This window comes from Mus musculus, chromosome 6 (genome assembly GCF_000001635.26).
Source record: "Mus musculus strain C57BL/6J chromosome 6, GRCm38.p6 C57BL/6J".
In the NCBI taxonomy this organism is placed as follows: domain Eukaryota; kingdom Metazoa; phylum Chordata; class Mammalia; order Rodentia; family Muridae; genus Mus; species Mus musculus.
This window is the reverse complement of record NC_000072.6, coordinates 123034300-123106388: the sequence shown is the minus strand read 5'-3', so window position 1 is coordinate 123106388 and position 72089 is coordinate 123034300. Positions and strand designations below refer to the sequence as shown.

Below are 72089 nucleotides of genomic sequence, written 5' to 3'. Positions count from 1 at the left end.
ACAGAATGTACTCTACCCAATTTGTTCTATGAAGTCACAATTACTCTGATACCTAAGCCAAGAAAGACCCAACAAAGAAAGAGAACTGCAGACAAATTTCCCTTATGAATATTGATGCAAAAAATACTTAATAAAATTCTCACAAACCGAATCCAAGAACACCTCAAAACAATCATCCATCATGATCAAGTAGGCTTCATTATCTGGAAATCTATCAATGTAATCAGTATGTAAACAAACTCAAACACAAAAACCACATGATCATCTCATTAGATTCGGAGAAAGCATTCAACAAAGTCCAACACCCCTTCATAATAAAAGTATTGGAAAGATGAGGAATTCCAGACCCATACCTAAACATAATAAAAGCATCATACAGAAAACCAGTAGCCAACATCAAATTAAATGGTGAAAAACTGGAAGCAATCCCACTAAACTCAGGAACTAGACAAGGCTGTCCACTCTTTCTCTACCTATTCAATACATTACATGAAATCCTAACCAGAGCAATTAGACAACAAAAGGAGATCATATGATTACAAATTGGAAAGGAAGAAGTCAAAATATCACTATTTGCAGATGATATGATAGTATATATAAGTGGCTCCAAAAATTCCACCAGAGAACTTCTTAACCTGATATAACTTCAGTAAAGTAGCTGGGTATAAAATTAACTCAAACAAATCAGTGGTCTTTCTTTACACAAAGGATAAACAGGCTGAGAAAGAAGTTAGGGAAACAACACTCTTCAAAATAGTCACAAATATTATAAAATACCTTGATGTGACTCTAACTAAGGAAGTGAAAGATCTGTATGATAAGAACTTCAAGTCTTTGAAGAAAGAAATCGAAGATCTCAGAAGATGGAAAGTTCTCCCATGCTCATGGATTGGCAGGATTAATATAGTAAAAAATGGCCATCTTGCAGAAAGCAATCTACAGATTCAATACAATCCCCATCAAAATTCCAACTTAATTCTTCACAAAGATAGAAAAAGCAATACTCAAATTCATCTGAAATAATGAAAAAATCCAGGATAGCAAAAAAACAATTCTCAACACTAAAAGAGCTTCTGGAAGAATCACCATCCTTAACCCCAACCAAGCTCCACTACAGAATAATGATGATGAAAACCACATGGTATTGGTATAGAGACGGACAGGTAGATCAATAGTATCAAAGACCCAGAAATAAACCTACACACTTATGTTTACTTGATCTTAGACAAAGAAGCCAAAATCATGGGATGGAAAAAAAAGACAGCATTTTCAACAAATGATGCTGCTTCAATTGGCAGTCGGCCTGTAGAAGAATGCAAATTGATCCATTTTTATCTCTTTGTACAAAGCTTAAATCCAAGGACCTCTACAAAAAACAGATATGCTGAATCTAATACAAGAGAAACTAGGAAAGAGCCTTGAACATGTAAGCACAGGAAGCAGAACACCAATGGCTCAGGCTCTAAGGCCAGCTATAGACAAATGGGATCTCATAAAACTGAAAAGCTTCTGTAAGGAAAAGGACACTGTAAATAGAACAAAATGGAAACCTACAGACTTGGGAAAAATCTGTACCAACCCTACCTCCACCAGAGGTCAGATATCCGAATTATACAAAGAACTCAAGAAGTTAGACTCAAGAGAAACAAATAACCCTATTTAAAAACTGGAGGGACCCATTGCTTAGGCCTCATACATAGCAGAGGATGGCCTAGTTGTATATCAGTGGAAGGAGAGGCCCTTGGTCTTGTGAAGGTTTGATGCTCCGGGGTCGGGGAATGCCAGCATAAGAAGGCAAGAGTTGGAAGAGAGCACCCTAGTAGAGGCAGGAGCACAGAGGAATAGGGGGTTTCCAGAAGAGAGACCTAGAAAGGGGAGAACATTTGAAATGTAAATAAAGAAAATATCCAATAAAAAAATAAAAATTGGGTGCAGAGCTAAACAGAATTCTCAACCAATGAATCTCAAATGGCACAGAAGCACCTAAAGAAATGTTCAAGATCCTTAGTCATCAGAAAAATAAAAATCAAAACGACCCTGAGATTCCACCCCACACCAGTCAGAATGGCTATGATCAAAAACCCAGGTGACAGGAGATGCTGGCAAGGAAGTGGAGAAAGAGAAACACTCCTCCATTGCTGGTGGGATTGCAAGCTTGTACAACCACTCTGGAAATCAGTCTGGCGGTTCCTCAGAAAACTGGACATAGTACTACCAGAAGATCCAGCAATACCCAAAAGATGTTCCAACTGGTAATAAGGACACATGCTCCACTATGTTCATAGCAGCCTTATTTATAGTAGCCAGAAGCTGAAAACAACCCAGATTTCCCTCATAGGAAAAATGGATACAGAAAATGTGGTACATTTACACAATGAAATACTACTCATCTATTTAAAACAATGACTTCATGAAATTTGTAGACAAAGGTTTGGAACTAGAAAATATCATCCTGAGTGAAATAAACCAGACCCAAAAGGACACACATGTACTCACTGATAAGTACATACTAGCTGAAAACCTCAGAATACTCACGATAAAATTCACAGACCATATGAAGCTTAACAAGAAGGAAGAACAAAGTGTGGATACTTCAATCCTACTTAGAAAGGGAAACAAAATAATCATGGGAGGTAGAGGAAGGGAGAGACCTGGGAAGAAGAAAGGGGGATAGGGAAAATGGGGGAGGAGAGAAGATCAGGTACAGGAAGAGAGAGGAGAGAAGTGCAGAGGGTCAGGAAAATGAAAACATATATTAGTTGATGGGTAGGAAATGGGGGAAAACCACTAGAAAGTTCCAGATACAAGGGAAGCAAGAAGTTCCCAGGACCCAACGGGGATGATGTTAGCTGAAATACCCAACAAAACGGAGATAAAACCTGTAGAGAACATCTCCAGTAGATAGGCATGGGTCCCAGTTGAGGAAGGGGGGGGGGGTCACACATCCACCTCAAACTTTGGGGGGGGGGTCGAGACAGGGTTTCTCTGTGTAGCCCTGGATGTCCTGGATCTCACTCTGTAGACCAGGCTGGCCTTGAACTCAGAAATTCACCTGCCTCTGAATTATCTCAGAGGTGTGTGCCACCACGCCCGAATTATCTCAAACTTTTTAACACAGAATTTTTCTTGTATAAAGGAAACTCAAGGACAAAAATTCGAGCAGATACTGAAAGAAAGGCCTTTTAAGACTGCCCTACCTTGGAATTCATCCCATTTGCAGACTACAAACCCCAACACTATTGCTGGTGCCAAGAAGTTCTTGCTAACAGGAGCCTAGTATAGCTGCCTGCTGAGAGGCTCTGCCAGCACTTGGCTAATACAGATGCAGATATTCACAGCCATCCACTGGACTGAGCCTATGGACCACAATGGAAAAATTAGGGAAAGGACTGAAGGAGATTAAGGGAATTGAAACCCCATAGGAAGAACAACAATATCAATCTACCAGACACACCAGAGCTCCCAGGGACAAAGCCACCAGTCAAAGAGTATACATGGATGGGTCTATGGCTACAGATATGTATGTAGCAGAGGATGGCCTTACCTGGCATCAATGGGAGTGGAAGTCCTTGGTCCTATGGAGGCATGATGCTCCTACATAGGGTGATGCTAGAGTGGTGAGGCAGGAGTGGGTGGGTAGGTGGGGGAGCATCCTTTTAGAGTCAAAGGGAAGGAGGGAGGGAAGGGGGGGTTGCAGAGCAAAGACCGGGAAGGTAGACAACATTTGAAATATAAACAAATAAAATAACCAACAAAAAATGTTTGGTATATGTGTGTAGACACTGAATGAAAAAAAAAAACTGAATGTCAACAGGCCAAAAAAAAATAGTTTAAAAGTAATAAAATGAAGTCCTTAATGAGACAGTTATATAAAAACAAAATGAATAAATCACATAAAGATGAGAAACAGGATCTCACAGAGCATCAGGGCCCCATGATTTAGATGGTTTAAAAATGGAATATGAAAAGATAAAGTGCTTAACTGAGATTGGCTTTATACTGATTATGATTATTATCACTCTAGTATTTCATATTTTATTCATAATAGCAATAATGGCTTTCTGTACCATCTCAAAGAAAAAAAGCATTAGAGATACAGGAAAAAGAAAAATAATAAAAGAAGATTGACAAGATATAAGTCTTAGAAGAAAATTTATAAACACTTATAAATAAACATAAAAACTGAGACATAGAGAAATTAAGATCAGAGCCTACACCATCAGCATATAATGAAATTAAAAGTCAGTCAAAAGTTGTTAGAAAACCAACCTTCGCTCATCCAGTTACTATACAACAAATACCAGCAGACAATGGACACCCCAGGGTTATGAAGAATTTGGATGACATCCCATAGATGTGCTAAATTTAAAACATTTAAAGAAGTTGTTACTTCATACAGTATGCATTTACCATTTGTGAAATAGATAATCAATTCTTGGGTGATTCAAAATAGAGTAATTCCCCAAGACTGGAAAGTTATGACAAAAGCAATAGTAGAAGCTGGCCCTCAGTTACCATGGTGATCATGGTGAAAGAAAGCTACAGAGACAGAACAGAGAAATAAAGCTAGAGGTATCAATATTTCTGAAGATCAGTTGCTAGCTGAAGATTAGGATGCTGATATACTACTAATTCAGATTGAAAATGATGATGCCACGTTGGCTCTGGGTCCTACAACAGCTTTAAGAACTTGGGACAAGGTTGAAGAAACAGAAAAAAGGTTTCAACACTTTACTAAAACTATACGAGGTCCAAAGGAAGCATTCACTGATTATTTTACAATTGACTTCAGCTATAAGTGGAAGGGTATCACATTCAGAATCTAGACAAGTATTAATTAAACCTTTGGCCTTCAAAACTCATATTTCTGAATACAAAGTGGTGATCAGGCCTCTAAAAGAAAGGTCAGCACTAATTGATGAATGGATTAGAAATATGGCTAATATTGGACAGATTAATTAGAGGCAAATTAAATATGAAAAGTTGTCTCCAACATTTTAAGAAAAATATTAATATCAGATGTTTTAAATGTGGTAAGCAAGATCATTTTGAAAGGGATTATAGGTAATGCTCTCCTAGAAACAATTATTTCTAGAGATAATCCAAAAAGAAGGCCCCAACCGTCTCGAATATGCAGAAGGTATGACAAAAGTTGGCGTTCGATTAATAAATGCAGATCAGTAAGGGACAGACAAGGTAACCTTTCATCAAGAATCACCATAGGGAGCTTCTAACAGGCCCCAATATCAAATTCAATTTGGTCATTACAGTTCAGCAGCTGAGAAACTGATTCAAAGAGCAATTGAACAGCACTGCTCTGGATGTAGCCAATTAGCCAATATATCAAAGTCAGCGCACTATCATTAGATACAGCCCAAGCAGGGTTACATTTGCTGCCTTTCCTGCTCAAACTTAGAGCAAAAAGTGATCTTTAGCTGATTTGTGCACAACACACATTCCATACGTGTGTTAATGCACATATGTATAAATATACATATTTGTGTATATATACATATTATGTTTAAAAGTTTGTGTATTTTAGGAGCAATATCACCAGACACCTATGAAGACAAGAGAAGTAGCTCAGGTGATACAGCCTCACAGACTGCCTCAGTGTTTGCACCCAGGACAACTTCAAAACAGCTAGCTAAGATGGTCAAGCCTCACAGACTGTTATATCCAGAACTTCAGGTAAGCTCTGGACTTTCTCATTACACAGAACCTGGACAGCAAATAATACAGGACTTGGCAAATATTCCAATTTGCTTAAGGGAGAGTGGTTGCAAGTTGTTAATTGTCTTTATTTTTCTTCTATCTAATGTTAAGGGAAAAGATGGGACAGGAGATGCAAAGAAGAAAAAGGATATAGGAATAGTAGAATAAAAAGATAGATCATTGAATCTACTTTTCACTAAACAGCATCAATAAGTCAAATATTTTACATTGGTATGGAATTTTGTATAGTGGTAGAAATTTAAGGTTATATTTTGCTACAACATATTGTATACATGTTTCAACTCTTCTTTAAGGTACTGTACCTATACAACTCACTTAAACATGTAATGTGAAGGTCTAATCCTTTAGAAAGGCACTATTACAAACTGTTTAGGATAATTAAGAAATGTAACTTAGTAGTTCATAGATCAAAATTGTGATCATGTTAGGTGCTAGTTTTAACTAACAATTATTATCTAACAAAAATAAGCTTTATTTAACCTCCTATAGATGTCTTCAAAGTTAAGCAGATAGTAAATAGCTGGAAACAAGCAACATTTACCTATTCATATATAATTTAGAGAAATATATGGTCTTCAAACACTTCAGAGATCTACAGAACATGGCATTTAAGATATTTTTTAACAAAAGACTTTTCATGAAAATGAGACACATCAGCTCCTGGTATTTCCCCAATTCTACTTCAAAAGAGACTACATGCATCTCCAAGTGGAATTTGCTTCAAAAGCAGCAAAGCTGCTACTCAGTACAAAACTGTCCTTTCCTCAACTGCACACAGCAGGCTGTCTAAACCATGGTCAAGCAAGACACAGAGGAGCTGGCTGCTGAACTATGGCAAGAACGGGTAGGTCAGTTCTTCTTAATTCCTGCTTCAGAAAAGATCTGTCAGATATTCTGGGCTGGAAGGGAGAAGATAGATGCTCCTATGTTACAGAGAGGTCTTGGGTGACTGTCCAGGAAGGCAGCAGTCTCTGTCATTTCTACAATTTTGGAATTTGCTTGCTCTGTACTTCCTGTTTATTCAGATAATATTTATTATAGGCTTTGACTTTTTTTAAAATCCTACTGCATTTAGTGTTCTTGGGCACTTCAACTTCTAGCCCATCAAACAGAAGTAGGGGAGAAAGAAAAGAAAATTAAGAAAAGGGTGCTGTGGACCTGTTTAGAAGTAGTTCCTTGGGGATATTCCACACGTTGTTGTAAAAAATGCTAGTATTCCAGTCAAATAGCAAACATCAAACATGAATCAGTAGACGTCGCACAATCCAGCAGAAACCACAAGACTGCCAGATTGGCACGTGTCAGCAGAAGAAGCCAGAACAATAAAAAGTAGAACCTACTAGTCTTTATTTTATTTTAGCATGGATTGATGTATCTTGCTTGGCAGAAATTTAAGGTTGTTTTGTTTGATTATTGTTTGATATAATATACATAAGATGCCTATGTAAAATGTGATGTAAAGTTCTAGCTTTATGGCTCTTATAATTATTTCTATTGTGTGTAGATTGTTAGAGTTAGAGAAAAAGATAATTTTCTTAAGCAGAAAGTTTACGTTATAAAGTGGAAATTTCTGGTTTCCCTAAAACTCAGCTGTGTCCTGTGATTATTTTTTTTCTGGAAGCAATCTTGAAAGAAAGGATGTGATGTTTTGCTGAATACAGACACTTGAGAGGATGCATGATGTTTGAAAAGAAGGTAAATAGAACCCCACAGACAGGGAGAAGATGCTCCTGCATCATTCTACCTCACTGGGCTTCACTGGGCTTGCAGTGCTTCGCTCGTCTTCACTACACATTCAGTGCTTCACTGGTATCTCCAGTCACGCAATGCTTCGTCGGTCTTCACAGGATATTCAACACTTTGCTGGTCTTCACCAGCCATGCAACATTTCACTGGTCTTTGCTGGCCATATAGTGGTTCACTGGTCCTCATTTCCTTGAGAGGAAGTGCTTCAAAGAACTTCTTGTGGTATTCCTGCTGATTCTTTATGCTTCCTCTGACTACTTCCAATTCAGCAGAGCCTTGTAGCTTCCACATGATCATACTCCTTCTTCTGATTCATATTTGGGGTTTGCTATTGGACTGGAATGCTGTTATCTTTACAACAGAGTGGAATTGCCCCATGAAACTACTTCTAAACAAGGCCATAACCTCCTTTTGTTATAAATCTTCTGTCTACCTCTGTTTGGGGAGCTAAAAGGAAGGTTGAAGTGTTTAAGAACCCTAAATTAGACTGTAAAAAATCAAAGCCTACAATTTATCCTTCCCAAGTTTCTGACAGGGTTAGAGATAAGATAGTAGTAATACTCTTATGAAAAACTTAGATAGTTTAGGATTTAAGAAAATGATTTAAGGGCTTAAAGGGATGTTTTTAAGTTGATGGATACAAATTATGATAGAAAGTGATTTAGGTACAGAACTTTAGACTCAGCAAAATAGAAGAGATAATGTAGTACTTTCTCCAAGGTTGGAAAATACATATGGACTGCATATTGTGAATGTAATACTTATCTGATAGTCTTCATAATTATTCTTGTTAGATATAGTTTATTGATATTAGAGAAAGAGCCTTTTATTAGACTGAAAGGGAGAGAATTTGGGAGACTCTTTTTTGTAAGATGTTTCTCTGTCCTTCCTCACCTGCCTAAGGCACTCTCTGATTGATTAAACAAAGAGAGAAATGGCCAATAGTTAGGAGGATAGGACAGGAAGAACTACCAGAGAAAGAGAAACTCTGAGAAGGGGAGAAGCAGCAGAATCACTAGCCCAACACAGAGGAGGAATCAAGGGCCAGAATGAGTTTCTGAGAAATAACAAGCCATGTGGCAGACAGAGGTTATAAGAGCTAGTAGAGAACAAGAGCAAGAAAGGACTTAAGCAATTATAAATAAATGTAGTCTCCATGTCATTATTTTGGAAGCTAGTGAGTTATAAAAAGAACTTACAGCCGGGTGGTGGTGGTGGTGCACACTTTTAATCCCAGCACTTGGGAGGCAGAGGCAGGTGGATTTCTGAGTTCGAGGCCAGCCTGGTCTACAAAGTGAGTTCCAGGACAGCCAGGGTTATACAGAGAAGCCCTGTTTCAAAAAAACAACAAAAACAAAAAACAAAAACAAAAAAAGAAAAGCCAACAACAAAAAAGAACTTATAGTCTTACGGTTACACCCAGGTCTCAAGGCAAGCCCACTGACAACCAGACTAAATTATGACTCCCCTCTATTCACTCTATTACTTGTTTGTACAACTCTTCAATTATTTTCCCTCTCTTCCCCTATAACATCAGCAGTATTTTCTTGGACAAACTTTATATCTTCTACATGAATTAAACACAAACCCCTGCATCATGGAATTGCCACAAGTCCTGTTGACTAACCAATTTCCAGCATCCTTTATTTAAACAACTTTGAGGGAAGAATAACAGGTATTTTATCATACCTTAACCATTCTGATTGTAGGTAGAGCACTTTAAACAACTGGAGACATTTCAGAGGGGAGGATATGATCAAGTACATTATATAGAAGTAGAAAAGATTCAAGAAATAAATAAAAATTATTTTTAAGTTAACATTTTGTTCAACAATGTGCACATAAAACTGTTAACAACAAAAAACTTCCTTCACTATTTTAAGCAAATGTTTCTACTTCAAGGTAGAGTCCTGAACTTCTGTTTCTTCTTGACCAGTAAAATACTTCTCCTCAATGACCACAACCCACCTGCTTTTGCCTAACTATGTCAATTAAGTCAGATTCTGCTTCAGTGAGAAGAGGACTTTGTCTCATCGCAGAGCAGACCGCAGACATGAGGCACTCAGTGTAAATCACTTCCATTCCTTCCTGGTCTATTATCATCTTCACAGCAAACAGAGAAGCATACTGTAGACTACAAAGAGCATCATCAAAACTTCTTGCACAAAAGACTACAGATGTGGCTTTATAGGCAGATGAAACAGGGCAGAAATACTTTATTTCTTCAATCATTACTATTTAATATGTTTACTTTTTCTTCTCATGTTGAGAAAAAATCCTATATGGGTCAAAGACTCTAAGCTACCAATATTATGAAATTGATTAGAGTTGCACCCCAATAGAGAGGTATTGTGAGCGGAGACTGTGATTCCTGGGGGGCACTGTCACAGACAATGGTTATAAATAATATGTGCTAACAAAGCTAGGAACCCTAGACATCTCAGTGCTCAAGTGATACTGAAATATCAACAAGAAAGAGAAGTCAAGAAAAACATGTTATTGCATGTAAAGTTGGAGCAGATAATGGGATTACAAATGCAGCAGCCAGGTCAGTGGTATTTTTCCCATGCCTTTTCCCCAGCCATTGGGAGGTAGAGGCAGAAGGAGTTGCTATGAGGTTGAGGACAACCTGGTCCATGCAGAAAGTTACAGGACAGTTTGAAATACACAAACACACACACACACACACACACACACACACACACACACACACACACAAACATACAAACATGTCTTGAAAACAAAAACAAAAAAAATGAAAAAGGAAAGAAAGAAAAAACAAAGCAAAAGAAAACAAAATGGAACAAAAAAGCCCCTGAGAGTCTTTGTGGATCAGAGACCAGATAGTGCCCCAAAGGGACACTAGTCAGTAAAGAACTTACACAGTTTAAACTTGAGATGAAACAAGTGCAGAGGACTAACACAGAAATCACAATGGCTGACCAGAGTCTCAGGGTCCAACGGACTCCCTTTCCTTTCAGATAGCAAGCAGATATACTCACCACAGAACCAAAAAGTTTAGATCAATTAATAACCAGACAAAAGGCTCAGAATAATTATAAACAAAGCAGGAAAAAGCTGTCATTGCCCTAGGATGAATAACCAACTCAGCTCTGAAGTATACACACACACACACACACACACACACACACACACACACACACAATCTAGAAACATTTCACCCTCAGGCAACTGCCATAGTCTTCATTGATGTCCTATCTTTTTACATCCTCTTTCAGAGTTTGGTTTCTTGATTTCTCAAGGGCTGCTAGCTCTGAGATATTACACTTCCTACAAACCCTTGTGGGTTTGCTGTCTTGGTCTACTCTGTCACACACTTTCACCGTCTCCTCTGGACCAAGACAGAAATGCTAACTCTACCTTATAGCTGTCTTTCCTGCACCATTATTTAGCTATATGTTCAGATGGTCAGGGGCTTCTTGTATCTGACTCTCCAAAATATGGCTCAGGGACTTGCTTCTTTCAAAGAGGCCAGAGCTCAGAGTCAACCTCCACATGCTTTGAGCTAAATGGGACAGAGATGGCCGATGCTGCATGCACAGTAGTCACGGTCTGCACTTCTCGCTAATGATTTAAGGGTTGGGAAAGAGGAAATTGAAAAACATGCCTAAAAGTGTACTGAAAACTCTGACAAGGCAGTTCTCACTACTTCCTCTGTTCCTAATATGAAAATTTTCTCTTACCTCAAAAAAAATCTATAAGCCATATTTCAATTAAGGGTTCCTTACAAAACTTTATGTGGGCTATTTAGTTCATATAAGGCTTAATTTATGCATTGAAAAGAGTTCTAGAAACCAAAATATTGAATGACTAGATCTTAGATGTTATTAGTTAATGTAGTAAATAATAATAAGTTCATGGATTACTGGAACATGGTAAAGGGATTGGTTGTCTTAAAAAAAATGAGGTCATGAGACTGATGCCCGGAAACTACATAAAAATGTCATGTATGATGATACATGCTTGTCATCTGAGTACTGTGGAGCAGAGACAAGTAGATCCCTGGGAGTTTCCTATCCAGACCATCTAGACAAATAGACATTCTCCAAACCCATGAGAGAAAAAGGAAAGGATGCAAAGGAATTGGATGATGTTCCTGAGTATACCTACTGTTGTCCTTGAGTGAAAGAGAAAGGTCTACAAAGTGAGTTCCAGGACAGCCAGGACTATACAGAGAAACCCTGCCTCGGAAAAAAAAAAAAAAAGAAAAGAAAAGGAAAGAAAAAAAAAGAAAAGAAAAGAAAAGAAAAGAAAAGAAAAGAAAAGAAAAGAAAAGAAAAGAAAAGAAAAGAAAGTGAAAATTGTATAGCATTGCTACTCATGAGCTGAAATTTTTATTGTAGATATAATAATGAAGAAAATAGAGGCAAACTTCTCCATAGCTGGGGTTGGAGGGATCAGAGGCCAAGACATCAGGAGGGAGCCAAGATACCAGCAATCAAAATGAACTACATAGCCAAAATGGCTGGGTGATATAAGGAAGAGAAACTGAGGGAAAGGACCCATCCCAGTCCCTGAGATGGAGAATTCAGGGTAGGGAAACGTTATGCCAGCCAGAATGTCTCTATCACAGGTACTGGCAATGCTGAGAGAGGCTGGTGAACAGCATCTGATTTCTATGTAGGCACCTCTGCTATCTTTTTGTCCTGAGTTGGAGACCCCTTTACATGTAAGTGCATTTGCACAAGAAGATACACACACGTATGTGCATACATTAAAAACAGAACAAGACACATGAGCATTATTCAGAAGTGGTATTATGAGATGAAAAGGGTGTTGTGATATATATTTTGTTGTATTACAGTTCTTTTGAATGTGATTTTAATAATGATTATTATGACTGTATTTTGATGATACTAACTCCATTTTGTGCTCCCTCTTGCTACACAAGCCATAATTAAGGCAAATAACTGATTTTGATAACACATTGACATTCACAATGATGCCTGTAGGTCAATATGCTAATGAGACTCATGGCATCTAGGCTTTGCAGGTGTGACATTTCCTTAGAGCACAGTGACCAGTGTATTCAGATTGCCAAGTGTGACACACCTCTTGACTCTACAGTTTCCTCCCAACTCTAGTTGTGAGGACTCGGTTGGAATCAATGAGTCCTTCTCTTCAATTCTGATGACTTCAGAGCACTCTCTTTTCCATTATTATCATGGATGGAACTGATTTCTATAACCACCCTCCACAAGATTTCATTCATAAGTGTGTGTTTCATTCATTTCTAATGCTGTGTTCTCAACTAATTTTCTTGAATATATTTTTGCCTATATGTCCATATATTCCTTTCCCTTATTTTTATATGATCTCCCTGTGTGTTCCTTGAAATATAATGATTTGTGGACTGTTATCATGTGAGGTCTTACCAGTCATTTGATTGGAGTGTAAAGAGCTTGCTCCTCTGGTAGTAGTCATCATCCTTACGTTTGAAATTGTTTTCAGGAATGAAGGAGCCAGACTGACCTTGTTAATCCAATATGGCTAAATCTAACCCACATTGGGGAAAAGTTTGTTGGTAACAATTTATGAGTTCTCTCATTAGGTTAGGAAAAGAGAAGAGTGATATACAATTGGTGGCAAGCTCCATAGGATATGTTATCTTTCCTTCCTCACACACATTCTCTGGAAACTTCCATCTACTATCATCAACAACACCTGAACATTCATAAGAAAGAAGTCTCCAATGGGATTCGTATGATCCTGGGATACAGAACATGCACACCTACGATCCCTGTCCTCAGTTCTTAGCACAAAATTTATGAAGACTTTTGATCATAGGACATTTTCTATGGGAAATTTGTGGAGACATTTTTAAATTCCAAAAATAGTTCCAGAGCAATAAAGATAAAAGGAAGAGCTTTTATTACATATAACAATTCCATTATAACTAGGCCTTACATTATACTAATGAGATGACCCATACTTGTCTCTAAGATTTATTCAAAATGATACCAACTGATCAGGGGCACAAGTCCCTTCCAGTCCACTGCAGCACCGGGGTTCCTGGCCTGGGGAGTCTCCGGACACCCGCAAGGACCCACACAGAATCCTCCACGAGATCCTAAGACCTCTGGTGAGTGGAACATAGCGTCTGCTCCAATCCAATCGAGCGGAACCTGAGACTGCATTAATTAAGGAAGGAAATAACCCGGCCTGATCAGGGGCACAAGTCCCTTCCGGTCCACTCCAGCACCAGGGTTCCTTGTGCATGGAGTTTCCGAACACCCCCAAGGTCCTCACAGGATCCTCCACGGGATCTTAAAACCTCTGGTGAGTGGAACACAACTTCTGCCAGGAGGCAGGTTCAAACACCAGATATCTGGGCACCTTCCCTGCAAGAGGAGAGCTTGCCTGCAGAGAGAACTCTGACCACAGAAACTAAGGAGAGATCTAGTCTCCCAGGGCTGCTGATAGAGGCTAACAGAATCACCTGAGGAACAAGCTCTAACCAGAGACAACTATAACAACTACCTCCAGAGATTACCAGATGGCGAAAGGAAAACATAAAAATCCTGTTAACAGAATTCAAGACCACTCACCATCATCAGAATGCAGCACTCTCACACCACCTAGTCCTGGGCACCCCAACACAACTGAAAAGCTAGAACCGGATTTAAAAGCATATCTCATGATGATGGTAGAGGACATCAAGAAGGACTTTAATAACTCACTTAAAGAAATACAGGAGAACACTACTAAAGAGTTACAAGTCCTTAAAGAAAAACAGGAAAACACATCCAAACAGATGATGGAAATGAACAAAACAATACTAGACCTAAAAAGGGAAGAAGACACAGTAAAGGAAACCCAAAGTGAGACAACGCTGGAGATAGAAACCCTAGGAAAGAAATCTGGTACCATAGATGCGAGCATCAGCAACAGAATGCAAGAAATGGAAGAGAGAATCTCAGGTACAGAAGACTCCATAGAGAACATCGGCACAACAATCAAAGAAAATACAAAACGCAAAAAGATCCTAACTCAAAACATCCAGGAAATCCAGGACACAATGAGAAGACCAAACCTACAGATAATAGGAGTTTATGAGAATGAAGATTTCCAACTTAAAGGGCCAGCAAATATATTCAACAAAATTATAGAAGAAAACTTCCCAAACCTAAAGAATGACATGCCCATGAACATACAAAAAGCCTACAGAACTCCAAATAGACTGGACCAGAAAAGAAATTCCTTCCGACACATAGTAATCAGAACAACAAATGCACTAAATAAAGATAGAATATTAAAAACAGTAGGGGAGAAAGGTCAAGTACCATATAAAGGCAGGCCTATCAGAATTACACCAGATTTTTCACCAGAGACTATAAAAGCCAGAAGAGCCTGGACAGATGTTATACAGACACTAAGAGAACACAAATGCCAGCCCAGGCTACTATACCCGGCCAAATTCTCAATTACCATAGATGGAGAAAACAAAGTATTCCACAACAAAACCAAATAATACATTATCTTTCCACGAATCCAGCCCTTCAAAGGATAATAACAGAAAAAAAACAATACAAGGACAGAAATCACGCCCTAGAAAAAGCAAGAAAGTAATCCCTCAACAAACCAAAAAGAAGACAGCCACAAGAACAGAATGCCAACTCTAACAACAAAAGTAAAAGGAAGCAACAATTAATTTTCATTAATATCTCTTAATATCAACGGACTCAATTCCCCAATAAAAAGACATAGACTAACAGACTGGCTACGCAAACAGGATCCAACATTCTGCTGCTTACAGGAAACCCATCTTAGGGCAAAAGACAGAAATTACCTCAGAGTGAAAAGCTGGAAAACAATTTTCCAAGCAAATGGTCTGAAGAAACAAGCTGGAGTAGCCATTCTAATATCGAATAAAATCGACTTCCAACCTAAAGTTATCAAAAAAGACAAGGAGGGACACTTCATACACATCAAAGATAAAATCGTCCAAGAGGAACTCTCAATTCTGAATATCTATGCTCCAAATACAAGGGCAGCCACATTCATTAAAGAAACTTTAGTGAAGCTCACAGCACACATTGTACCTCACACAATAATAGTGGGAGACTACAACACACCACTTTCACAAATGGAGAGATCATAGAAACAGAAACTAAACAGGGACACAGTGAAAATAACTGATTTATGAAACAAATGGACTTAACAGATATCTACAGAACATTTTATCCTAAAACAAAAGGATATACATTCTTCTCAGCACCTCATGGTACCTTCTCCAAAATTGACCATATAATTGGTCATAAAACAAGCCTCAACAGATACAAAAATGTTGAAATTGTCCCATGCATCCTATCAGATCACCATGGAATAAGACTGATCTTCAATAACAACATAAATAATGGAAAGCCAACATTCACGTGGAAACTGAATAACACTCTTCCCAATGATAACTTGGTCAAGGAAGGAATAAAGAAAGAAATTAAAGACTTCTTAGAGTTTAATGAAAATGAAGCCACACCATACCCAAACCTATGGGACACAATGAAAGCATTTCTAAGAGCGAAACTCATAGCTCTGAGTACCTCCAAAAAGGAACTGGAGAGAGCACACACTAGCAGCTTGACAACACATCTAAAAGCTCTAGATAAAAAGGAAGCAAATTCACCGAAGAAGAGTAGAAGGCAGGAAATAATCAAACTCAGGGGTGAAATCAACCAAGTGAAAACAAGAAGAACTATTCAAAGAATTAACCAAACGAGGAGTTGGTTCTTTGAGAAAATCAACAAGATAGATAAACCCTTAGCTAGACTCACTAGAGGGCACAGGGACAACATCCTAATTAACAAAATCAGAAATGAAAAGGGAGACATAACAACAGATCCTGAAGATATCCAAAACACCATTAGATCATTCTACAAAAGGCTACACTAAAAGGAACTGGAAAACTTGGACAAAATGGACAAATTTCTAGACAGATACCAGGTACCAAAGTTAAAACAGCATCAAGTTAATGATCTAAACAGTCCCATATCCCCTAAAGTAATAGAAGCATTCATTAATAGTCTCCCAGCCAAAAAAAAAAGCCCAGGACCAGATGAGTTTAGTGCAGAGATCTATCAGACCTTCAAAGAAGATCTAATTCCAGTTCTGCACAAACTATTCCACAAAATAGAAGTAGAAGGAACTCTACCCAATTCATTCTATGAAGCCACAATTACTCTGATACCTAAACCACAGAAAAATCCAACAAAGATAGAGAACTTCAGACCAATTTCCCTTATGAATATCGATGCAAAAATCCTCAATAAAATTCTCGAGAACCGAATCCAAGAACGCATTAAAGCAATCATCCATCCTCACCAAGTAGGTTGTATTCCAGGGATACAGGGATGGTTTAATATACGGAAATGCATCAACATAATCCATTATATAAACAAATTCAAAGACAAAAACCACATTATCAACTCATTAGATGCGGAAAAAGCATTCAACAAGATCCAACACCCATTCATGATAAAAGTCTTGGAAAGATCAGGAATTCAAGGCCCATACCTAAACATAATAAAAGCAATCTACAGCAAACCAGTAGCCAACATCAGAGTAAATGGTGAGAAGCTTTAAGAAATCCCACTAAAATAGGGACTAGACAAGGCTGTACACTCTCTCCATACCTATTCAACATTGTACTTGAACTCGTGGGCAGAGCAATTCGACAACAAAAGGAGATCAAGGGGATATAAATTGGAAAAGATGAAGTCAAAATATCACTTTTTGCAGATGATATGATAGCATATATAAGTGACCCTAAAAATTCCACCTGAGAACTCCTAAACCTGATAAACAGCTTCAATGAAGTAGCTGGATATAAAATTAACTCAAACAAGTCAATGGCATTTCTCTACACAAAGAATAAACAGGCTGAGAAAGAAATTAGGGAAACAACACCCTTCACAATAGTCAAAAATAACATAAAATATCTTGGTGTGACTCTAACTAAGGAAGTAAAAGATCTGTATGATAAAAACTTCAAGTCCCTGAACAAAGAAATTAAAGAAGATCTCAGAAGATGGAAAGATCTCTCATGCTCATGGATTGGCAGGATCAAAATTGTAAAAATGGCTATCTTACCAAAAGCAATCTACAGATTCAGTGCAATCCCCATCAAAATTCCAACTCAATTCTTCAACGAATTAGAAAGAGCAATCTGCAAATTCATCTGGAATAACAAAAAACCTAGGATAGCAAAAACTCTTCTCAAGGATAAAAGAACCTCTGGTGGAATCACCATGCCTGACCTAAAGCTTTACTATAGAGCAATTGTGATAAAAACTGCATAGTACTGGTATAGTGACAGACAAGTAGACCAATGGAATAGAATTGAAGACCAAGAAATGAACCCACACACCTATGGTCACTTGATCTTCGACAAGGGAGCTAAAACCATCCAGTGGAAGAAAGACAACATTTTCAACAAATGGTGCTGGCACAACTGGTTGTTGTCATGTAGAAGAATGCAAATTGATCCATTCCTACCTCCTTGTACTAAGGTCAAATCTAAGTGGATCAAGGAACTTCACATAAAACCAGAGACACTGAACCTTATAGAGGAGAAAGTGGGGAAAAGCCTTGAAGATATGGGCACATGGGGGAAAATTCCTGAATAGAACAGCAATGGCTTGTGCTGTAAGATCGAGAATTGACAAATGGGACCTCATGAAACTGCAAAGCTTCTGTAAGGCAAAAGACACCGTCAATAAGACAAAAAGACCACCAACAGATTGGGAAAGGATCTTTACCTATCCTAAATCAGATAGGGGACTAATATCCAATATATATAAAGAACTCAGGAAGGTGTACTCCAGAAAATCAAACAACCCCATTAAAAAATGGGGCTCAGAACTGAACAAAGAATTCTCACCTGAAGAATACCGAATGGCAGAAAAGCACCTGAAAAAATGTTCAACATCCTTAATCATCAGAGAAATGCAAATCAAAACAACCCTGAGATTCCACCTCACACCAGTCAGAATGACTAAGATGAAAAATTCAGGTGACAGCAGATGCTGGCGAGGATGTGGAGAAAGAGGAACACTCCTTCATTGTTGGTGGGATTGCAATCTTGTACAACCGCTCTGGAAATCAGTCTGGCAGTTCCTTAGAAAATTGGACATAGTACTATCGGGGGATCCAGCAATACCTCTTCTGGGCATATATCCAGAAGATATCCCAACCGGTAAGAAGGACACATGCTCCACTATGTTCATAGCAGCCTTATTTATAATAGCCAGAAGCTGGAAAGAACCCAGATGCCCCTCAACAGAGGAATGGATACAGAAAATGTGGTACATTTACACAATTGAGTACTACTCAGCTATTAAAAAGAATGAATTTATGAAATTTCTAGCCATATGATGGACCTGGAGGGCATCATCCTGAGTGAGGTAACACAATCACAAAGGAACTCACACAATATGTACTCACTGATAAGTGGATATTACCCCAAAACCTAGGATACCCAAGAGATAAGATACAATTTGCTAAATGCATGAAACTCAAGAAGAATGAAGACCAAAGTGTGGACACTATGCCCCTTCTTAGAATTGGGAACAAAACACCCATAGAAGGAGTTACAGAGACAAAGTTTGGAGCTGTGACGAAAGGATGGACCATCTAGAGACTGCCATATCCAGGGATCCATCCCATAATCAGCTTCCAAACGCTGACACCATTGCATACACTAGCAAGATTTTGCTGAAAGGACCCAGATATAGCTGTCTCTTGTGAGACTATGCCAGGACCTAGCAAACACAGAAGTGGATGCTTACAGTCAGCTATTGGATGGATCAAAGGGCTCCCAATTGAGGAGCTAGAGAAAGTACCCAAGGAGCTAAAGGGATCTGCATCCCTATAGGTTGATCAACGTTATGAACTAACCAGTATCCAGGAGCTCTTGACTCTAGCTTCATATGTATCAAAAGATGGCCTAGTCGGCCATCACTGGAAAGAGAGGCCCATTGGACATGCAAACTTTATATCCCCCAGTACAGGGGAACACCAGGGCCAAAAAAAATGGGAATGGGTGGGTAGGAAAATGGGGGGGAGGGTATGGGGGACTTTGGGGATAGCATTGGACATGTAATTGAGAAAAATACGTAATAAAAAAATACTAAAAATAAAAAAAAGGATACCAACCATGTGATCAGACAATCCAAATCGTCACTCTCACTTCTTCAGAAAGGGAGAAGGGCTGAAGACTGAGGTCAGTGACAATTAACCAATCACAGACCTGCAGAGAAAGTCAAACATAATTTAAACTCAATGAAGCTTTTCAAGTACTAAGATAGCGGTAGGTATGGATAGAGATGGGATAAGTTTGGTAATTTTAAAAGTCTCCAAACCTTTTTTCCATGGTTATGTGAGATGTATTGAGTCAAAAGGGGAAAAGGAAGAAGTGATTGTTACCTCTAAGGTGTTACTAAATGTTTCCAGTTGTCCTTGAGAATGAAGAAGCATAAAGTATAGTGTGGAGTTGACTTGATGTTCAAGGAGAGAAAAGGCTCCTCTAAGCTGTCCAGAGGCAAACTACTGTCTGCTTCTTTACCCATGTCCAATATATGGTCCCTCTTATCCATCTCCAACACACACAGTCCTTTACTTGTCTCCAGCATATATTCCCCCTTTCCAATCTCCAGCAAATGCTCCCCTAACTGATTTTTATATCGACAACTACACCCTGCACTCTGTTCTCTGCTCCCTTCAATCTCCAGGTTATGCTGCCGTGCATTTTCATAAAGAATGCTGAACTGAGAGCCAGGCGTAGTGGTGCACGCCTTTGATCCCACCACGAGGGAGGCAGAGGCAGGCGGGTTTCTGAGTTCGAGGCCAGCCTAGTCTACAAAGTGAGTTCGAGGACGGGCAGGGCTATACAGAGAAACCCTGTCTTGGAAGAAAAAAAAAAAAAAAAAAAAAGAATGTTGAACTGATAGAACAAAGTCCAACTGAAGAAGGCCTGAATAAAACATAACATTAAACAAAACAGAACAAGTTGGTAGGGGAAATGGAAAATTACAGCACAAGTAGAGATGAGAGTGAGCTCAAATCAGATGTGCAGACAAATGTAAAATATATGAGTCTATTCAGAGAAATAGGCAGTATAGAAAAGTTAAAGCATATTGGGCCTTACAAATTATAACATATAACCAGAATATTATCCTCTAGGCTCTTTTACACAAGTTAATGTTACCATTTAGTTTGTTGTTACTATTTTTATTTTGTAAAAATGATATCAAATTTCTTATAACACTTCAGTATTCCTAATTCTTTGGGATCCTTTAAGTGATGTCTGAGCACAAAGATCTTCACTGCCCCAAAACAGTTGTCAGTTAATCTGTTACAATTAGCTATTACCTATCATGAGAAGTAAAAAGTCCAAACATGGTCTTTTGCTAAAACCTGCACTTTTCTTTTTTTTTTTTTTTATTGTCTGTTTTGATGTATTCACTTTCATTTTTTTCCATTTTTTATTAGGTATTTATCTCATTTACATTTCCAATGCTATACCAAAAGTCCCCATACCCCCCCACTCCCCTACCAACCCACCCCCCCTTTTTGGCCCTGGCATTCCCCTGTACTGGGGCATATAAAGTTTACAAGTTCAATGGGCCTCTCTTTGCAGTGATGCCCGACTAGGCCATTTTTTGATATATATGCAGCTAGAGACAAGAGCTCCGGGGTACTGCTTAGTTCATATTGTTGTTCCACCTATAGGGTTGCAGTTCCCTTTAGTTCCTTGAGTGCTTTCTCTAGTTCCTCCATTGGGAGCCCTGTGGTCCATTCAATAGCTGACTGTGAGCATCCACTTCTGTGTTTACTAGGCCAAGGCATAGTCTCACAAGAGACAGCTATATCTGGGTCCTTTCATCAAAATCTTGCTAGTGTATGCAATGGTGTCAGCGTTTGGAAGCTGATCATGGGATGGATCTCTGGATATGGCAATCACTAGATGGTCCATCCTTTCGTCACACTTCCAAATTTTGTCTCTGTAACTCCTTCCATGGGTGTTTTGTTTCCTATTCTAAGAAGGGGCAAAGTGCACACACTTTGGTCTTCGTTCTCTTGGGTTAAATGTTTTTAGCAAATTATATCTTATATCTTGGGTATCCTAAGTTTCTGGGATAATATCCACTTATCAGTGAGTACATATTGTGAGAGTTCCTTTGTGATTGAGTTACCTCACTCAGGATGATGCCCTCCAGGTCCATCCATTTGGCTAGGAATTTCATAAATTCATTCTTTTTAATAGCTGAGTAGTGTAAATGTACCACATTTTTTGTATCCATTCCTCTGTTGAAGGGCATCTGGGTTCTTTCCAGCTTCTGGCTATTATAAATAAGGCTGCTATGAACATAGTGGAGCATGTGTCCTTCTTATCGGTTGGGGCATCTTCTGGATATACGCCCAGAAGAGGTATTGCTGGATCTTCCGGTAGTACTATGTCCAATTTTCTGAGGAACCGCCAGACTGATTTCCAGAGCGGTTGTACAAGCTTGCAATCCCACCAACAATGGAGGAGTGTTCCTCTTTCTCCTCATCCTCGCCAGCATCTGCTATCACCTGAATTTTTCATCTTAGCCATTCTGATTGGTGTGAGGTGGAATCTCAGGGTTGTTTTGGGTTGCATTTCTCTGATGATTAAGGATGTTGAACATTTTTTCAGGTGCTTCTCTGCCATTCGGTATTCCTTGGGTGAGAAATTTTTGTTCAGTTCTGAGCCCCATTTTTTAATGGGGTTACTTGATTTTATGGAGTCTACCTTCTTGAGTTCTTTATATATATTGGATATTAGTCCCCTATCCGATTTGGGATAGGTAAAGATCCTTTCCCAATCTGTTGGTGGTCTTTTTGTCTTATTGACGGTGTCTTTTGCCTTGCAGAAGCTTTGCAATTTTATGAGGTCCCATTTATCGATTCTCGATCTTACAGCACAAGCCTTTGCTGTTTTATTCAGGAATTTTTCCCCTGTACACATATCTTCGAGGCTTTTCCCTACTTTCTCCTCTATAAGTTTCAGTGTCTCTGGTTTTATGTGAAGTTCCTTGATCCTCTTAGATTTGACCTTAGTACAAGGAGATAGTACTGGATCAATTCGAAATCTTCTACATGATAACAGCCAGTTGTGCCAGCACCATTTCTTGAAAATGCTGTCTTTCTTCCACTGGATGGTTTTAGCTCCCTTGTCGAAGATCAAGTGACCATAGGTGTATGGGTTCATCTCTGGGTCTTCAATTCTGTTCCATTGGTCTACTTGTCTGGCACTATACCAATACCAGGCAGTTTTTATCACAATTGCTCTGTAGTACAGCTTTAGGTCGGGCATGGTGATTCCACCAGAGGTTCTTTTATCCTTGAGAAGAGTTTTTGCTGTCCTAGGTTTTTTGTTATTCCAGATGAATCTGCCGATTGCCCTTTCTAATTCGTTGAAGAATTGAGTTGGAATTTTGATGGAGATTGCATTGAATCTGTAGATTGCTTTTGGCAAGATAGCCATTTTTACAATGTTGATCCTGCCGAACCATGAGCATGGGAGATCTTTCCATCTTCTGAGATCTTCTTTAATTTTTTTCTACAGAGACTTGAAGTTCTTGTCATAGAGATCTTTCACTTCCTTAGTTAGAGTCACGCCTAGGTATTTTATATTATTTGTGGCTATTGAGAAGGGTGTTGTTTCCCTAATTTCTTTCTCAGCCTGTTTGTCCTTTGTGTAGAGAAAGGCCATTGACTTGTTTGAGTTAATTTTATATCCAGCTACTTCACTGAAGATGTTTATCAGGCTTAGGAGTTCTCTGGTGGAATTTTTAGGGTCACTTATATATACTATCATATCATCTGCAAAAAGTGATAATTTGACTTCTTCCTTTTCAATTTGTATCCCCTTGATCTGTTTTTGTTGTCTAATTGCTCTGGATAGGACTTCAAGTACAATGTTGAATAGGTAGGGAGAGAGTGGACAGCCTTGTCTAGACCTTGATTTTAGTGGGATTGCTTCAAGCTTCTCACCATTTACTTTGATGCTGGCTACTGGTTTGCTGTAGATTGCTTTTATCATGTTTAGGTATGGGGTTGAATACCTGATCTTTCCAAGACTTTTATCATGAATGGGTGTTGGATTTTGTCAAATGCTTTCTCTGCATCTAACGAGATGATCATGTGGTTTTTGTCTTTGAGTTTGTTTACATAATGGATTACATTGATGGATTTCCATATATTGACACATCCCTGCATCCCTGTATCCCTGGGATGAAACCTACTTGGTCAGGATGGATGATTGTTTTTATGTGTTCTTGGATTCGGTTAGCAAGAACTTTATTGAGGATTTTTGCATCAATATTCATAAGGGATATTGGTCTGAAGTTCTCTATCTCTGTGGGGTCTTTTTGTGGTTTAGGTATCAGAGTAATTGTGGCTTCATAGAATGAGTTGGGTAGAGTACCTTCTGTTTCTATTTTGTGGAATAGTTTGTGAAGAACTGGGATTAGATCTTCTTTGAAGGTCTGATAGAACTCTGCACTAAACCCATCTGGTACTGGGCTTTTTTTGGCTGGGACACTATAAATGACTGCTTCTATTTCTTTGGGGGATATCGGGCTGTTTATATCATTAACCTGATCTTGATTCAACTTTGGTAGCTGGTATCTGTCTAGAAACTTCTCCATTTCATCGAGGTTCTCCAGTTTTGTTGAGTATAGCCTTTTGTAGAAGGATCTGATGGTGTTTTGGATTTCTTCAGGATCTGTTGTTATGTCTCCCTTTGCATTTCTGATTTTGTTAATTAGAATGCTTTTCCTGTGCCCTCTAGTGAGTCTGGCTAAGGGTTTGTCTATCTTGTTGATTTTCTCAAAGAACCAGCTCCTCAATTGGTTTATTCTCTGAATAGTTCTTCTTGTTTCCACTTGGTTGATTTCACCCCTGAGTTTATTTCCTGCCTTCTACTCCTCTTGGGTGAATTTGCTTCCTTTTGTTCTAGAGTTTTTAGGTCTGTTGTCAAGCTGCTAATGTATGCTCTCTCTAGTTTCTTTTTGGAGGCACTCAGAGCTATGAGTTTTCCTCTTAGAAATGCTTTCATGGTGTCCCATAAGTTTGGGTATGAAGTGGCTTCATTTTCATTGAACTCTAAGAAGTCCTTAATTTCTTTCTTTATTCCTTCCTTGACCAAGGTATCATTGAGAAGAGTGTTGTTCAGTTTCCACGTGAATGTTGGCTTTCTATTATTTATTTTGTTATTGAAGATCAGCCTTAGTGCATGGTGATCTGATAGGATACATGGGACAATTTCAAGATTTTTGAATCTGTTGAGGCCTGTTTTGTGACCTATTATATGGTCAATTTTGGAGAAGGTACCATGAGGTGCTGAGAAGAAGGTATATCTTTTTGTTTTAGGATAAAATGTTCTGTAGATATCTGTCAGATCCATTTGTTTCATAACTTCTGTTAGTTTCAGTGTGTCCCTGTTTAGTTTCTGTTTCCATGATCTGTCCATTGGTGAAAATGGTGTGTTGAAGTCTCCCACTATTATTGTGTGAGGTGCAATGTGTGCTTTAAGCTTTACTAAAGTGTCTTTAATGAATGTGGCTGCCCTTGTATTTGGAGCATAGATATCCAGAATTGAGAGTTCCTCTTGGAGGATTTTACCTTTGATGAGAATGAAGTGCCCCTCCTTGTCTTTTTTGATGACTTTGGGTTGGAAGTCAATCTTATCAGATATTAGGATGGCTACTCCAGCTTGTTTCTTCATACCATTTGCTTGGAAAATTGTTTTCCAGCCTTTCATTCTGAGGTAGTGTCTCTCTTTTTCTCTGAGATGAGTTTCCTGTAAGCAGCAAAATGTTGGGTCTTGTTTGTGTAGCCAGTTTGTTAGTCTATGTCTTTTTGTTGGGGAGTTGAGACCATTGATATTAAGAGATATTAAGGAAAAGTAATTGTTGCTTCCTGTTATTTTTGTTGTTGAAGTTGGCATTCTGTTCTTGTGGCTGTCTTCTTTTAGGTTTGTTGAGGGATTACCTTCTTGTTTTTTCTAGGGCGTTGTTCCCGTTCTTTTATTGGTTTTTTTCTGTTATTATCCTTTGAATTGCTGGATTCGTGGAGAGATAATGTGTGAATTTGGTTTTGTCGTGGAATACTTTGTTTTCTCCATCTATGGTAATTGAGAGTTTGGCTGGGTATAGTAGCCTGGGCTGGAATTTGTGTTCTCTTAGTTTCTGTATAACATCTGTCCAGGCTCTTCTGGCTTTCATAGTCTCTGGTGAAAAATCTGGTGTAATTCTGATAGGCTTGCCTTTATATGTTACTTGACCTTTTTCCCTTACTGCTCTTAGTATTCTATCTTTATTTAGTGCATTTGATGTTCTGGTTATTATGTGTTGGAAGGAATTTCTTATTTGGTCCAGTCTATTTGGAGTTCTGTAGGCTTCTTGTATGTTCATGGGCATCTCTTTCTTTAGATTTGGGAAGTTTTCTTCAACAGTTTTGTTGAAGATGTTTGCTGGTCCTTTGAGTTGAAAATCTTCATTCTCATCCACTCCTATTATCCGTAGGTTTGGTCTTCTCATTGTGTCCTGGATTTCCTGGATATTTTGAGTTAGGATCTTTTTCCATTTTCCATTTTCTTTGATTATTGTGCTGATGTTCTCTATGGAATCTTCTGCACCTGAGATTCTCTCTTCCATCTCTTGTATTCTGTTGCTGATGCTGGCATCTATGGTTCCAGATTTCTTTCCTAGGGTTTCTATCTCCAGCGTTGCCTCACTTTGGGTTTTCTTTATTGTGTCTACTGCCCTTTTTAGGTCTAGTATGGTTTTGTTCATTTCCATCACCTGTTTGTATGTTTTTTCCTCTTTTTCTGTAAGGACTTCTACCTGTTTGATTGTGTTTTCCTGTTTTTCTTTAAGGACTTGTAACTCTTTAGCAGTGTTCTCCTGTATTTCTTTAAGTGAGTTATTAAAGTCCTTCTTGATGTCTGCTACCATCATCATGAGATATGCTTTTAAATCTGGGTCTAGGTTTTCGGGTGTGTTGGGGTGCCCTGGACTGGGCGAAGTGGGAGTGCTGGGTTCTGATGATGGTGAGTGGTCTTGGTTCCTGTTAGTAGGATTCCTACGTTTACCTTTCGCCATCTGGTAATCTCTGGAGTTAGTAGTTATAGTTGACTCTGTTTAGAGATTGTTCTTCTGGTGATTCTGTTACAGTCTCTCAGCAGACCTGGGAGACAGATTCTCTCCTCTGAGTTTCAGTCCTCAGAGCACTCTCTGCTGGCAAGCTCTCTTACAGGGAAGGTGCGCAGATATCTTGTGTTTGGACCTCCTCCTGGCAGAAGAAGAAGGCCCAAAACAGGACCTTTCTCAGAAGCTGTGTTGCTTTGGAAGGTCCCAGAAGCTGTCAGCTTCTGTGGTGCAGACTCTCACCTGTGCAGACTAATTTCCCAAGTTCTGCGGAGTCCCGGAACCAAGATGTCGACCGCTGCTCCTGAGGCTGAGGCTGCCTTCCGAGCCAGGTGGACACCTGTCCTCTGGTCCGGACGGTGGCCGGCTGTCTGTGGCCTGCAAAGGGTGCTGCCTCAGCGGCTCTGTGCCTCCGCCTGTCTCAGAAGATGTCCGGTTCTGTGGTGCACTCTCTCACCTCTTCAACCTGCACTTTTCAATTGAGAGTTCAGCAGTAAGTTTTTCTTTCTAGTCCAGAAAAGTGTATTGACACAGTTCATATATTTGTAATTTTGAAATTTATTATGGGTTTTAAAATTGTAACCAATGAGAATTTCCACTATTTTTGCAATGAGGTGTGTGAAAGTACAAAATACATCAGGAATGAAATTCCTACTAACTTAACAAAGACGAAGAAGAATGTGAAGAAACCATTACTATCAAAGTGTACAGTGTACTGTGGCTACCAATTGAAAAATTTATTATTTTAATCCCAAAGAAATGAAATTTGAGTAAGAGATGAGATGATAGCCAGAGACAGAAAAGCAGAGGAAACCTTGGTTTATGAAAGAAAGAAGACCCAGGCACATTGGTTAGCTAAAATGTGAGTGATTTCAACACTCCTTCCATCATAATATGCAGCCACAAATGATAATATCTCACACTTTGGATCTCAGATCACTTTGTCCCTTTGTGATCTGTAGCCACATTGAGAACAGGTTCTTTTCCACAAGAAGTACAATTATTCTCCAACATTTTATCTTCTCAGACGTCAGATGCAGAGCTTAAGTCCAGAATTTTCCCTCTGTATCCACAGCACATGATATAGAATGAATGGAAACCAACTGTGAATATATGTTAACTACTGAATAATGTTAAATTTATTCAGTACTGAATAATGTTAAATTTATTCAGTAGTTAATAGAAATATTGAGCATCTGTCTGATACTGATAATAAGCCTAATCTGTGCCTGGGAATTTGTGTAATTGGACCAAACGATTATTCTGGTAACAGAATAAAAATCCTTGCAGTGTTTTTCCACATTCAGTGTCAGATGTTTTCTTCATTTACATTTTAAATGCTATGGCATTTCCTAGTTTCCTCTCAAAAAAAAAAAAAAAAAAAAAAAAAAAAAAAAAAAAAAAACCTATATCCTCTCCCCCTCCCGGTGTTCCACAATGCACCCACTCCCACTACAGGCCTTGTCATTCCCCTATACTGAAGCATATAATCTTCCCAAGACCAAGGACCTCTCCTCCTATTGATGGCCAACTAGGCCATCCTCTGATACATATGAAGCTAGAGACACAAGCTCCGGGGGTACTGGTTAGCTCATATTGTTATTCCTCCTATAGGGTTACAGACCCCTTCAGCTCTTTGTGTGCTTTCTCTAGCTCCTTCACTGGGGACCTTGCCTTCCATCCAATAGATGACTATGAGCACCCACTTCTATATTTGCCAGGCACAGGCATAGCCTCACAAGAGACAGCTATATCAGGGTCCTGTCAGCAAAATCTTCTTTATATATGCAACAGTATCTGGGTTTGCTGGTTGTTTATGGTATGAAACCACAAAAGGAGCAGTCTCTGGATAGTCCTTCCTTCACTCTCAGCTCGGAAGTTTGTCTCCGTAACACCTTCCATGGGTGTTTTGTTTCCTCTTCTAAGAAGGAACAAAGTATCCACACTTTGGTCTTCCTTCTGCTTGAGTTTCATGTGTTTTGCAAATTGTATCTTCGGTATTCTAAGTTTCTGGGCTAATTTCTACTTATCAGTGAGTACATATCATGTGAATTCTTTTGTGATTCGGTTACCTCACTCAGAATGATACCCTCCAAATCCATCCATTTACCTAGGAATTTCATAAATTCGTTGTTTTTAATAGTTGAATAGTGCTCCATTGTATAAATGTACCACATTTTCTGTATCCATTCCTCTGTTGAGGGGCATCTGGATTCTTTCCAGCTTCTGGCTATTATAAATAAGGCTGCTAAGAACATAGTGGGACATGTGTCCTTATTACCAGTTGAAATATCTTCTGGGTATGTGCCCGGGATTGGTATTGATGGATCTTTCAGTAGTACTGTGTGCAATTTTCTGAGGAACCTCCAAACTGATTTCCAGAATGTTTGGACCAGCTTGCAATCCTGCCAGCAATGGAGGAATGTTCCTCTTTCTCCACATCCTCGCCATCATCTGCTGTCACCTGAATTTTCTATCTTAGCCATTCTGACTGGTGTGAGGTGGAATCTCAGGGTTGTTTTGATTTGCATTTCCCTGATGATTAAGGATGCTGAACATCTTTTCAGGTGCCTCTCAGCTATCTGGGATTCCTCAGGTGAGAATTCTTTGTTTAGGTCTGTACTGACTTTTTAATAGGGTTATTTGGTTTTCTGGAATCCAAATTCATGAGTTCTTTATATATATATTGGATATTAGTCCGCTATCAAATTTAGGATTGGTAAAGATATTTTCCCAATCTGTTGGTGGCTGTTTTGTCTTATTGACAGTGTCTTTTGCCTTACAGAAGCTTTGCAATTTTATTAGGCCCCATTTGTAAATTCTTGAGCTTACAGCACAAACCATTGCTGTTCTGTTCAGAAATTTTTTTTCCCTAGTGCACATATTTTCAAGACTCTTCCCCACTTTCTCCTCTATAATTTTCAGTGTCTCTGGTTTCATGTGGAATTCCTTGATTCACTTAGACTTGAGCTTTATACAAGGAGATAAGAATGGATTAAATTGCAATCTTCTACATGATAACCACCAGTTGATCCAGGACCATTTACTGAAAATTCTGCCTTTTTACCACTGAGTGGTATTAGCTCCTTTGTCAAAGATCAAGTGACCATAGATAGGTGCGTGGGTTCATTTCTGGGTCTTTAGTTCTCTTCCATTGATATACTTGTCCATCGCTGTACCAGTACCATGCAGTTTTTACCACAATTGCTCTGTAGTACAGCTTGAGGTCAGGCATGGTGATTTCACCAGAGGTTCTCTTATTGTTGAGAATAATTTTTGCTATCCTAGGTTTTTTGTAATTCAAGATGAATTTGCAAATTGCCCTTTCTAACTCAGTGAAGAGTTGAGTTGGAATTATTTTCTTTCGGTCCCAAGTTCATTTTTATATTCTCACTTTGTACTCTAAAACCACAAGGTGGGTGGGCAAGCAAGAAAGCAAGCTTTTAGAGAAGAATACATGCCATTTAGAGGATTGGTAAGGGCAATGCCACATTGTTTCAGCTTTTCCTTAAAGTCATTCTGTTCCAGGTAGCAACCAAGCCATGCTTGGCAAACAGGTAGGACAAGCAGCACTTTAAGTATATTACTAAAAAAATTAGTATCGAAAATTAGTGTGTTCTGCCTGTTTCTTTTTATTTTCTTTTTTGGATATTTTCTTTATTTACATTTCAAATGCTATTCTGAAAGTCCCCTCTACCCTACCCTCCCCCACCCACCCTGCTCCCCTAACCACTCACTCCCAATTCTTGGGCCTGGCGTTCCCCTGGTTGGGGAATATAAAGGTTGCAAGACCAAGGGGCCACTCTTCCCAATGACGGCCAACTATGCCATTTTCTGCTACATATGCAGCTAGAGGCACAGGCTCTGGGGGTACTGGTTAGTTCCTATTGTTGTTATACCTATAGGGTTGCAGACCCATTCAGCTGCTTAGGTACTTTCAATAGCTCCTCCACTGGGTGCCCTGTGTTCCATCCAATAGATGACTGTGAGCATCCACTTCTGTATTTGCCAGGCACTGGCATAGCCTCACAACAGACAGCTATTTCAGGGTCCTTTCAGCAAAATGCTTTTGTTTTAGGATGAAATGTTCTGTAGATATCTGTTAAATCCGCTTGTGTCAAAACATCTGTTAGTGTCCATGTGTATCTGTTTAGTTTCTGTTTCCAGAATCTGTCCATTGATGAGAGTGGGGTGTTGAAGTCTCTCACTATTATTGTGTGAGGTAAAATGGGTACTTTAAGCTTCATTAAAATTTCTTTAATGAATGTGGCTGTTCTTGCATTTGGAGCATAGATATTCAGAATTTAGAGTTCTTCTTACCTTTGATGCATATGAAGTATGCCTCCTTGTCTTTTTTGAATATATATATATATATACAAATATATACAAAAGGATATAACTTCTTCTCAGCACCTCATGGTACCTTCTCCAATATTGACCATATAATTAGTCACAAAACAGGCCTCAACAGATACAAAAATATTGAAATTGTCCCATGCATCCTATCAGATCACCATGGACTAAGGGTGATCTTCAATAAAAACATAAATAATAGAAAGCCAACGTTCACGTGGAAACTGAACAACACTCTTCTCAATGATACCTTGGTCAGGAAGGAATAAAGGAAGAAATTACACGGACAACATCCTAATTAACAAAATCAGAAATGAAAAGGAAGACATAACAACAGATCCTGAAGAAATCCAAAACACTACCAGATCCTTCTACAAAAGGCTATACTCAACAAAACTGGAAAACCTGGACGAAATGCACAAATTTCTAGAGAGATACCAGGTACCAAAGTTAAATCAGGATCAAGGTAACGATCTAAACAGTCCCATATCCCCTAAAGAAATAGAAGCAGTCAATAATAGTCCCCCAGCCAAAAAAAGCCCAGTACCAGATGGGTTTAGTGCAGAGTTCTATCAGACCTTCAAAGAAGATCTAATTCCAGTTCTGCACAAACTATTCCACAAAATAGAAGTAGAGGGAACTCTACCCAACTAATTCTCTGAAGCCACAAATACTCTGATACCTAAACCACAGAAAGATCCAACAAAGATAGAGAACTTCAGACCAGTTTCCCTTATGAATATCGATGCAAAAATACTCAATAAAATTCTCGCGAACCAAATCCAAGAACACATTAAAGCAATCATCCATCCTGAGCAAGTAGGTTTTATTCCAGGGATGCAGGGATGGTTTAATATATGAAAATCCATCAATGTAATCCATTATATAAACAAACTCAAAGACAAAAACAACATGATCATCTCATTAGATGAGGAAAAAGCATGCGACAAGATCCAAATCCCATTCGTGATAAAAGTCTTGGAAAGATCAGGAATTTAAGGCCCATACCTAAACATGATAAAAACAATCTACAGCAAACCAGTAGCCAACATCAAAGTAAATGGTGAGAAGCTGGAAGCAATCCCACTAAAATCAGGGACTATACAAGACTGCCCACTTTCTCCCTACCTATTCAACATAGTACTGGAAGTCCTAGCCAGAGCAATTCGACAACAAAAGGACATCAAGGGGTTACAAATTGGAAAAGATGAAGTCAAAATATCACTATTTGCAGATGATATGATAGTCTATATAAGTGACCCTAAAAAGTCCACCAGAGAAATCCTAAGCCTGATAAACAGCTTCAATGAAGTAGCTGGATATAAAATTAACTCAAACAAGTCAATGGCATTTCTCTACACAAAGAATAAACAGGCTGAGAAAGAAATTAAGGAAACAACACCCTTCTCAATATTCACAAATAACATAAAATATCTTGATGTGACTCTGACAAAGGAAGTGAAAGATCTGTATGATAAAAACTTCAAGTCTCTGAAGAAAGAAATTAAAGAAGATCTCAGAAGATGGAAAGATCTCCTACGCTCATGGATTGGCAGGATCAACATTGTAAAAATGGCTATCTGGCCAAAAGCAATCTACAGATTCAATGCAATCTCCATCAAAATTCCAACTCAATTCTTCAACGAATTAGAAAGAGCAATCTGCAAATTCATCTGGAATAACAAAAAACCTAGGATAGCAAAAACTCTCAAGGATAAAAGTACCTCTGGTGAAATCACCATGCCTGACCTAAAGCTTTACTGCAGAGCAATTGTGATAAAAAACTGCATGGTACTGGTATAGAGACAGACAAGTAGACCAATGGAATAGAATTAAAGACCCAGAAATGAGCCCACACACCTATGGTCACTTGATCTTCGACAAGGGAGCTAAAACCATCCAGTGGAAGAAAGACAGCATTTTCAACAATTGGTGCTGGCACAACTGGTTGTTGTCATGTAGAAGAATGCGAATCGATCCATACTTATCTCCTTGTACTAAGGTCAAATCTAAATGGATCCAAGAACTTCACATAAAACCAGAGACACTCAAACTTATAGAGGAGAAAGTGGGGAAAAGCCTTGAAGATATGGGCACAGGGGAAAAATTCCTGAACAGAACAGCAATGGCTTGTGCTGTAAGATCGAGAATTGACAAATGGGACCTAATGAAACTCCAAAGTTTCTGCAAGGCAAAAGACACCGTCAGTAAGACAAAAAGACCACCAACAGATTGGGAAAGGATCTTTACCTATCCTAAATCAGATAGGGGACTAATATCTAACATATATAAAGAACTCAAGAAGGTGGACTTCAGAAAAGCAAATAACCCCATTAAAAAATGTGGCTCAGAACTGAACAAAGAATTCTCACCTGAGGAATACCGAATGGCAGAGAAGCACCTGAAAAAATGTTCAACATCCTTAATCATCAGGGAAATGCAAATCAAAACAACCCTGAGATTCCACCTCACACCAGTCAGAATGGCTAAGATCAAAAATTCAGGTGACAGCAGATGCTGGCAAGGATGTGGAGAAAGAGGAACACTCCTCCATTGTTGGTGGGATTGCAGGCTTGTACAACCACTCTGGAAATCCGTCTGGCGGTTCCTCAGAAAATTGGACATAGTACTACCGGAGGATCCAGCAATACCTCTCCTGGGCATATATCCAGAAGATGCCCCAACTGGTAAGAAGGACACATGCTCCACTATGTTCACAGCAGCCTTATTTATAATAGCCAGAAGCTGGAAAGAACCCAGATGCCCCTCAACAGAGGAATGGATACAGAAAATGTGGTACATCTACACAATGGAGTACTACTCAGCTATTAAAAAGAATGAATTTATGAAATTCCTAGCCAATTGGATGGACCTGGAGGGCATCATCCTGAGTGAGGTTACACATTCACAAAGGAACTCACACAATATGTACTCACTGATAAGTGGATATTACCCCAAAACCTAGGATACCCAAGATATAAGATACAATTTCCTAAACACATGAAACTCAAGAAAAATTAAGACTGAAGTGTGGACACTATGCCCCTCCTTAGAAGTGGGAACAAAACACCCTTGGAAGGAGTTACAGAGACAAAGTTTGGAGCTGAGATGAAAGGATGGACCATTTAGAGACTGCCATATCCAGGGATCCACCCCATAATCAGCATCCAAACGCTGACACCATTGCATACACTAGCAAGATTTTATCGAAAGGACCCAGATGTAGCTGTCTCTTGTGAGACTATGCCGGGGCCTAGCAAACACAGAAGTGGATGCTCACAGTCAGCTAATGGATGGATCACAGGGCTCCCAATGGAGGAGCTAGAGAAAGTACCCAAGGAGCTAAAGGAATCTGCAACCCTATAGGTGGATCAACATTATGAACTAACCAGTACCCCGGAGCTCTTGACTCTAGCTGCATATGTATCAAAAGATGGCCTAGTCGGCCATCACTGGAAAGAGAGGCCCATTGGACACACAAACTTTATATGCCCCAGAACAGGGGAACGCCAGGGCCAAAAAGGGGGAGTGGGCGGGTAGGGGAGTGGGGGTGGGTTGGTATGGGGGACTTTTGGTATAGCATTGGAAATGTAAATGAGCTAAATACCTAATTAAAAAAAATTAAAAAAAAAATTCTCAATGAAAGTTCATTTTATGACAGAATAGGTGGGTAAATGCACAAGGATATATGTGGGCCAGCATATGCATAACCATTTGCTGCCCACTTAAATTCTGTGAACAGCTCTTCTACCTGTAGAATTTCCCAGGTGTCCATGTAATGGTGGATAACAATGAAATCGAATGCCCATGAAGAATGAGTGATTCATAAGTTTATTTTCTTCATCTGACAAACTGACTTCTGTTTAAGATTGCAAGAGATATCATTCCAGCCCCATCCAATATTCCGACGGTAATATACTGTAACACATTTTTCATTGTCACTGCTGGGCTCACCATTGTGCCAGAATCTGAAAGGGAGGAAAGAGCATCAGGGTGATTCCTACAATGTTTGAAAAGAGGAAGCAAGAAGAAGCAAACCTGAGAATGAGATTGGAATTTGTGGAGATCAGATTCAAGTAAGTACAAATCAATTGTTCTCCATCACCCATATCTGACATTTACCTGGAAAACTGGACCCACAGCACTCAATGTTCTCTTATCTTATTACTTAACTGTTCTTGCAGCTCACATCTGAGAGGCTATTTCGTCATTCTGGGGTTTGTTTGAGGGAACAGTCAACCCATTACATTTATTTACATGTCAAAAAGGTCTCTCTTTATTCTCATGTGTAATAAAGCTTTTCCATTATACAAGGGAACTATTTTAGAGACTGGAGAACTAGTTGAAATCTCTAGGTAATCTGTTTATTTCTGTCATCAAGAACAAATAATTTAAAATTCTGGAGTCCTAGTTGTCTTCTCTGAAAGTTGAGAACAATAACCTCACTATTGTTGCAGGATATTTGGTCACATTGTGACCCACAAGATAATGAACTAGAAAAACCTGTTTCTACTTGGAGTGTGTCTCACTCTTTAATCCAAGAGTTTTGTATAATAGGGGTTTTAAAAAGTGAACCATAGAGAGGTCGAGAAACAACATGTTGACAGTGAATGAGCAAAAGAAAATAGCATTGAGAGTGAGAGGTCGTCTGGAGGATGGATAGAAAGATGCACAGAAAGTAAAGCAAGAACATTAAGTTCCTAGGGTATTTAAGACAGCATAGAGAAGGGACTTTTTCCTTCTGCGACATGGGATGTGTAGGAAGATCAAGTGGGTGCTTTCTCTTCCTCTCTGAGATAGCAGTATTTCATCTTAGCATATGGCTTCTGTGTGTTTACTGGTAAAATCAAATGCTTTGGATTTGTTTTAAAACACAACACACTGCATATTTTTCAAATCAGATATCAGAGCTGAACATGACAGCATACTAAGGTAGTAAGAGTTTTTAAGTCATTACATAAATATGAATTTCAGCCACATCAGATTGATGGCTTTTGATTTATAAGAAAAAAATCTGTTATGATCTTGATATCAATTTTGCTTATAAAGATAAAAATGAGGGCTAGAGAGGCAGATCAGGTGTTAAGAGTCCTAGCTGCTTTTCAAAAAAAAAAAAATCTGAAGAGTATGCTCCCAGAACGCATATTATCAAGATCCTACCACCTGAACCACACAGCTTTAGGGGATCCAACACCCTATTATGGGTTCTACAGATATTCAAATACACATAGTAGACCCTACAGAAATACACATATAGACACATGAATAAAAATGAATTAAAGTCTATGTTTTTAGACGTAGAATGAAAAATTGAAAGCAAAATAAAATATATCAAGGTATAAGAACCTTGATTGGGTGCCCTTGTGTCTTATATTCTGCATTCTTCAAACAATTTCCTCATCTCTGCTGGGAATATAAATAATGTTTGGCTCATAGGACTCCTGTGATGAATAAATGGGGAGTAAAAATTACTCCATCTCTAGCAGTTACCCCAGAAGGGAGCTATTTTAGTTTCATAACCAAAAGCTGAAACATCCCAAATTCTTCTCATGCTGCAGGACCCAGAACTCTTCTATGTAAATCTATACTCACGTGACACTTTCTTCATATGGTGTCTGATCAACCCATTGCCATTGCCGATGGCCTGTATCCCACAACCCTATAAAATAAGCAGCATGAATGTCCAAGATCCCAGTGATGAAATCCTAAGGGAAAACAAAGATATAGCTGGACTTAGTGATTCATTTTGTGCTTCAAAATTTCTTAGTCAGGCGTGGTGGTGCACACCTTTAATCCCAGCACTTGGGAGGCAGAGGCAGGTGGATTTCTGAGTTCGAGGCCAGCCTGGTCTACAGTGAGTTCCAGGACAGCCAGGGCTACACAGAGAAACCCTGTCTTGAGAAAAAAGAAAGAAAGAAAGAAAGAAAGAAAGAAAGAAAGAAAGAAAGAAAGAAAGAAAGAAAGAAAGAAAGAAAGAAAGAAAGAAAGAAAAAAAGAAAGGAAGGAAGGAAGGAAGGAAGGAAGGAAGGAAGGAAGGAAGGAAGGAAGGAAGAAAGATTTTTATAAGATGTTCCAAAAATTATTTCCATGACATAGTATTACAGGGTTCAATATGACACACAAATGTAAATACATATTAATAGAATCCTACTTCATCTCTCTAGGCCCTTAAATAGTTTTCAGAATTTAGATTAATATCAATAATTATACATTGTAGAGGTACACTGTGATATTTAACTGATTTTTTTTCTGGTGATATTTAACTGATTTTTTTTCAGAAATGAGAATACAAAGGAATAGAAGAGCCTCTGCCCTCCAGGAGCACACATCTTATCCTCCATCCTGGAGTGTATTTATTCTCTCCCAGTTCAGGAGTATACTCCTGCCACCAGGAGGGCACTTCTTTCCACACCCTGACTCCCACCCTCCATGCCCAGCCCAGAAGTTCACATCTCCTCCCTGTAATGAAGTTAATACTACAGGAAGCAATTAGAGTGCAGAAATCACAAACTGGACTTTCAAGCAGAGGCATTTCATCCTTCCCTCCATTCTCATGTACTGCATTTCTGAGGCCATGATCCCATGGGATTTAGGTCCACTGAAACAGGACCAAGGTGTAGAAGGCAAAGTCTGAAGCCACCATTTCTACCAATCTGGTGAAAAGTCTTCTGCCACAGCACCAACACCTACTTCAATCAAACTCTCTCTTCGCAGAAACAGGCACACAACATGCTGGGCCCAGGCCACAGTCTCTCCCAGTATGTACCTGCTCCTCCTGGCTATGGATCACCACTAGATGAGCACCCATGCGGGAGCAGTTCTCCTCACTCTTGTTCCAAGATGCTGATGAAAAAACTGTGGGAACCAAGTAGCAGTGGGAACCAAATAGCTTCCAATCCTTTGGGCAACAGCTCCAGACTTTGTCTTTGTGGGGGAAAAGGAAATGTAAATGTAATGTAATAGAGTAATCCTGAAAGCTGCTTGTGTGCTGAGATCACAAGAAATTTCGGACTCCCAACAGCTACCAGAGTTCCTAACCCTGGTGTCAAAACACCCAAGTCTACCTCAATTAACTCTAATGTCAAGGCTCTTTATCCAATGGGGGTGCTGTTAGGAAAATCCAGAAAAATGGAGTGTAAAGGACACCTGGACTATGAGTTTTTAAAGAAAATCATCTGGGTCTCACAAAAATATTACAGAGATTCTAGAAAAAAATGTAAAATTGAATGTGTAAGGAAGGTAAAAAATGCTAATAAAAATCTAATGTACTTATAGTTCTTTGTATCTGTAACTATGTGTTTATATTAAAATTGAAAATATTTAAGATAATAATCTTTTTAAAATGTAGTCATTATAGTAAAATGGTGGTGACAGAGAAATCAGTTAACTGGAGAAACAAAAACTATAGAAATTGAATTAAATAACATAGGCAAAACAGACACAAAGAATGGAAGGAAGGAAGGAAGGAAGGAAGGAAGGAAGGAAGGAAGAAAGAAAGAAAGAAAGAAAGAAAGAAAGAAAGAAAGAAAGAAAGAAAGAAAGAAAGAAAGGAAGGAAGGAAGGGGAAAAGAAAGAATGGAAGGAAGGAATGGAGGAAGGAAGGAAGGAAGGAAAGAAGGAAGGAAGAAGGAAAGAAAGAAAGAAAGAAAGAAAGAAAGAAAGAAAGAAAGAAAGAAAGAAAGAAAGAGAAAGAAAGGGAGGAGACAATCTGTCATTATCTCTATAATAAATAAAAGAGTTGTAAAAGACATGAAAATTTAAACTAAGATTTGAGAAACACATTGTAGCAGATATACAGAGATATATTCACAAAAACATATAAATCTCTAGGTGTTTAAATAGAAACCAAAAATATCAAAGAAATTGAAAAACATCACACAATGGGAGGAGATGGAAGAATGAATGGCCAAAGCATGCAAGGTTAAGTGAGTTACTAAGAAATTACATTTTCAATGATAAACATTAACAAGACTGAGACAATTGAGAATATTATATACCACAATAAAAACCTTGGCTAGATTCAGACAAATACTTTATTCCGTCTCTTGGAAAACCTCATCCAATATCCCACCTTAGTATGGGCTATATATAACAATATCCTTCCAAAAATTATACTGTGGAGAAATGGAGAAAAACTCGGGGTTTTGATTTCACATTTATTTAAAATATATTATATCATTTTTTCCTTCTTCTCTTTCCTCCAACCCTTACAGGTTCCCTCTTCTCTCTCAAATTCATGACCTATTTTTATTGTTATAAGACCTACAGGCAATGAACAACTGCCAAGAGGAAAAAATAATCTTTTCCAGGGATGAAACACCAGAAGGGTTATCTAACGCCCATGGTTAACCTTTAAAAATATATTCTTTTATCAAACAGACATGACATAGCCAGATGCAATAAGATTATACAAAACCATGCAGATCAAGGTTAGTCAAGGAAACCCAGTAGGGGGAAATGGGTCCCACCTCTCCAACACCACCATTTTGCCTTGTCCTTGACCCCAACTCCAGACTCTATCCCTGCTCAAGTACAGGCTATAGCATCCAAAAAATCTCAGGCAGAGACTCACTGCTAGACCAGAAACCAGGTCAGATTCCAGAACTCCAAATACTCTACCACCCTTGAACCTCCCTCACTCTCTTTCTGCACCTCAAACACTACCCCCAACATCCTAAACCCTACTCAACATTATGTCACAGCCTCTATTCTAGTGGAGAACCCCTGCTCAACAAAGAACTGTGTCTTCCTCCAGAAGTCCAGACAGAGAATCTCTCCTCAGCCACAGGCTACACAGACCAGAAGACCAGAACTGAAACAGAAACCAAGGAATAAAACATCCATCCAAAAAAGACAAACTCAAATTTGGCCCAGATATCTAGTACTAGATAGAGCAAGCCCTGAATATTCCAACACAACACAAAAAAAGTACCTCGGAATCAACTTCATGAAGATGATAGATGTCCTTAAAGAGAAAAATGAATAAAAATCCCTTAAAGAAGTCAAGAAAAAAACAACAAAACACACACACATATATACAAACCACACACACTACAAATACACACATTATACTTAACACACACACACAGAGTATAATGAATCTTAAATTCAACATTGATCATAACTTCTTACTCTCCTTCCTCATCTCCCTATTCTTTTCCTCCAACTCCCTTCCTCTCCACCTCTCCCACTAATTCTTCATCACTCTCCCTCCCCATTTTTCTCCCCCTCTCCCTCCCATCTCCCTCCCTTTCCATTCCCCTTCCCACTCCTTTTCTCCCTAACACCCTGTCTCCCAAGTCTAGGGAATTATTGTAACTCACCTGACACCATATTCCCTTCACTGAAGCAGGTCAATGAATGGTACCTGTCAAGTTCAGATAGTCTTCTATTTGGCTTGTCCATACTAAACTGGTAAGTGACTGTGAAGGAAGAAGAGAATGAGCATCCACATAGCCATCCCTGGAGCCTGAAGTTCTCTACCTGGACCAGGCATTTCCTTCCTCTATACATCCCCAACTTGATATCACAAGTGGATGCATATAATCTGAGCAAAGGGCCAGAGAAATCCTAGAAAAGTCCAGGACACAGAGCAGAACTTAATTTCTTATATTTTTGGTTGTGAGCCTAGTCTTTAACGTCTGAGCCATCTCTCCAGCCCAGAAATGTAGTTTCTTAACTAAAGTCTCTCAGTCAGACCTAGTGCTCACTCACAGTGAACAAAGGCTTAGATCCTTTGAGAGGCCCTGGAGTTGAACACTTTAGGGGGGCCTATGAGCAAGGCATATGCTAAAACTACAAAAAAAGATAAAGTCACAGACTCTGTGACCACACAGGAATACCTCTGGGAGTCAAGGTGGGCAAACACAAAAGTCTCTCTGGAAGGCTTGTTATACTCATTGGGTGGAACTGCTATTTCCTGTCAAGTGTCCCAGCTAATGGCGTGGCCTTTTAAGTCTTGGCTCACAGGTTCAGAGAATGGCTACAGTCCTGCATAGGCAGATGATCCAAAGGACCGCTACCCATGACAGCAGCTCAAGACTGAAAAGCTGACGAGGAAACAGAAAGGCAATCTTCAGAGGAAAGAGATTTAAAAACATAAAATACAAAATAAGATATTAAGGTAGAAAGCGACAAATGAAATATAAGAAAATACACCTAGAAAGTAAAGTCGTTGAAGGAAAGAGAAATATTTTGAATGATTCATAGAAGTTAAAGAAACTAAACAAAAAAATTAACATAGACAGTCATAGAAACAAATAATAAGTTTGACAATAACGCAATGGATTCTCTAAAGAAAGGAGTAAGAGAAATAGGTTTAAAAAAATGTTCTGGGACATCATGGTTCAGGGACTCCGCTGAGAGTAGACTGCACAGGTGAGAGTGTGGACTACAGAAGCTAACAGCTTCTGGGACAGGTGGGATCCACAGAGCTTCTGAGGCAGCCCCCTTTTCGAGCTCCAAATATCCGGGCACCATCCCGGCCAGAGGATAGGTGTCTGCCCTGTCCTGGAGGGCTTTGCAGGAGCACCTGGGGGAACCATCTTGGTTCCCAGATCCCTCCAAGACTAGTCTGTGCAGGTGAGAGTGTGGACTACAGAAGATAACAGCTTGTCAGACAGGCCGAAGCAACACAACTTCTTGGACAGGTCCTGTTTTGGGCCTTCATCTTCGGCCAGGAGGGAGGTCCAAAGGCCAGATATCTGTGCACCTTCCATGTAAGAGGAGAGCTTGCCTGCAGAGAGTGATCTGACCACTGAAACTCAGAGAAGAGAGCTACTCTCCCAGGTCTGCTGATAGAGGCTAAAAGAATCAAGAGAGGAACAATCTCTAATGAGAGACAACTATAACAACTAACTCCAGAGATTACCAGATGGAGAAAAGTAAACGTAAGAATCTTACTAAAAGAAACCAAGACCAGTCACCATCATCACTACCCAGCACCCCCACATAGCCCAGTCCAGGGAACCCCAACACACCCAAAAAGCTAGACCCGATTTAAAAGCATATCTCATGATGATGGTAGAGGACATCAAGAAGGACTTTAATAACTCACTTAAATACAGGAGAACACTGCTAAACATGTAGAAGACCTTAAAGAGGAAACACAAAAATCCCTTAAATAATTGCAGGAAAACACGAACAAACAGGTGATGGAATTGAAAAAAACCATCCAAGACCTAAAAAGGGAAGTAGACACAATAAAGAAAACACAAAGTGAGGCAACGCTAGAGATAGAAACCCTAGGAAAGAAATCTGGAACCATAGATGCAAGCATCAGCAACAGAATACAAATGATGGAAGAGAGAATCTCAGGTGCAGAAGATTCCATAGAGAACATCGGCACAACAATCAAAGAAAATGGAAATGCAAAAAAAAAAAAATCCTAACTAAAAGCATCCAGGAAATCCAGGACACAATGAGAAGACCAAACATACGGATAATAGGAGTAGATGAGAATGAAGATTTTCAACTCAAAGGGCCAGCACATATCCTCAACAAAATTATAGAAGAAAACTTCCCAAACCTAAAGAAAGAGATGCCTATGAACATACAAGAAGCCTACAGAACTCCAAATAGACTGGACCAGAAAAGAAATTCCTCCCGACACATAATAATCAGAACAACAAATGCACTAAATAAAGAGAGAATATTTACCTTTCTGGTCCCTGCCAGCACCAGGGTAGCTTGGGCACAGAGTCTGCTGACACACACAAACTACCCACAAGACCCTCCACGGGATCTTAAGACCTCTGGTGAGTGGAACACAGCTGCTGCTCCAATCCAATCGCGTGGGACCTGAGACTGCATTGATTAGGGAAGCAGAAAACCCAGCCTGATCAAGGGCACAATTCCCTTCCAGTCCCCACCAGCGGCGTGGAGTCTGCGGACACCTGCAAGGTATACACAGGACCCTCCACGGGATCTTAAGACCTCTGTGAGTGGATCACAACTTCTGCCAGGAGGCAGGTTCAAACACCAGATATCTGGGCACCTTCCCTGCAAGAGGAGAGCTTACCTGCAGGGAGTACTCTGAACACTGAAACTCAGGATAGAGCTTGTCTCCCAGGTCTGCTGATAGAGGCTAACATAAACATCTGAGGAAAAAGATCTAACCAGAGACAACTACAACAACTGACTCCGGAGATTATCAGATGGTGAAAGGCAAAAATAAGAATCTTACTAACAGAAACCAAGACCACCCACCATCATCAGAACACAGCACTCCCACACCAACCACTCCTGGGCACCCCAACACACCCGAAAAGCTAAACCCGGATTTAAAAGCATATCTCATGATGATGGTAGAGGACATCAAGAAGGACTTTAATAACTCACTTTTAAAAAAACAGAGGAAAGAAATGCCAGCCCAGGCTACTATAGCCAGCAAAACTCTCAATTGCCATAGAGGGAGAAACCAAAGATTCCACGAAAAAACCAAATTCACACATTATCTTTCCACGAATCCAGCCCTTCAAAGTATCCTTTGAACAGAAAAAAACAAATACAAAGACAGAAACCATACCCTAGAAAAAGCAAGAAAGTAATCCCTCAACAAACCAAAAAGAAGACAGCCACAAGAACAGAATGCCAACTTTAACAACAAAAATAATAGGAAGCAACAATTACTTTTCCTTAATATCTCTTAATATCAATGGACTCAATTCCCCAATAAAAAGACATAGACTAACAGACTAGCCTAGCTAAACAAACAGGACCAATATTCTGCTGCTTATTTTTTACCCATCTCAGGTAAAAAGACAGACACTACCTCAGAATGAAAGGCTGGAAAACAATTTTCCAAGCAAATGGTCTGAAGAAAAGCTGGAGTAGCCGTTCTAATATCTAATAAAATCGACTTCCAATGCAAAGTCATCAAAAAAGACAAGGAGGGGCACTTCATACTCATCAAAGATAAAACCTCCCAAGAGGAACTCTCAATTCTGACTATCTGTGCTCCAAATTGAAGGGTAGCCACATTCATTAAAGAAACCTTAGTAGATCTGCAACCCTATAGGTGGAACAACAAGATGAACTAACCAGTACCCCTAGATCTCGTGTCTCTAGCTGCATATGTATTAAAAGATGGCCTACTCGGCCATCAGTTGGAAGAGAGGCCCATTGATTATGCAAACTTAATATGCCTCAGTACAGGGGAACGCCAGGGCCAAGAAGTGGGAGTGGGTGGGTAGGAGAGTTGGGAGGAGGGTATGGGGCACTTTTGGGATAGCATTGGAAATGTAAATGAGGAAAATACCTAATAAAAATTTTAAAAAAAGAAACCTTAGTAAAGCTAAAAGCATACCTTGCACCTCACACAAAAACAGTGGGAGACTTCAACACACCACTTTCATCAATGAACAGATCATGGACACAGAAACTAAACAGGGACACAGTGAAGCTAACAGAAGTGATAAAACAAATGAACTTAACAGATATCTACAAAACATTTTATCCTAAAACAAAAGGATATACCTTCTTCTCAACAACTCATGGTACCTTCTCCAAAATTGACCATATACTTGGTCACAAAACAGGCCTCAACAGACACAAAAATATTGAAATCGTCCCATGCATCCTACCTGACCACCATGGACTAAGGCTAATCTTCAATAACAATATAAATAATGGAAAGCCAACAATCACGTAGAAACTCAACAACACTCTTCTCAAAGATACCTTGATCAAGGAAGGAATAAAGAAAGAAATTAAAGACTTTTTAGAGTTTAATAAAAATAAAGCCACGACATACCCAAACTTATGGAACACTATGAAAGCATTTCTAAAAGGAAAACTCATAGCTCTGAGTGCCTCCAAAAAGAAACTAGAGAGAGCACACACTAACAGTTTGACAACACACCTAAAACCTCTACAAAGAAAGGAAGCAAATTCACCCAAGAGGAGTAGCCAGCAGGAGATAATCAAACTCAGGTGTGAAATCAACGAAGTGGAAACAAGAAGAACAATTCAAAGAATCAACCAAAGGAGGAGCAGGTTCTCTGAGAAAAATCAACAGGATAGATAAACCCTTAGCCAGACTCACTAGAGGACACAGGGAAAGCATGCTAATTAACAAAATCAGAAATGAAAAAGGAAACATAACAACAGATGCTGAAGAAATCCAAAACACCATCAGATCCTTCTACAAAAGACATACTCAACAAAACTAGAGAACCTGGATGAAATGGAGAAGTTTCTAGACAGATACCAGGTACCAAAGTTAAATCAAGATCAGGTTAATGATCTAAACAGTCCTATAGCCCCTAAATAAATAGAAGCAGTCATTAATAGTCTCCCAACCAAAAAAAAAAAAAAAGCCCAGATGGGTTTAGTGCAGAGTTCTATCAGACTTTCAGAGAAGATCTAATCCCAGATTTTCACAAACTATTCCACAAAATAAAAACAGAAGGTACTCTACCCAACTCATTCTATGAAGCCACAATTACTCTGATACCTAAACCACAAAAAGACCCAACAAAGATAGAGAACTTTAGACCAATTTCTCTTATGAATATCGATGCAAAAATACTCAATAAAATTCTCGCTAACCGAATCCAAGAACACATTAAAGCAATCATCCATCCTGACCAAGTAGGTTTTATTCCAGGGATGCAGGGATGGTTTAATATATGAAAATCCATCAATGTAATCCATTATGTAAACAAACTCAAAGACAAAAACCACATGATCATCTCGTTAGATGAGGAAAAAGCATTCGACAAGATCCAACACCCATTCATGATAAAAATCTTGGAAAGATCAGGAATTCAAGGCCCATGCCTAAACATGATAAAAGCAATCTACAGCAAACCAGTAGCCAACATCAAAGTAAATGGTGAGAAGCTGGAGGCAATCCCACTAAAATCAGGGACTAGACAAGGCTGTCCACTCTCTCCCTACCTATTGAACATAGTACTGGAAGTCCTAGCCAGAGCAATTTGACAACAAAAAGAGATCAAGGGGATATAAATAGGAAAAGAAGAAGTCAAAATATTACTTTTTGCAGATGATATGATAGTATATATAAGTGACCCTAAAATTCCATGAGAGAACGCCTAAACCTGATAAACAGCTTTGGTGAAGTAGCAGGATATAAAATTAACTCAAACAAGTCAATGTTCTTGCTCTACACAAAGAATAAACAGTCTGAGAAAGAAATTAGGGAAACAAGACCCTTCTAAATAGTCACAAATTATGTAAAAATACCTTGGGTGACTCTAACTAAGGAAGTGACAGATCTGAATGATAAAAACTTCAAGTCTCTGAAGAAAGAAAGAAGATCTCAGAAGATGGAAAGATCTCCCATGCTCATGGATTGGCAGGATCAACATTGTAAAAATGGCTATCTTGCCAAAAGCAATCTACAGATTCAATGCAATCCCCATCAAAATTCCAACTCAATTCTTCAATGAATTAGAAAGAGCAATCTGCAAATTCATCTGGAATAACAAAAAAAACCTAGGATAGCAAAAACTCTTCTCAAGGATAAAAGTACCTCTGGTGGAATCACCATGCCTGACCTAAAGGTGTACTACAGAGCAATTGTGATAAAAACTGCATGGTACTGGTATAACGACAGAAAAGTAGGCCAACGGAATAGAATTGAAGACCCAGAAATGAACCCTCACACCTATGGTCACTTGATCTTTGACAAGGGAGCTAAAACCATCTAGTGGAAAAAAGACAGCATTTTCAACAAATGGTGCTGGCACAACTGGCGGTTATCATGTAGAAGAATGCGAATTGATCCATTCCTATCTCCTTGTACTAAGGTCAAATCTAAGTGGATTAAGGAACTCCACATAAAACCAGAGACACTGAAACTTATAGAGAAGAAAGTAGGGAAAAGCCTCGAAGATATGGGTACAGGGGGAAAATTCCTGAATAGAACAGCAATTGCTTGTGCTATAAGATCGAGAATCGACAAATGGGACATCATAAAATTGCAAAGCTTCTCCAAGGCAAAAGACACCATCATAAGACAAAATGGCAACCGACAGATTGGGAAAGGACTAAATCATATAGGGGACTAATATCCAATATATATAAAGAACTCAAGAAGGTGGACTCCAGAAAATCAAATAACCCCATTAAAAATGGGGCTCAGAGCTAAACAAAGAATTCTCACCTGAGGAATACCGAATGGCAGAGAAGCACCTGAAAAAATGTTCAACATCCTTAATCATTTGGGAAATGCAAATCAAAACAACCCTGAGATTCCACCTCACACCAGTCAGAATGGCTAAAATCAAAAACTCAGGTGACAACAGATGCTGGCTTGGATGGGGAGAAAGAGGAACACTCTTCTATTGTTGGTGGGATTGCAAGCTTTTACAACCACTCTGGAAATCAGTCTGGCGGTTCCTCAGAAAATTGGACATAGTACTACCGGAGGATCCAGCAATACCTCTCCTGGGCATATCTCCAGAAGATGTTCCAACCGGTAAGAAGGACACATGCTCCACTATGTTCATAGCAGCCTTATTTATAATAGCCAGAAGCTAGAAAGAACCCAGATACCCCTCAACATAGGAATGGATACAGAAAATGTGGTACATTTACACAATGGTGTACTACTTAGCTATTAAAAAGAATGAATTTATGAAATTCCTAGGCAAATAGATGGACCTGGAGGGCATCATCCTGAGTGAAGTACCCAATCACAAAAGAACTCACACAATAGGTACTCACTGCCAAGTGGATATTACCCAGAAACTTAGAATACCCAAGATATAAGATACAATTTGCTAAATGCATGAAACTCAAGAAGAATGAAGACCAAAGTGTGGACACTTTGCCCCTTCTTAGAATTGGGAATAAAACACCCATGGAAGGAGTTACAGAGACAAAGTGTGGAGCTGTGTTAAAATGATGGACCATCTAGATACTGCCATATCCGGGGATCCATCCCATAATCAGCTTCCAAACGCTGACACCATTGCATGCATTAGCAAGATTTTGCTGAAAGGACCCAGATATAGCTCTCTCTTGTGAGACTATGCCGGGGCCTAGCAAACACATAAGTGGATGCTCACAGTCAGCTATTGGATGGATCACAGGGCCCCCTTTGGAGGAGTTAGAGAAAGTACCCAATGAGCTAAAGGGATCTGCAATACTATAGGTGGAACAACAGTATGAACTAACCAGTACCCCCCCCCAGCTCGTGTCTCTAGCTGCATATGAATCAGAAGATGGCTTAGTTGGCAATCATTGGAAAGAGAGGCCCATTGGTCATGCAAACTTTATATGCCTCAGTACAGGGGGATGAAAGCCAGGGCCAAGAAGTGGGAGTGGGTGGGTGGGGTAGTGGGAGGGGGAGCGTGTGGAGGACTTTGGGTAGCATTGGAAATGTAAATGAAATAAATATCCAATAAAAAATTCAAAAAAATGTTCTGTATAGTTCCTTCTAGTTCACATCTGTGTTTAGGAGCAGATTATATGCTCCAATGACTCCATACCCCACCCACAATGAGATAGCTTGACCACAAGGAGTTCTGAAACCCTCAGGCTCACAGGTGAATGACCCTAATACCTGGCATAACTGGGATTTCCCCAAGGAACAGAGGACAGGAGACCTCCCACCCTGCCAGAGCCATATCTTCTTTTCTGTTTGAATCTGATCCATGGAGCAGATCCTGTGTCCCCAAACCAACCAAACCCAAAGACAGCTTGACCCCCAGGAGTTCTGACACAGCCAGGACCACAGTTAAGGTGCTCCAGACTCCTCACACATGCAGAGACAGCCTGACAAAGGAGACCCAACATAACCAGGCTCACAGGAATGAGAGGCTCCATTCAAAGACAGCAATGTCAGTTAACACCAGATGTAACCAGATGGCAAGAGGCAAGCTCAAAAACATATGTAACAAAACTCAGTGCCACTTGTCAACATCAAAACCCAGTTCTCCCACCACAGCAAGCCCTGAATGTCCTAACACACCTGAAAAGCAAGATTCTGATCTAAAATCCCACCTCATGAAGATGATAGAGGAATTTAAGGAGGACTTAAGGTAGAAAACCTTAAACAGGAAATGCATAAATCCCTAAAAGAAATACAGGAAAAAAATCAAGCAGGTGAAGGAATTGAAGAAAATCATCAAGGATCTAAAACTGGAAATAGAACAATAAAGAAATCACAAAAGGAGACAACCCTGGGGATGGAAAACCTAGGAAAGAAATCAGGAGTCACAGATGCAAGCATCACCAACAAAATACATGAGCTAGAAAGAACCTCAAGCATAGGTGATACCATAGAAGACATTGACACACAGTCAAAAAAAAAAAAAAAAAAACAACAAAGTGCCAAAAAGCTCCTAACGCAAAACATCCAGGAAATCCAGGACACAATGAAAAAACCAAACCTAGGAATAATATGTATAAAAGATTCCCAACTCAAAGGGGCAGTAAACATTTTCAACAAAATCATAAAAGAAAATTCCACTAACCTAAAAAGAAGGGATGCCCATAAGCATAGAATAAGCCTACAGAACACCAACCGATGGGACCAGAAAAGAAATTCCTTCCATCACATAATAATCAAAACACCAAATGCACAGAAATAAGAATATTAAAAGTGGTAAGGGAAATAGGTCAAATATCATATAAAGGCAGAACTATCAGGATTAAACCAGATTTCTCAATGGAGACTCTAAAGGGCAGAAGATCTTGGGAAGATGTCATACAGACCCTAACACAACACAAGTGCAAGCCCAGGCTGTGACACCCAGCAAAACTCTGAATTACCACAGATGGAGAAAACAAGATATTCTATGACAAAACCAAATTTAAACAATATCTTTCTACTAATCCCACCCTACAGGAGATAACAGAAGAAAGACTCCAACACAAGAAGGGAAACCACCAAAATAAAACCAAGAAATTAATCTTCTCACAACAAACCCTAAAGAAGAGAAACACTGAAACATAATTCCATCTCTAACAACAAAAATAACAGGAAGCAACAATCATTGGTCTTTAGTATCTCTCAGCATCAATGGACTCAATTCCCCAATAAAAAGATGTAGGCTGAAAGACTGGAAGTATAACAGAACCCAGCTGCATAAAGGAAGCATGCCTCCATGACAAAGACAGACACTACCTCAGAGTAAAAGTCTAGAAATTTTTTTTCCAAGCAAATGGCCCCAAGAAACAAGCTGTAATAGCCATTCTAATATCAAATAAAATAGATTTCAAACAAAAGTTACCAGAAAATGGAGAAAGACACTTGATACTCATCAAAAGAAAAATCCACCAAAATGAACTCTCAATTCTGAACATCTATGCCCTGAAGACAAGTGCAAAGACATTTGAAAAAGAAGCATTCCTAAAGCTCAAAGCACACATTGAAACTCACCCAATAATAGTGGGAGACTTCAAAGCAATAGCCAATATTAAATAAAATGGAGAGAAACTTGAATCAAACCCACTAAAATCACAGACAAGACAAGGATGACCACTCTCTCCCTATTTATTCAATATGATACACAAAGTCCTAGCCAGAGCAAAAAGAGATCAGAAAGGATAAAATTGGAAAGGAAGAAGTCAAGATATCACTATGTGAAAATGATATGATAGTATACACAAGTGTCTCAGTCAGGGTTTCTATTCCTACATAAAACATCATGGCCAAGAAGCAAGTTGGAGAGGAAAGGGTTTATTCAGCTTACACTTCCACTTTGCTGTTGATCACCAGTGGAAGTCAGGACTAGAACTCAACCAAGAAAGGAAGCAGGAGTTGATGCAGAGGCCATGGAGGAATATTTCTTACTGGCTTGCTCAGCTTGCTCTCTTATAGAACCCAAGACTACCAGCCCAGGGATAGCACCACTCACAATTGGCCCTCCCCACTTTATCATCAATTGAGAAAATGCCTTATATCTGGATCTCATGGAGGCATTTCCTCACCTGAAGCTCCTTTCACTATGATAATGCTAGCCTGTGTCAAGTTGACACACAAAACTAGCCAGTATAACAAGCCACCACAAAAATTCCTCCAGAAAGCTCCTACAGCTGATAAACAACTTCAGCAAAGTGACTGGATACAAAATTAACACAAACAAACAGTAGGCTTCCTCTACACAAAGGATTTTTGATAAAGAAATTACGGTAACAACACGCTTCGCAATAGTCACAAATAAGCTAAAATATATTGGTGTAACTCAGCATGTAGAACAATATAAATTGATCCATTATATCTCCTTGCACAAAGCACAAGTCTGGATCAAGGACTTCTACATAAAACCAGATATGCTGATTCTAATAGAAGAGAAAATGGGGAAGAGCCTTGATCACATAGGCACAGGGGTAATTTTCCTGAACAGAACACCAATGGTTTATGCTCAAAGACCAACAATCAACAAATGAGACCTCATAAAGTTGAAAAGCTCTATAAGGCAATGAACACTGTCAATAGAACTGCAACCCTATAGGTGGAACAACAATATGAACTAACCAGTACCCCGGAGCTCTTGTCTCTAGCTGCGTATGCATCAAAAGATGGCCTAGTCGGCCATCACTGCAAAGAGAGGCCCATTGGACTTGCCAACTTTAGATGCCCCAGTACAGGGGAATGCCAGGGCCAAAAAGGGGAAGTGGGTGGGTAGGGGATTGGGGGGGTGGGTATGGGGGACCTTTGTGATAGCATTGAAAATGTAAATGAGGAAAATACCTAATAAAAAAAATTTTAAAAAAAAGAAAGAAAGAAAGAAAAAATGGCAACCCACAGATCTGGAAAAGATCTTTACCAACCCCACATCCAATAGAGGGCTACTATAGAAAATATATAAAGTACTCAAAAAACTCAAGAAGCTAGACTCCAGAGAACTAAATAATCCTATTTTTAAAATGGGGTACACAGGCTATGAGAGAGTAGTCAAAGAAAATTAAGTGCAGTCACCTACTATGCATACATTCATTCTCTCTTTGATCTTTACTGTGGATGTAAATAATGGCTTCAAGTTCTGGTCACCCTGACTTCATCACAATGATATATGGTAACCTGAAACTATAAACCAAATAAAGTCTTTCTCCCTTCAAGTTGTTTTGACTGGGTGCTTTATTATAGCAAATAAAAAGGAAATTGATACACTGCTTTAAAATTTTTGACTAATGAAAAGTCAATGTATGTCTTTGTTTCTAAGATGAATAAGTGGCATAAGAACTATTAATTTGGTACAAGTCTTTATTTGTGAAATGAAATAAAACATAAAAGTAAGATGAAACTTTGGAACCTACATTACGTTTTTAAATGCTGCAAGAAAACCCATAGGTGAAGCTTCTACTACTCATATTTACTTTATAAAAATCATTAGCAAGGTAAAACACATATTAATAATAATTTGTAAACTGGCATTACTCTTTGAAAAGACGCACTTAGGAGCTTTTATTTTGAAGGAAATTTGAATACAGTTTTCCAGAAATTGCAAGTACTTCTGAGTAAACCTGAAACTCCGTTTATTTATTATCTTCCCACTTCTGCAAGATAACTCCACCAAATTTGTCCTTCAATGTCAGTTGTATACAGGAACTAACTAAGTTTTTATTTTAATGATAATCTTGATACCAAAACTTCAGTGTTTACATTGAATAAAAAGATGCATTGCCACTATTTAGAAATCTAAAAAAAAAAAAAAAAAAAAAAAGGTACAGAGCTACATGAAGAATTCTCAACTGAGGAATCTCGAATGGCTGAGAAGCATGTAAAGAAATATTCAACATCCTCAGTCATCAAGAAAATGCAAATCAAAAAGACCCTGAAATTCCACCTCACACCAGTTAGAATGGCTAAGATAAAAAAAATAAATGCAGGTGATAGCACATGCTGGCAAGAATGTGGAGAAAAAGAAACACTCCTCAATTTCTGGTGGAACTGCAAGCTGGTACAATCACTTTGGAAATCAATCTGACAGTTCCTCAGAAAATTGGAAATAGTTCTACCTGAAGACCCAGCTATATCACTACTGGATATATACCCAAAAGATGCTACAACAGATTACAAGGACACGTGCTCCATTATATTCATAGCAGCCTTATTTATAATACCCAGAAACTGGAAACAACCCAGATGTCTCTCAAGGGAAGAATAGATATAGAACATGTGGTACATTTACACAGTGGAGTACTACTCAGCTATTAAGTACAATGACTTCATGAAATCCACAGGCAAATGGATGGAACTAGAAAATAACACCCTGAGTGAGGAAACCCAGGCACAAAAGAACGTGCATGGTATGTATTCACTGATATATATACATTAGTCCAAAAGCTCAATGCCCATGATACAACCCACGGGCCATATGAAGCTTAGGAGGAAGGAAGTCCAGGATGTGTATACTTCAATCCTGCACTGAGAGGGGAACAGGATGATTGACAGAGATGGAGAGATGGGGCATTTGGGTGGAAGAGAGGAAGGAGAGGAAATAAGGAGGCAGTATCATGTACTGGAGGGAGCAGAGAGAGGTACATACGGACAGAAAGTCCAATCAAAATATATAGCAGTGGGGGATGAGGAACTTGGGATAGCCACTGGAGAGTCTCAGACACCAGGGATGCCAGAGGCTCCCAAGACCCAACTGGGATGACTTTAACCAAAATGCTCAGTGAAGGGAAGATAGACCCTGAGATACCACCTCCAGTAGATAGGCATGGCCCCCGGTGAGGGATGGGGCCACCCACCCATTTCAAAGTTTTTAACCCAGAAGTGTTCCTGCCCAAAGGAAGAGACAAAAAAAAATGGAGCAGAGACTGAAGGAAGGGCCATCCGGGGACTGCCCCACCTGTGGATCCATCCTGTCTGCAGACACCAAACCCAACACTGTGGCCTTTGCCAAGAGGTGCTTGCTCACAGGAACCTGGTGTGACTGTTCCTTGGAAGGTTCAGCCAGCAGCTGACCAATGCAGATGTAGATACTTGGAGCCAACCATCAGACTGCACTGAGGGACCCTGATGGGGAGCTGGTTGAAGGACTGGAGGAACGTAGAGGGACCATAGAAAGAACAAAATCAGTTGGCTGGACCACCCATTGCCACTGGGTCTAGACCACCAACCAAAGAATGTACAGGGAGGTATCCATGACACCAGACACATATGTAGTAGAGGATGGCCTTATCTGGCATCAAATGGAGGGAAGGCTCTTGTTCCTGTGGAGGTTTGATGCCCCAGCATAGGGGAATGCTAGAGCAGGGGGTAGGAGAGGGTGGGAGAGTGAGGAAGCACCCTAATAGAGGCAAAGAGGAGGGAGGAGAGGGCAGATGTTGGATGGGGGAGGGAGTTGTGGAAGGGTAACCAGGAAATGGGATATCATTTGAAATGAATATGAATGGAATGAAAGGAGGAGGAGGAGGAGGAGGAAAAGAAAAGGAGAAGGAGAAAAGGAGAAGGAGGAGGAGAAGAGAAGGAGGAGGAGGAGGAAGAGGAGGAGGAGGAGGAGGAGGAGGAGGAGGAGGAGGAGGAGAAGGAGAAGGAGAAGGAGAAGGAGAAGGAGAAGGAGAAAAGGAGAAGGAGAGATATAGTATGTTAACATATCCTAACATTTCCTGATTTCAGGAGTATTATAAGTATCTGAAGACGTTTAAATGGGGTGGATATGATCAAGATATATGTAAAAGATTCAAAGAATAAATAAAAATTGTTTTTAAGTTAATATTTTGTTTATGAGAGTGCACATTGAACAAGGTTAAGAAAATCAGACTTTTTTATTATTTTAAGCAATATTTTCTAGTTCATGTTTTGGGTCTTGAACTGCAGTTTCTTCTTGAAGAGTAAAATAACTATCCTTAACAACCACAACCCACCCACTTATGACAGACTATGTCAATTAGAGCAGACTGTGCTTCAGTGAGAACATGAGTTTGTCTCATCGAAGAGCAGACACAAGGCACTGGCTTAAGTCACTCCTTAAGACTCCTTCCTGGACTTTGCAGTAACTATTGTGATGATCCTCACAGCAAATGGAAAAGCACAATGCAGACTGCAAAGAACATCGTGAAAACTTCCCACACAATAGACTTCAGATGTAGCTTCATGGGATGATGAAACAGGGCAGAAATATTTTATTTCTTCAATCATCACTACTTAATTTGATTATTTTTTTCTTCTCATGTTGAGGGGGGAAATCTCATGTGAATCAAAGACTGTAAGCGGCCAATATAATAAAATTGATTGGAGTTGCAATTCCAATAGGAAGATGTTGTGATCAGAACGTGTGATTGCTGGTGAGCCCAATACTGGATGGCACTGTCTCAGATGATGGTTATAAATAACATGTGATTAAAAAAAAGCTGGTGAACAAACCTTAGACGTCTCAGTGATCAAGAGATAGGAAAAACAAAAACCAAAACCAAAGAAGAAGAGAGGTCAAGAAACACGTGATATTGCATGCAAGACTGGACCAGATAAGGAGAGAAAAAGTACAGCTCTAGCCTAGGCAGTAAAGTAGCATATCTTTATTGTCAGCCCTTGGTAAGCATAGGCAGGAGGGATCTCCATGAGTTTGAGGACAGCCTGGTCCATGCAGAAAGTTTCAGGACAGTCTGCAATACACAGAAAACCCTTGTCTTGAAAATCCAAACCAAGCAAAGAAACAAAAGAAGCAAAACAAAACAAAACAGCCCCTAGGAGTCTCAGTGGAACAGAGAACAGACAGTGCCCAAGAGACTTACCCACACAGCTCGCAATGAAACAGGTGCTGAGGAGTAAGATAGAAATCACAGCAGCTGACCAGAGTCTCAGGGACCAGGAGACTGCCTTCCCTGTCAGGGAGCAAACAGATATATTCACCAGAGGACCAAAAACTTAGATAATAACCAGACAAATAATAACCAGACAAAATGCTCAGAATAATTATAAATGAGGCAGAAAAAAAAAAGAAAAAAGTGCTGTCAACATCCTAGGATGAATGGCCAAGTCGGCCCTGAAGGGCAAACACACACAAAATCTAGAAAAATTTCACCCTGAGGCACCAGCAATTCCAAGTCCTAACACTTTCATCTTAAGTGTCACAGTCTTCCAATGAAATCCAATGTTTTTACATCACCCTTTCAATGTTGGGTTTCTGATTTTCTCAAGGACTGCTGGCTCTTAGATATCACACTTTCTTCAAACCCCTATGGTCTTGCTGTCTTGGTCCACTCCAACACTTCAGCCTGCCCACTTGTCTGCATGGTTACCCAAGGACCTCCTCATTGCATCACTCACTCCAACCGTGTCCTATGGACTAAGACAGGAATGCTCACCCTACCTTGTAGCTGTCTTTCCTGAACCATTATTGAGGTCTATGTGCAGGTCAATGGTTTCTTGTATCTGACTCTTGAAGATATGACTCAGGGACTTGCTTCTTTCAAACAGGCCAGAACTCAGTCAACCTCCTCATGCTCTGAGCTAAATACCACAGAGATAGCCAATGCTGTGCAAATGGAAATCACATTATGCACTTTCCTCTAATGATTTAAGGATGTGGGAAAGAGGAAATTGAAAAACATGCCTAAAATTGTCCTGAAACCTCTGACAAGATTATTTTCATCACTTCTCAGTTCCTAATACAGAAGTTTCTTCACTTCAAAAAAAAAAAAGTATCTTTAAACCGTATTTCTTATTTTTTCCTTTTTTAATTGGATATTTTATTTATGTAGATTTCAAATATTACCCCCTTTCCTAGTTTCACCTACTGAAACCCCATCCCATTACCCCTCTCCCTGCTTCTATGAGGGTGCTCCCCCATGCACCTACCCACTCCCACCTCCCTATCCTGGCATTCCCCTACACTTGGGCATTGAGCCTACACAGGACCAAGGGCCTCTCCTCCCATCGGTGTCTGACAAGGCCATCCTCTGCTACAATGCAGCTGGAGCCATGGGTTGCTCGGAGTGTATATGCTTTGGTTGGTGATTTAGTCCCTGGGAGTTCCAGGGATTCTGGCTGGTTGATATTGTTGTTCTTCCTATGGGATTGCAAACTCCTTTAGCTCCTTTAATCCTTTCTCTAACTCCTCCATTGGGGACCCTGTGCTCAGTCCAATGGTTGGCTGAAAGCATCTGTCTCTGTATTTGCCAGGCTCTAGCAGAGCCTCTCAGGAAACAACTACACCAAGCTCCTGACAACAAGCACTTCTTGGTATCCACATATGGGATGGATCCCCAGGTGGGGCAGTCTCTGGATGGCCTTTCCTTCCCTCTCTTTGTCTACATATTTCCTCCTCTGGGTATTTTGTTCCAACTTTCAAGAAGGACTGAAGTATCCACACTTTGCTCTTCCTTATTCTTGAGCTTTATATATTTTGCAAATTGTATCTTGGGTATTCTGAGTTTCTGGGTTAATATCCACTTATCAGTGAGTGTGTACCATGTGTGTTCTTTTGTGGTTGGGTTACCTCACTCAGGATGATATTTTCTAGTTCCATCTATTTGCCTAGGAATTTCATTAAGTCATTATTTTTTAATAACTGAGTAGTACTCCATTGTGTAAATGTACCACATTTTCTGTATCCATTCCTCTGTTGAGGGACATCTGGGTTCTATTCAGCTTCTGGCAATTACAAATAAGGCTGCTATGAACATAGTGGAGTATGTATCCTTGTAATATGTTGGAGCATCTTTTGAGTATGTGCTCAGGAGCGTTATAGATGGTTCCCCAGGTACTACTAAGTCCAATTTTCTGAGGAACCACCAGACTAATTTCCAGAGTGGTTGTACCAGTTTGCAATCCCACCCACAATAGGGAAGTATTTCTCTTTTTCCACATCCTTCCCAGCATTTGCTGTCACCTGCATTTTTAATCTTAGCCATTCTGACTGGTGTGAGGTGGAATATCAGAGATGTTTTGATTTGCATTTCTCTGATGACTAAGGATGTGAACATTTTTTTAGTTAGACCTCCCCTGTGTCATGTTTTTTTGTTTTTGTTTTTGTTTGTTTGTTTGGAGATGAAAGAGGATTTTTTTTTCACCTTATATCTTACAGTACAATATGAAAAGTAGTCAGGACAGGAAATCAAACATGAACTTGGAGGCAGGCACTGAAGAAGAGGTCATGAAGGAATACAATTACTATCTTGTTCAGACTGATATCTTATTCCAGCGGTTCAGGGATAGCATGTTCAATACTAAATCATCAGTCAAGAAAATACTCAATAATCTTTTCCCTATTAGACAAGCTGATAGAGACATTTTCTCAACTGAAGTTTCCTTTTTCAGTTTGACTTCTGATAGACTATATTTGATAAAACAAAGAAAGAAAAAAGAAAGAGATGGGGAGAGAGAGAGAGAGAGAGAGAGAGAGAAAGAAAGAAAGAAAGAAAGAAAGAAAGAAAGAAAGAAAGAAAGAAAGAAAGAAAGAAAGAAAGAAAGAAAGAAAGAAAAAAAAAGAAAGGAAGGAAGGAAGGAAGGAAGGAAGGAAGGAAGGAAAGAAAGAAAGAAAGAAAGAAAGAAAGAAAGAAAGAAAGAAAGAAAGAAAGAAAGAAAGAAAGAGAAAGGGAGAAAGAGAGAAAGAAAGAGAGAAAGAAAGAGAAAGAGAGAAAAAAGAGAGAGAGAAAGAGAAAAAGAAAGAAAGAGAAAAAGAAAGAAAGAGAAAAAGAAAGAAAGATTGGTTTTCTCATCCTGGTTTGGTTGATTCTTTATATAGTTCTTTTTGTTTCCACTTGGTTGATTTCATCCCTGAGTTTGATTATTTCCTGCCATCTACTCCTCTTGGGTCAATTTACTTCCTTTTGTTCTAAAGCTTTTAGGTGTATTGTCAAGCTGCTAGTGTATGCTTACTCCAGCTTCTTTTTGAAGGCACTCAGAGCTATGATTTTTCCTCTTAAGACTGCTTTCATTGTGTCCAATAATGTGGGATACATTATGGCTTCATTTTCATTAAACTCTAGAAAAAGTCTTTAAAATTTCTTTCTTTACTTCTTCCATGACCGAGTTTTCATTGAGTAAAGTGTTGTTCAGTTTCCACATGTTTGTGGGTTTTCTATTATTTACATTGTTATTGAAGATCAAGCTTAGTCTGTGGTGATCTGATAGGGTGCATGGGATAATTTCAATATTTATGTATCTGCCATGTCATGTTTGGTGACCATTTATAGGGTCAATTTTGGAGAAGGTACCATGAGGTGCTGAGAAGAAGGTATATCCTTTTGTTTTAGGATGAAATGTTCTATAGATATCTGTTAATTCAATTTGTTTCATCGCTTCTGTTAGTTTCACTGTGTCTCTGTTTAGTTTCTGTTTCCAGGATCTGTCCATTAATGAGAGTGGGGTGTTGAAGTCTCCCAGTATTATTGTGTGAGGTGTAATGTATGCTTTGAGTTTTAGCAACATTTCTTTAATGAATGTGGATGCCCTTGCATTTGTAGCATAGATGTTCAAAATTGAGAGTTCATCTTGGTAAATTTTACCTTTAATAAGTAAGAAGTATCCCTTCTTGTCTTTTTTGAGAACTTAGGTTGAAAGTCATTTTTATTCTATATTAGAATGGCTACTTCGCTTGTTTCTTTGGACCATTTGCTTGGAAAATTGTTTTCCAGCCTTTTACTCTAAGGTAGTGTCTGTCTTTGTCCCTGAAGTGAGTTTCCTGTATGCAGCAAAAAGTTGGGTCCTGTTTATGTAACCAGTCTGTTAGTGTATGTCTTTTTATTGGGGAATTAGTCCATTGATATTAAGAGATATTAAGGAAAAGTCGTTATTTCTTCCTGTTATTTTTGTTACTAGGTTTGGTGTTCTGTTCTTGTAGCTATCTTCTTTAGGTTTGTTGAAAGATTAATTTCTTGCTTTCTCTCGAGCATATTTTCCCTCTTTGGGTTGAAGTTTTCCCCTTATTATCCTTTGAAGGGCTAGATTTGTGGAAAGATTGTGTAAATTTGGTTTTGTCATGGAATACCTTGGTTTCTCCATCTATGCTAATTGTGAGTTTTGCTGGGTATAGCAGCCTGGGCTGGCATTTGTGTTCTCTTAGTGTCTGTATGACATCTGCCCAGGATCATCTGGCTTTCATAGTCTCTACGGAGAAGTCAGCTGTAATTCTGATAGGTCTGCCTTTATATGTTACTTGAACTTTCTCCCTTACTGCTTTTAATATTCTTTCTTTATTTTGTGCATTTGGTGCTTTGATTATTATGTGACAGGAGGAATTTCTTTTCTGGTCTAAACTATTTGGAGTTCTGTAGGCATCTTGTATGTTCATGGGCATCTCTTTCTTTAGGTTGGAGGAGTTTTCTTCTATAATTTTGTTGCAGATATTTATTGGCCCTTTAAGTTGGAAATCTTCCTTCTCATCTATACCTATTATCCTTAGGTTTCATCTTCTCATTATGTCCTGGATTTCCTGTATGTTTTGAGTTAGGATCTTTTTGCATTTCGCATTTTCTTTGATTGTTGTGTCAATGTTTTCTATGGTATTTTCTGCACCTGAGATTCTCTCTTCTATCTCTTGTATTCTGTTGGTTATGCTTGCATCAATGGCTCCTGACTTCTTTCCTAGGTTTTCTATTTCCAGAGTTGTCTCCCTTTGTGTTTTTTTTAATTGTTTCTACTTCTATTTTTAGATCCTGGATGGTTTTGTTCAATTCTTTCACCTGATTGGATGTGTACTCCTGTACTTCTTTAAGGGAGTTATTTATTTTCTTCCTATAATCCTCCATCATCATCATGAGAAGTGACTTTAAGTCCATATCTTGCTTTTCTGGTGTGATGGTGTATCCCGGACTTGCTATGGTGGGAAAGTTTGGTTTTGATGATGCCAAGTAACCTTGGTTTCTGTTGCTTCTGTTTTTATGCTTGCCTCCTATCATCTGATTATGTCAAGTGCTCGCTGCCCTCAGTATATCTGATTAGAGCCTGTCCTTCCTGTAATCCTGGTTGATTCAGAACTTCTCAGAGTCCAGCTTTCACTGTGAACCTGAGATTCTGGGTGTGTCAGAGTATTTGGCAATCAAGTTTCCTCTGAGACTCTGTGATCCTAGTGTGACCAAGCTCCTGGGATGGTGGGATTCTGGAATCCTAAGATCCTGAGTGTTTTACAGTGCCTGGAAGTAGTACATCCTCTGAGGACCGAAGGGCTGTCTGCTGTGTTCAAAACCAAGGTAGGTAGACCAGCATGGACCAGAAGGAACCCCAGCCGCTGGCCGCGTGGGTTTTCTGTGTCCCTGCTCCTGCTGGCACAGGCCCCTCAAGGTTTTCCTGGAACAGATGTTGCATTCCACTCACCAGTGATCCTAAGATCCTTGTATGCTAGGGCGCTTGTGGCATGGAGAGTCCTCTGTGGACCGTGAGACTGTCCATCAAGTTCCTGCCTTTGCTGAGATAATTTTAACTACTGATAGTTTAACTACTGATCTAGTCTCATTGCTGGTTATGAATCTGAAATTTGCAGGCAAATTCATGGAACTTGAAAAAATCATCCTAAGTGAGGTAACACAGTCACAAAAGAACACACATGGTATGCACTCACTGATAGCTGGATATTAGCCCAAAAGCTTGGCATACCCAAGATACAATTCACAGACCTTGTGAAGTTCAAGAAGGAAGCTTCAAGAAGTGCTGAAGCTTCAGTGCTTCTTAGAAAGGGAAACAAAATACTCACAGGAGGAAATATTGAAACAAAGAGTGAAGAAGAGACTGAAGGATAGGCCATCCAGAGACTGCCCTACCTGGGGATCTATCCCATATATAGTCGCCAAACCAGGATGCCATTGGGGATGCCAGGAAGTGCATGCTAACAGGAGCCTAGTATGGCTGTCTCCTGAGAGGTTCTGCAGGAGTCTATCAAATATAGAGGCTTATCCTTGCAGCCAACTATTGGACTGAGTGTAGGGTCCCAGGTGGAGGAGTTGGAGAAGGGACTGAAGAAGCTAAGAGGGTTTGCAGCCCCGTGGGGAAAGCAACAGTGTCAAATGGTCAGACCCCGAAGAGCTCCCAGGGACTGGACCACAAACCAAAGAGTACACATGAAGGGACACATTGCTCTGGCCGCGTGTGTGGCAGAGGATGACCTTGTTGGACATCAATGAGAGGGGCAGCCCTTGGTTCTGAGGAGTTCGATGACCTAGTGTAGGGTAATGGCAGGATGGGAACATGGGAGTGGGTGGGTGGGTTGGGGAGTGTCTTAGTCAGGGTTTCTATTCCTGCACAAACATCATGACCAAGAAGCAAGTTGGGGAGGAAAGGGTTTATTCAGCTTACATTTCCATACTGCTGTTGATCTCCAGAGGATGCAGGACTGGAACTCAAGCAGGTCAGGGAGCAGGAGCTGATGCAGAGGCCATGGAAGGATGTTTTTTACTGGCTTGCTTCCCCTGGCTTGCTCAGCCTGCTCTCATAGAACCAAGACTACCAGCCCAGAGATGGTACCACCTACAAGGGGCCCTCCCCTCTTCATCACTAATTGAGAAAATGCCTTGCAGCTGAATCTGGTGGAGGCATTTCCCCAACTGAAGCTCCTTTCTCTGTGATAACTCCAGCTGTGTCAAGTTGACACAAAACTAGCCAGTACAGGGAGCATCCTCATAGAGGCAGGGGATAGGGGTTTTGCAGAGAAAATACCTGGAAAAGGGCTAACATTTCAAATGTAAATAAAGAAAATATCCAATAAAAGAAAATGAACTAGCACTAATACTCGATAAATTGTTCCATTTAAAATAAAATAAAATAAAATAAAATAAAATAAAAGGATCACTTCCCAATTCTTTTTTTGAAGTTTATTTTACCTAGTAACAAAATTGAAGAAAGACACAAAAAATTACAACTACAAAATTATCTCTCTGATGAGCAATATGTATAAATTTTTCAATAAAAAATCTAGTAAACAGCTCTCTCTCTCTCTCTCTCTCTCTCTCTCTCTCTCTCTCTCCATCTCTGTCTCTCTCCCTCTCTCCCTTCTCTCCTCTTCTCCCTTTGTCTCTGTCACCCCTTTTACCCTTTTCCCACAATAAACTTTTGCCACATGGGAAAAAAAAAAAAAGTAAACTACTTTCAAGGCCATATCAAAAGATAGTTCACCATGATAGTCAGTTGTGTTACAGACATGCAGAGAAGGGGCAGCATATGTAAATCTATAGATGTTATCCATCACATAAATAAGCTCAAAAATAGAAACCTTTTGATTTCTGCATCTCATTAGATGCAGAAAAGGCCTTTATTCTCTGGGGCAGTGGTGGTAAACGCCTTCAATTCCAGCACTTGGGAGGCAGAGGCAGGTGGATTTCTGAGTTCGAGGACTGCCTGGTCTGTGCCCAAGTGAGTTCCAGGACAGCCAGGACTATACAGAGAAACCCTGACTCAAAAAAAAGAGGGGGGAGGAGGATCTGCAACCCTATAGGTGGAACAACAATATGAACTAACCAGTACCCCCAGAGCTCGTGTCTCTAGCTGCATATGTAGCAGAAGATGGCCTAGTCAGCCATCATTGGGAAGAGAGGCCCCTTGGTCTTACAAACTTTATATGCTTCAGTACAGGGGAACACAAGGGCCAAGAAGTGGGAATGGGTGGGTAGGGGAGTGCGAGGGGAGGGTATGGGGGACTTTTGGGATAGTATTTGAAATATAAATGAAGAAAATACCTAATTTTTAAAAAGTATTATTATTGAAAAGAAAAAGAAAAAAGAAAAGGCCCTTGACTTCTTGTTCTAATTCAAGTGTCTAATATTCTCTGGCTTAGTTCTCTTTGTTAAATGCCCAGGTACTAAATTTCTCTACAAGATTAAACACAGAAGTGGAGACTGACTACCTTGGTTTCTTTCCTGTTACCGTGATAAAACATCCTGATAGATCCGGACCAGAGGACAGGTGTCCGCCTGGCCTGGGAGGCGGCCTCAGCCTCAGCAGCAGCGGTCGCCATCTTGGTTCCGGGACTCAGCAGAACTTAGGAAATTAGTCTGAACAGGTTAGAGGGTGCGCCAGAGAACCGGACAGCTTCTGGGACGGGCAGAAGCACAGAGCCGCTGAGGCAGCAGCCTGGGCGGGCCGCAGACAACCGGCCACCATCCGGACCAGAGGACAGGTGTCCGCCTGGCTTGGGAGGCGACCTCAGCCTCAGCAGCAGCGGTCGCCATCTGGGTTCCGGGACTCCACGGGACCTAGGAAATTAGTCTGAACAGGTTAGAGGGTGAGCCAGAGAACCGGACAGCTTCTGGGACGGGCAGAAGCACAGAGCCGCTGAGGCAGCAGCCTGGGCGGGCCGCAGATAACCGGCCACCATCCGGACCAGAGGACAGGTGTCCGCCTGGCTCGGGAGACGGCCTTGGCCTCAGGAGCAGCGGTCACCATCTTGGTTCCAGGACTCCCTGGAACTTAGGATTTTAGTCTGCACAGGTGAGAGTCTGCACCACAGAAGCTGACAGCTTCTGGGAACTGCCAAAGCAACACAGCTTCTGAGAGAGGCCCTGTTTTGGGCCTTCTTCTTCGACCAGGAGGAGGTCCAAAAACAAGATATCTGCGCACCTTCCCTATAAGAGAGCTTGCCAGCAGAGAGTGCTCTGAGCACTGAAACTCAGAGGAGAGAATCTGTCTCCCAGGTCTGCTGAGAGACAGTAACAGAATCACCAGAAGAACAATCTCTAAACAGAGTCAACTATAACTACTAACTCCAGAGATTACCAGATGGCGAAAGGTAAACGTAGGAATCCTACTAACAGGAACCAAGACCACTCACCATCATCAGAACCCAGTACTCCCACTTCGCCCAGTCCAGGGCACCCCAACACACCCGAAAACCTAGACCTAGATTTAAAAGCATATCTCATGATGATGGTAGAGGACATCAAGAAGGACTTTAATAAATCACTTAAAGAAATACAGGAGAACACTGCCAAAGAGTTACAAGTCCTTAAAGAAAAACAGGAAAACACAATCAAACAGGTAGAAGTCCTTACAGAAAAAGAGGAAAAAACATACAAACAGGTGATGGAAATGAACAAAACCATACTAGACCTAAAAAGGGAAGTAGAAACAATAAAGAAAACTCAAAGTGAGGCAACACTGGAGATAGAAACCCTAGGAAAGAAATCTGGAACCATAGATTTGAGCATCAGCAACAGAATACAAGAGATGGAAGAGAGAATCTCAGGTGCAGAAGATTCCATAGAGAACATCGGCACAACAATCAAAGAAAATGGAAAATGCAAAAAGATCCTAACTCAAAATATCCAGGAAATCCAGGACACAATGAGAAGACCAAATCTACGGATAATAGGAGTGGATGAGAATGAAGATTTTCAACTCAAAGGACCAGCAAACATCTTCAACAAAATTATTGAAGAAAACTTCCCAAATATAAAGAAAGAGATACCTATGAACATACAAGAAGCCTACAGAACTCCAAATAGACTGGACCAGAAAAGAAATTCCTCCCGACACATAATAATCAGAACAACAAATGCACTAAATAAAGATAGAATACTAAAAGCGGTAAGGGAAAAAGGTCAAGTAACATACAAAGGCAAGCCTATCAGAATTACACCAGATTTTTCACCAGAGACTATGAAAGCCAGAAGAGCCTGGACAGATGTTATACAGACACTAAAAGAACACAAATTCCAGCCCAGGCTACTATACCCAGCCAAACTCTCAATTACCATAGATGGAGAAACCAAAGTATTCCACGACAAAACCAAATTCTCACATTATCTCTCCACGAATCCAGCCCTTCAAAGGGTAATAACAGAAAAAAACCAATACAAGAACGGGAACAATGCCCTAGAAAAAACAAGAAGGTAATCCCTCAACAAACCTAAAAGAAGACAGCCACAAGAACAGAATGCCAACTTTAACAACAAAAATAACAGGAAGCAACAATTACTTTTCCTTAATATCTCTTAACATCAATGGTCTCAACTCCCCAATAAAAAGACATAGACTAACAAACTGGCTACACAAACAAGACCCAACATTTTGCTGTTTACAGGAGACACATCTCAGAGAAAAAGATAGACACTACCTCAGAATAAAAGGCTGGAAAACAATTTTCCAAGCAAATGGACTGAAGAAACAACCTGGAGTAGCCATCCTAATATCTGATAAGATTGACTTCCAACCCAAAGTCATCAAAAAAGACAAGGAGGGGCACTTTGTTCTCATCAAAGGTAAAATCCTCCAAGAGGAACTCTCAATTCTGAATATCTATGCGCCAAATACAAGGGCAGCCACATTCATTAAAGAAACTTTAATAAAGCTCAAAGCACACATTGCACCTCACACAATAATAGTGGGAGACTTCAACACACCACTTTCACCAATGGACAGATCATGGAAACAGAAACTAAACAGGGACACACTGAAACTAACAGAAGTGATGAAACAAATGGATCTGACAGATATCTACAGAACATTTTATCCTAAAACAAAAGGATATACCTTCTTCTCAGCACCTCATGGTCCATTCTCCAAAATTGACCACATAATAGGTCACAAAACAGGCCTCAACAGATTCAAAAATATTGAAATTGTCCCATGTATCCTATCAGATCACCATGCACTAAGGCTGATCTTCAATAACAAAAAAATAACAGAAAGCCAACACTCACGTGGAAACTGAACAACACTCTTCTCAATGATACCTTGGTCAAGGAAGGAATAAAGAAAGAAATTAAAGACTTTTTAGAGTTTAATGAAAATGAAGCCACAACTTACCCAAACCTTTGGGACACAATGAAAGCATTTCTAAGAGGGAAACTCATAGCTCTGAGTGCCTCCATGAAGAAACGGGAGAGAGCACATACTAGCAGCTTGACAACACATCTAAAAGCTCTAGAAAAAAAGGAAGCAAATTCACCCAAGAGGAGTAGACGGCAGGAAATAATCAAACTCAGGGGTGAAATCAACCAAGTGGAAACAAGAAGAACTATTCAAAGAATTAACCAAACGAGGAGTTGGTTCTTTGAGAAAATCAACAAGATAGATAAACCCTTAGCTAGACTCACTAGAGGGCACAGAGACAAAATCCTAATTAACAAAATCAGAACTGAAAAGGGAGACATAACAACAGATCCTGAAGAAATCCAAAACACCATCAGATCCTTCTACAAAAGGCTATACTCAACAAAACTGGAAAACCTGGACGAAATGGACAAATTTCTGGACAGATACCAGGTACCAAAGTTGAATCAGGATCAAGTTGACCTTCTAAACAGTCCCATATCCCCTAAAGAAATAGAAGCAGTTATAAATAGTCTCCCAGCCAAAAAAAGCCCAGGACCAGACGGGTTTAGTGCAGAGTTCTATCAGACCTTCAAAGAAGATCTAATTCCAGTTCTGCACAAACTTTTTCACAAGATAGAAGTAGAAAGTACTCTACCCAACTCATTTTATGAAGCCACTATTACTCTGATTCCTAAACCACAGAAAGATCCAACAAAGATAGAGAACTTCAGACCAATTTCTCTTATGAATATCGATGCAAAAATCCTCAATAAAATTCTCGCTAACCGAATCCAAGAACACATTAAAGCAATCATCCATCCTGACCAAGTAGGTTTTATTCCAGGAATGCAGGGATGGTTTAATATACGAAAATCCATCAATGTAATCCACTATATAAACAAACTCAAAGACAAAAACCACATGATCATCTCGTTGGATGCAGAAAAAGCATTTGACAAGATCCAACACCCATTCATGATAAAAGTTCTGGAAAGATCAGGAATTCAAGGCCCATACCTAAACATGATAAAAGCAATCTACAGCAAACCAGTAGCCAACATCAAAGTAAATGGAGAGAAGCTGGAAGCAATCCCACTAAAATCAGGGACTAGACAAGGCTGCCCACTTTCTCCCTACCTTTTCAACATAGTACTTGAAGTATTAGCCAGAGCAATTCGACAACAAAAGGAGATCAAGGGGATACAAATTGGAAAGGAGGAAGTCAAAATATCACTTTTTGCAGATGATATGATAGTATATATAAGTGACCCTAAAAATTCCACCAGAGAACTCCTAAACCTGATAAACAGCTTCGGTGAAGTAGCTGGATATAAAATTAACTCAAACAAATCAATGGCCTTTCTCTACACAAAGAATAAACAGGCTGAGAAAGAAATTAGGGAAACAACACCCTTCTCAATAGTCACAAATAATATAAAATATCTCGGCGTGACTCTAACTAAAGGAAGTGAAAGATCTGTATGATAAAAACTTCAAGTCTCTGAAGAAAGAAATTAAAGAAGATCTCAGAAGATGGAAAGATCTCCCATGCTCATGGATTGGCAGGATCAATATTGTAAAAATGGCTATCTTGCCAAAAGCAATCTACAGATTCAATGCAATCCCCATCAAAATTCCAACTCAATTCTTCAACGAATTAGAAGGAGCAATTTGCAAATTCATCTGGAATAACAAAAAACCTAGGATAGCAAAAACTCTTCTCAAGGATAAAAGAACCTCTGGTGGAATCACCATGCCGGACCTAAAGCTTTACTACAGAGCAATTGTGGTAAAAACTGCATGGTACTGGTATAGAGACAGAAAAGTAGACCAATGGAATAGAATTGAAGACCCAGAAATGAACCCACACACCTATGGTCACTTGATCTTCGACAAGGGAGCTAAAACCATCCAGTGGAAGAAAGACAGCATTTTCAACAAATGGTGCTGGCACAACTGGTTGTTATCATGTAGAAGAATGCGAATCGATCCATACTTATCTCCTTGTACTAAGGTCAAATCTAAATGGATCAAAGAACTTCACATAAAACCAGAGACACTGAAACTTATAGAGGAGAAAGTGGGGAAAAGCCTTGAAGATATGGGCACAGGGGAAAAATTCCTGAACAGAACAGCAATGGCTTGTGCTGTAAGATCGAGAATTGACAAATGGGACCTAATGAAACTCCAAAGTTTCTGCAAGGCAAAAGACACCGTCAATAAGACAAAGAGACCACCAACAGATTGGGAAAGGATCTTTACCTATCCTAAATCAGATAGGGGACTAATATCCAACATATATAAAGAACTCAAGAAGGTGGACTTCAGAAAATCAAACAACCCCATTAAAAAATGGGGCTCAGAACTGAACAAAGAATTCTCACCTGAGGAATACCGAATGGCAGAGAAGCACCTGAAAAAATGTTCAACATCCTTAATCATCAGGGAAATGCAAATCAAAACAACCCTAAGATTCCACCTCACACCAGTCAGAATGTCTAAGATCAAAAATTCAGGTGACAGCAGATGCTGGCGAGGATGTGGAGAAAGAGGAACACTCCTCCATTGTTGGTGGGATTGCAGGCTTGTACAACCACTCTGGAAATCCGTCTGGCGGTTCCTCAGAAAATTGGACATAGTACTACCGGAGGATCCAGCAATACCTCTCCTGGGCATATATCCAGAAGATGCCCCAACTGGTAAGAAGGACACATGCTCCACTATGTTCATAGCAGCCTTATTTATAATAGCCAGAAGCTGGAAAGAACCCAGATGCCCCTCAACAGAGGAATGGATACAGAAAATGTGGTACATCTACACAATGGAGTACTACTCAGCTATTAAAAAGAATGAATTTATGAAATTCCTAGCCAAATGGATGGACCTGGAGGGCATCATCCTGAGTGAGGTAACACATTCACAAAGGAACTCACACAATATGTACTCACTGATAAGTGGATATTAGCCCAAAACCTAGGATACCCAAGATATAAGTTACAATTTCCTAAACACATGAAACTCAAGAAAAATGAAGACTGAAGTGTGGACACTATGCCCCTCCTTAGAAGTGGGAACAAAACACCCTGGGAAGGAGTTACAGAGACAAAGTTTGGAGCTGAGATTAAAGGGTGGACCATGTAGAGACTGCCTTATCCAGGGATCCACCCCATAATCAGCATCCAAACGCTGACACCATTGCATACACTAGCAAGATTTTATCGAAAGGACCCAGATGTAGCTGTCTCTTGTGAGACTATGCCGGGGCCTAGCAAACACAGAAGTGGATGCCCACAGTCAGCTAATGGATGGATCACAGGGCTCCCAATGGAGGAGCTAGAGAAAGTACCCAAGGAGCTAAAGGGATCTGCAACCCTATAGGTGGATCAACATTATGAACTAACCAGTACCCCGGAGCTCTTGACTCTAGCTGCATATGTATCAAAAGATGGCCTAGTCGGCCATCACTGGAAAGAGAGGCCCATTGGACACACAAACTTTATATGCCCCAGAACAGGGGAACGCCAGGGCCAAAAAGGGGGAGTGGGCAGGTAGGGGAGTGGGGGTGGGTGGGTATGGGGGACTTTTGGTATAGCATTGGAAATGTAAATGAGCTAAATACCTAATAAAAAATGGAAAAAAAAAACATCCTGATAAAAGAACTTATGTGAGATAGGTTTGGTTTGTCTCACACTTCAAGGGAACAGCCCATCTTCACGGGAGTGTCTTGGAGCCCGTAGCCACCAGGCAGAAAACAGAGGATAATGAATACCAGGGTTCACCATCTGTCTACTTTAAAAAGATTTATTTTATGCATATGTGTGTTTTGCCCCTCTGTATATCTGTGTAACATGCACATGCCTGGTGCTGTTGGAGGCCAGAAAAGGCTGTCAGATCCACTGGAACTAGAGTTATGGATGGTTGTGAAACTCTGTGTAGGTGCTAGCAACCAAACCCAGGTCCTCTGGGAAAATGAGTGTTCTTAACTTCTGGGTCATTTCTCCAGTACCACAACTTTTTCTTTTTTATTTTGAGGCAGTGTCTCACTAAGATAATCATTTGGTTTCTTTCATCCTTTCCTCTCTTTCTATGGTGGATTAAAATTAATGAGTTACATATGATGAACCATTCTTGCATCTCTAAATGAAACTGACTTGATCGTGGTGCTGTTCAATTCAGTTTAAAAGTATTTTTGAGGATTTTTATATTCTCTCTTGGAGAGTTTCATATTTTGACTGTACTCCCCTCCTCCACAAAATCCTCCCATATCTCTTCTAACTTCCCTGCACACCCAACTTGTGCCCTTCTTGTTTTCTTTTTTCCCATTTTTATTAGGTATTTAGCTTATTTACATTTCCAATGCTATACCAAAAGTCCCCCATACCCACCCCCCGCACTCCTCTGCCCACCCACTCCCCCTTTTTGGCCCTGACGTTCCCCTGTACTGGGGAATATAAAGTTTGCAAGTCCAATGGGCCTCTCTTTCAAGTGATGGCCTATTAGGCCATCTTTTGATACATATGCAGCTAGAGACAAGAGCTCCGGGGTACTGCTTAGTTCATATTGTTGTTCCACCTATAGGGTTGCAGATCCCTTTCGTGCCTTGGGTGCTTTCTCTAGCTCCTCCATTGGGGGCCCTGTGATCCATTCAATAACTGACTGTGAGCATCCACTTCTGTGTTTGCTAGGCCCTGGCGTAGTCTCACAAGAGACAGCTATATCTGGGTCCTTTCAGCAAAATCTTGCTAGTGTATGCAATGGTGTCAGCGTTTGGAAGCTGATCATGGGATGGATCTCTGGATATGGCAATCACTAGATAGTCCATCCTTTCATCACACTGCCAAATTTTGTCTCTGTAACTCCTTCCGTGGGTGTTTTCTTTCCTATTCAAAGAAGGGGCAAAGTGTCCACACTTTGGTCTTCATTCTCTTGAGTTTAATGTGTTTAGCAAATTGTATCTTATATCTTGGGTATCATACCTTTCTGGCCTAATATCCACTTATCAGTGAGTACATATTGTGAGAGTTCCTTTGTGATTGGGTTACCTCACTCAGGATGACAGGCTCCAGGTCCATCAATTTGCCTAGGAATTTCATAAATTCATTCTTTTTAATAGCTGAGTAGTACTCCATTGTGTAAATGTACCACATTTTCTGTATCCATTCCTGTGTTGAGGGGCATCTGGGTTCTTTCCAGCTTCTGGCTATTATAAATAAGGCTGCTATGAACATGGTGGAGCATGTGTCCTTCTTACTGATTGGGACATCTTCTGGATATATGCCCAGGAGAGGTATTGCTGGATCCTGCGGTAGTACTATGTCCAATTTTCTGAGGAACCGCCAGAATGATTTTCAGAGTGGTTGTACAGGCTTGCAATCCCACCAACAATGAAGGAGCGTTCCTCTTTCTCCACATCCTTGCCAGCATCTGCTGTCACCTGAATTTTTGATCTT

General features: G+C 39.8%; 1 protein-coding gene across 3 annotated transcripts; it reads right to left on the bottom strand.

Annotated features, from left to right (window-relative positions):
* Window positions 1-34833: 34833 nt before the first annotated feature.
* Clec4b1 (C-type lectin domain family 4, member b1) lies at window positions 34834-56427 on the bottom strand. 3 transcript variants are annotated; one of them, NM_001190310.1, is made up of 6 exons: window positions 56267-56427; window positions 55689-55778; window positions 40352-40450; window positions 37795-37952; window positions 36621-36733; window positions 34834-34996 (listed from the first exon to the last, which is right to left on the bottom strand). In NM_001190310.1, the coding sequence occupies exons 1-6, from the start codon at window positions 56289-56291 to the stop codon at window positions 34852-34854; spliced, it is 630 nt and encodes a 209-aa protein (NP_001177239.1). In that variant the 5' UTR covers window positions 56292-56427; the 3' UTR covers window positions 34834-34851. The 3 variants fall into 3 exon arrangements, with proteins under 3 accessions (NP_001177239.1, NP_081494.1, XP_006506633.1); XM_006506570.1 differs by lacking the exon at window positions 56267-56427 and adding an exon at window positions 56063-56127 and having other exon boundaries at window positions 34836-34996; NM_027218.3 differs by lacking the exon at window positions 40352-40450.
* Between the last annotated feature and the right edge of the window lie 15662 nt (window positions 56428-72089).

Bases quoted from the DNA above. Each gene is read 5' to 3' on its own strand.
- Clec4b1 (NM_001190310.1), bottom strand. From the start codon at position 56,291: ATGGTTCAGGAAAGACAGCTACAAG. The intron at 55,779-56,266 runs GTAGGGTGAGCA...GCTCCCTGACAG, and splicing joins TCAGGAAAGACAGCTACAAG to GGAAGGCAGTCTCCTGGTCC. The intron at 36,734-37,794 runs GTACATACTGGG...GTTTTCCCTTAG, and splicing joins TCCATAGCCAGGAGGAGCAG to GATTTCATCACTGGGATCTT.